This window comes from Nesoenas mayeri (genome assembly GCF_963082525.1).
Source record: "Nesoenas mayeri genome assembly, chromosome: 13".
NCBI lineage: Eukaryota > Metazoa > Chordata > Aves > Columbiformes > Columbidae > Nesoenas > Nesoenas mayeri.
This window is the reverse complement of record NC_137550.1, coordinates 13,154,812-13,224,952: the sequence shown is the minus strand read 5'-3', so window position 1 is coordinate 13,224,952 and position 70,141 is coordinate 13,154,812. Positions and strand designations below refer to the sequence as shown.

At 48.0% G+C, this 70,141-nt stretch overlaps 3 protein-coding genes across 5 annotated transcripts; all 3 read left to right on the top strand.

The window, feature by feature from the left end:
• Positions 1-17,898: 17,898 nt before the first annotated feature.
• LOC308045420 (phosphatidylinositol-3,5-bisphosphate 3-phosphatase MTMR8) lies at positions 17,899-44,630 on the top strand. 3 transcript variants are annotated; one of them, XR_013922778.1, is made up of 15 exons: positions 17,899-17,987; positions 19,189-19,311; positions 19,989-20,151; positions 22,767-22,924; positions 24,438-24,566; positions 26,034-26,168; positions 28,035-28,167; positions 29,854-29,963; positions 31,231-31,356; positions 32,883-32,932; positions 35,931-36,131; positions 36,526-36,654; positions 37,960-38,086; positions 39,429-43,661; positions 44,546-44,605. XR_013922778.1 is itself a non-coding variant. In XM_080352698.1 (14 exons), the coding sequence occupies exons 1-14, from the start codon at positions 17,964-17,966 to the stop codon at positions 44,600-44,602; spliced, it is 1,665 nt and encodes a 554-aa protein (XP_080208824.1). In that variant the 5' UTR covers positions 17,899-17,963; the 3' UTR covers positions 44,603-44,630. The 3 variants fall into 3 exon arrangements, 2 of the variants coding, with proteins under 2 accessions (XP_080208824.1, XP_080208823.1); XM_080352698.1 differs by lacking the exon at positions 39,429-43,661 and having other exon boundaries at positions 44,546-44,630; XM_080352697.1 differs by lacking the exon at positions 44,546-44,605 and having other exon boundaries at positions 39,429-44,387.
• Positions 44,631-49,871: 5,241 nt separating this feature from the next.
• Positions 49,872-53,544, top strand: ASB12 (ankyrin repeat and SOCS box containing 12; the record flags this gene model as incomplete). The annotated part of the gene is made up of 3 exons (XM_080352666.1): positions 49,872-49,944; positions 51,559-52,405; positions 53,411-53,544. The coding sequence occupies exons 2-3, from the start codon at positions 51,616-51,618 to the stop codon at positions 53,542-53,544; spliced, it is 924 nt and encodes a 307-aa protein (XP_080208792.1). The 5' UTR covers positions 49,872-49,944; positions 51,559-51,615.
• A 3,078-nt stretch (positions 53,545-56,622) lies between these two features.
• On the top strand, positions 56,623-59,934 carry LOC308045452 (APC membrane recruitment protein 1-like; the record flags this gene model as incomplete). The annotated part of the gene is made up of 1 exon (XM_080352738.1): positions 56,623-59,934. One exon carries the CDS (start codon positions 56,623-56,625, stop codon positions 59,932-59,934), a length of 3,312 nt encoding a protein of 1,103 aa, XP_080208864.1.
• Positions 59,935-70,141: the final 10,207 nt, after the last annotated feature.

The following is a 70,141-nucleotide window of genomic DNA, read 5'->3' as shown; positions in this document are numbered from 1 at the left end:
CGCTTCATAAGCTGAACTGAAGGTCTTTGCAGGGATTTGGGTTCATCAGAGCACAGTCAGGAATAAGTCCTGACAGGGCATCTGCTTGGCTGTGGCACAACAATTTCATTTATATTTCTGTGTGTGTATTAGCTGTCAGTTAAGGAAACTGCACAAGGTGCTGTCTAAAATAATACAGCAAACGTTTCTGCCTGTAGTTCCTGATAGTCTTCACAGGAGTTTTCTGAGGTGACAGACAACACAACAGTGGGACTGTGGGTCAGCACAGCAGAACATGTCCTGGGGTGTTTATTTACAAGGACCTTCTCTCAAATAGGACAATAGAAGGTGCAAAAAAAGCCCCTATAGGCTTATCAGTGAAGTTTTAACAAGCTGGAGGCTTTCTGTGGACTGGCAGGGAATTGGAATGAACATTTCCATAGTGACTGAGAGACGGCAGAAAAGGTGAAGGGTAGTCATGAAGATTTTGCAAACTGGTTGAGGAAAAGGCTGTGAAGATCCTGGAAATAGAGGAAAGAAAGTTATGGTGGATAGGAAAGAGTAAGGAGTCAGCAGGGAAGACTCAGAGAGAGGGGTAAGCAGACAGATTAGGGTTATATTTATCCAGGTGATAACCATAACAATATGTTGAAAGTCTGGCAGTGCTTCTCCTAAGAACACCTGAAACACTGAAAGACAAGAAAATTACTAGATAATTTCATGCAGGAGCACATCGTTCACAGTTACATTACAAAAAGAAGATGAGATACCTTTCTAAGTCACTTTCCTTTTTAAATTTCTGTAGGTGATGTAGTAAATGGAGGTTTGGGACACAAGAGCTGTATGTTCCAGATCTCAGTCGGTCCCAGCGGCAGGAAGACGGACACACAGATGTGCAAACCAGCCACGAGGCAGCCCTGTCAAACACCATCACCAGAGGGTGTCCGGAACACAGTCAAGGTGCATGATGACTGACCTACAACAGGTCAGTCCCGATGCTGTACTAAGATGTAAGCACTGTACTGGGGATTAAATTAAACAGCAATTTTGATATCCATTGCAAGATTAATTCCTCTATTTCTTGATATGAGTCTTCCTAGTGCTTCCTGGTTAATGCTTGTTTCTTTCTTGAAATTACCTGCATGTCTCTTGCAATTGTCTCTCCTGACACTTCCTCACACCCTGCAGACACAAGCTCTGATCCGCTTGGCAGTTCTGCGATTGCTCTGACACTCGAGAGAAACCTAATAGGCCACCAGTCACTTATCACTGCTTTGAATCTGCTGGCAGACAGCGTGCCACTCGTACGGCCACTGTGGAATTGGCTTTATCTTCACTGACTTGTGGCTTGGGGACCGCCTGTCACAATCATTTCAATCCTTTGTGTGTGTGTGATTGCGCTGGCGGGATTCATCACGCCATGGCACAGGGGCAGGTGCAATAACCAGCGTGGATGTCTCGGGCTGTAAACGGTGTGGATGGGCTGCACACCCCCGATCTCCGCGCCATCCACCCCGGTTTCTCCTCGAACAATCTGCGAGCAAACCCTTTGTTGCTTGTTGCTTCAAATTACAGCTCTGCCAAAGCAGAACTCAACAGGATACAAACCCATGTGATGCAACAGGGATCAAATCTTTTTCTGATGCTGTTCTCCCAATTTCCCTCAAAGTTACGTACAGGATGAATTCGGCCCTGGAGGCCTAAAACATCCTGACAAGACCCATGTGAGCACAGACCGATGCAGTGCAGGTAGATCAGGGAAGAAAGGCAGCTGGGAAGCACACGGGACCGCAAGCAATGGTGTGTACAGTAAAGCGGATTTTTTGGAATTTAGGCAAGGAGAAATATTTGAAGAACATAAACACTAAACCAAACCGTTTGAATTTGCTGGCAGGCCGTGTGTCACTCCTACATTCACTGTGGAATTGGCTTTATCTTCAGGGACTGCCTGTCACAGCCCCTCATTTTAATCCCTCTCAGAACCCAAGCCTTTCCAGAAATTTAGAAAAGTTCCGTTCACTTGGTATTTTTACTCTTTTCTATTTCTGCTCCATGGCCATTAAAATAGGAGCCTCTCTGAAAGATTTCTGAGTGAGAAAAGAAGGAAAGTGGACACATTTTGCTACCGGTGAACACAGAAAATGCTGAAGAAACAGGGTGTCTCCCTGCCCCGGTCGTTACCAAGAAGCTTGGATCGTTTAAAGAGGCGTTGTTTTTTCAAAGCCAAACCTCAAGGTGAACCTCTGAACGCCTTTCAGCTTGACCATTACTTCTTACAACTGATGTTTTAATTTTCATCTAATGCCAAGAAAAGCCTTTCATTTTCCCCAGCTGGCATCACAGATAAGGCACTAAATCCCCCAGACATTAAAACATTGAATAGTTCTGTCATGTGTTACTTTAGTCTCTGGCTCAAAGTCGTCTTTTTTTTCTCAGATATAATAAGAAATAACCAGTGCACCAGAAAGGGCAGCAGTTTAAAGTGCGGCTTTCAAGTTCAACCCATACTCTGAGCTGTTGCCCTTCATTTTCCAGCCATCTGAGAGGCGTCTGTCCTGAAGGGTTAATTCAGGCCATTAGGCCAGATCTACAGATCTGTTACATCAGGGAATGCTGTGAGGACGCATTAGGAATTGGTTGTGGGTCACAAAACTGCATTTTCACTAAGATAGCTCATTGCTGATCCTTTTGCCCCAAATGAGCTAATTAATATCAGGATATGTTCATTCACATTGTAGTTTTGCTGCCAGAACTGTTCCAGTCCCATGTCGCACCCGGGTCACAGACGTGCAGGCTGTTCATTCAGAGCTGTAGCGCTTGGCCACAAGGGAAAATTTAAAGGGCCAGTTCCTCACCTGGAATAAAACTTTTCAACTGCTGAATCATCAGCTGAAGGTTTGGCCTAAAATCTGTTATTTCTCTGGCAGAGAAGATAAAAGCAGCCTGTTTATTTCTCATTTGCCATATGTATTCGACTGTCCCATTAGCAGCAAATTTTACTGCTTTTTTCTCCTGTTAGCTGTCTAGAGAGAACAAAGCCAGACAACAGCAAGCTGGAGCCTGTCTTGCATGTTATCAACATATGTATTACATTCATTTCAATTGCAGAAACAGTGGTGCGATTCCCTTGTTTTCAGATCAAGCTATCGATCATATTCCCAGAGTCCCACTGGAAGTACCAAGGCTGCACATTTGAAATAAAGGGCACTATTTGGTCTGTATATCTTCATTGATTATTAACATCTGGGCTGAGTGTCCAGAAATAGCCGTGGGGTGAGTCCAGCCCTGGGCTTGGTACCGACTCTAGTGTGATATGGACTTACTGACACTTACTGGAGATAGAACTCTGGGATGAGATTTTATTTGGCTGCTGATTCTACAGAATCACTTTTAACAGTAGAGTTCCACTTTGGTATTGTAACAGATTCAGGATGTGCTGTAATGTTGGGCAGAAAGAACCTGCTGCATAGACAGTCTGGTGGGATGGAACAGGAAGACATGGCAGAGACAAGGTGAGTTGTAAGAGTAAAGAAGCAATCTTCATCAGCTCAAGTGAGGCATGTGTTGTATAGGAATTAATTGGGTAATCTCAGCTGAGTGACGTTTTCCCAAATGCAGAAGTGTCCCTGAGTGGAACGGTTCGCTGTGATGGGCACACTGCCCAGAAGAGGATCTTGCCAGTAAGGCCTGATGACACGTTAAGTCAGGACAGAGCCTTGAGACTGAATTTAGGGCTGTTGCAAGTCCAGGCTGAGTTTGCAGAACTGCGTGAGGGCAGCTTGCGCTCGGCCTCTGACACAGGGCACGTTGTGAACACCTTCCTGCAAAACACCCATGGCATTTCTGACACAAACAGCACAGGTATAAAACCTCCCCTCTGCCAATTTCTCCTTCAGGCTGTTAAACTGAACTTGAGGCTTTTAATTTTGCTAATTGAAACATACAACTGGTAATTTGTCTCCCAACAGAAACTCAGGGCAGACCTCAATAATTCACTTTATTCTCTCCATGTGACCCTGAATGTGGCGATGAGAACGATTCATGCCAACGCAGAGAGAGACGCACAGAGTTCTTGTTGGCAGCGAGAGCGGAGCTCTCTTTTATTAACAGTTCTCAATGCATAGGTTTATGGATACGGGGCTGGACCAAGAGGTTAGACAGGATGTTTTTTCAAAAATGTTATCCCAAACACACCACACTCATGTTGTGACTGTTTTCAGTCACGCTCTCATGCATATCTTGTGGGCAGTGTTCTGACCCAGGCCCAACATTCACACATCGTACATACAAGGGCGGTTTTCCAATCCAAGATATCATTCTCATTGGCCTGGGCTATCGCTCCTTACATGCATAAAAAACATACTTCTGTATAACCCGTCCAAGGCTATTTCGCTAGAACCGCCCATCCTGCTGTTCCCACACCCCTCCTTGCCCATAGCAGATGTGGGTCAAGAAGAGAAAATCATCGTAAATCATCATAAAACCCAGCTAACTTCGAACGCCGACTCTTCCCGATGGCATGTTGCCTAATGCTCTGCTAGTCATCCTGACTATGACAGATGAGTTTTGAAACTCACAATTACTGAGAAAAATTGCCGGTTGTCAGAACATCGGCAGCCAAGACAACAGTTATGTTTACTGACTTCCAAATAAAATAATCTTAGTTATTGGTAAAGCCAATGTTGTCCAACCTCATAGTCTCTGTGGAAGCGTAGCTAATTGCCTTACAGAAAGGATGGCAGCTCAGCTTCATACCGACCATGCATATTAATCTTTACCGTAACACAGTAATGTTGCTGTACCGTTTTTTTAAGAACTGGTGTTCTTCCTCTCTGTCTTTAAATTGCTCTGGTTCGAGGCCTTAGAGCCAAAAGCAATCAACAGATAAAATCCACAGATGTGCATGTGAGAAACTACAGATATAATAGCAGAGTACAAGGAGAGCAAGAAATTATTCACGCTAATGGAAATAATAGAATTACTAAAGGGAATATCACCTTTAGGATTCTGAGGTTCCACAGCAATGCTGATCTTACCTAAACCTCCCTTCCTCTTGCATCTCTCAAGACATTCTAATGGAGGTATTTATGATACTGACCTTGGTTGGAGTGAGTCTTCTTTGAGTTGGCCTCGATGACCCCCAGGGCTGCCTTCCAACCTTGGTGGGTCTTGTTTGGTTTGGCTTTTCTTCTTGGTTTTCATTTGGTTTGGTTTGTGTTGTTGTTGGGGTTTTGGTTTTGGTTTTTTGTTGTTGTTTGGTTGTGTTGTGGGTTTTGTTTGCTGTTCCCTCTCCCCCCATTATTCTATTTTACAAGCAGAATAACTGATATGGTGACTGAATGCCTTACCCACATAGTAAATCAAGAGGAAACACAGAACAGGATTGCAGAGATCAGCTGCTGACAGTGTGTCCCCCTGCACTGGAGGGTCATCGACACTGTGTCCCCCCTGGGGAGTGAAGGAGACGTGGGTGGAGGTGGCTGAAGAGCTTGAAATGATGATCAAGACAAAAAGGACCCAGGACGGCCTCCCTGAGCCTGTGGGTTGAGAAGCTCGGAGTTCCCATCTCTGGGAGACACCACAGGCAAGTTCATTGTTATCAGCCAGAGCCTGTGCCCGGCTTTGCACATGGGATTAATTCGGATTAATCCAAAGCCAGTGTGCCCAGTGTGCCCATTTCTGTGCTCCCAGCAGCGCCTCGACTTCTGTGGCGAGTGGCTGCAGACACACTGCGGCATCCGAGATTTCCATGTGTCCTAAAACACACGAGAGAAGGAACACGGGGACAACGCAGATTAAACAGGATAAACTAAGGTAACTCTGGTTACTTTGGTTACTAAACTCTTTTATTTCCTTAAGAGGTTATAAATAACTCCGACAGCTGCCTGGAAGAAAAGCACTACAGAGACCTTCTGTGAATTCAACAAACAAACAAGAAACCTAAGAAGGGAGGAGAGACTTCAAAATTTCCCGGATCAATTGACTTAACAGGAGAAATGGTAACAAAAGTCTAAATGACCAGCACGGTTTCATTCACAGACTCTCAATGATATATGAAATACATAGATAATCTATTTTCTAAGGATTATGGTAGGTCAGCATTTATGTAGGCAAAAGAAAAGCTTTAGGCTTCCATTTGGAAAACAAATAATACCATCTAGTAAGACCTCGGCTGGGCAAAAATCTGCAGTTTAATGGGAGCTGAGTATAAACTCTTAGACAGGTTTATTTATTCCCATGCCGGGATGTCTCCATCAGACTGCACAAGCACTGCTGGAGAAATTGGAGAAAGGAAGATGATTTGGATTCTCTTTCGCAATCTTGTACACAAATAGGCTGGGCACTAAAACTTTTGTTCGGTAGAGTGTTTTGTTCAGTGTTACAAAATACAGGGTGATTGGTAGCGAATTATAAATGCTATCAAAGCATTTCTCACTGGACTGAATTTCTTGCTGGAATGAGGAACATTAAGTTCTCCCTGCAAGGGGATTTCTTAGGAACAGGTAATTTCAAAATAGCTCCCAAAGCCATAAAGGGGTAGATGCATCTGTCTAGTGTCTGAGGTGTTCTGAGCATTGAAGTGTTTATGAGGGAGGCAATTATGTGAATAAAACGCAGAAAGATGAGAAATCCACAGCTAAGGTACAAACTGATGAGTTCTGTTTGTTTTGCACATGCACAACTTTGGGACATGGGGGTTTTCATCTGCATGGAAACAAGCTTTATTGGATTTTTCTCAGCTTTAAAATCTTCATCCATGGGCTAAAAGGTCATTTTTGTTTTTCTGCTTTGCTGCATCTTTTTGTTTTTCGCTTAAAGCTTGTAGAGAATTGACTAAGCTAAGATGGTCCAGGAAGATTAAACACGAGGTCTAGACTTAGGCTTGCTCTGCTAAAGAGCAATTGAATTGCCGTGGCCTCTGAAGGATCTCGCTTGGGTTCAGCAGAGGAAAGAAAAAAGAAAGAGGGAAGATTTCTACTGAAAACGAGCTGGAAAGGATTTGATTTGCGGTGTTGGGTCAGGTACGTGCTGCTGGGGTGTCAGAGCTAATGGAGTTTTGAGCCAGCCATGTTTTGTTAGAGCACATTGTGGCCTCCGTCATCCTCTAGAAGGCATATGGTCTCATTGGTATGTAGAAGTCGGAGTTGCACAGATTATATTAAGTATAAAGAAGAGGAATTCTACCTTTACATGTCAAGGCTAAATTTTCTGTTATGCAACTTATTAAGATTAAGAAAAAATAAAATGACTTTTCCATTGTGACTCTTTCTCCACATTCTTTCCCGTTTGCCCAGGCAGGTGTCTCACGCATCCATCCTGATGAGAGCACCCACCTCAGTCTTCTGAAGCTTTTACCATCAGAAGTCACCAGCACTCCTGCCTGGCTCGGTAAGGGCACAGTGAACAGCAGGACCTATGTGGAAAGTTCCCTAAGCAGAACTGCCTGGGTATCTATTGTGTTTCTCTTCTGAGATTTCATATTAAAGCGTGGGAAAAGTGAGAAATGAGAGTTGTTAGTGTTTATTGTCTGGCAATATAAGTATAAACCCATTCTTATGAACTGGAATGATATTACCCAGGGGCAACAAGGTTCTGCTTGTGGGTGCGTGATGCAATGGGCTTTTCAAACCGATTTGTCATCTGGAGTTGAGGGTGATAGTGCCAGGCCAGCAGTGGATGAGGAACATGATATGTTTGCAAATAACAGCACAGACCTATATCTGACACAAATGCTTTCTGTTCGACAGTGTCCAGTGGCACCACAAGTGTGAGCCAGCTGGCTGCTGTTTGCTTCACCTTGTGTGGGCTTTTTGTCCAAGGGCATGAAAGAGGCCTGTGCTTCTACACACCATGGACTTTGTCGCTACTTCTTGGTAGCTGAGAATGCAAAGAGTTGCTGGACAAATTGCCTTCTGTCAAGTTTGGTTTTGGAGTGTCCTCAAAGTGCTTTATTAGACAACCACTTATTATTTTTCCAGGTCACTGTAGGGAAACAATCATCCTTCATCTACCCACATCCCGGCTTTCCTAGATGTTCAGTCAGGACTAGGCAGCACTTTGTCACTGGGCAGCACTGCCCAGTGGGATCATAAAATCATAGAATCCCAGAATGTCAGGGTTTGGAAGGGCCCTGGAAAGCTCATCCAGTGCAATCTCCCCATGGAGCAGGAACACCCAGATGAGGTTACACAGGAAGGTGTCCAGGCGGGTTGGAATGTCTGCACAGAAGGAGACTCCACAACCTCCCTGGGCAGCCTGGGCCAGGCTCTGACACCCTCACCGGGAACAAGTTTCTTCTCAAATTTAAGTGGAACCTCCCTCCTGTGTTCCAGTTTGCACCCATTGCCCCTTGTCCTATCACTGGCTGTCACCCAGAAGATCCTGGCTCCATCCTCCTGACACTCCCCCTTTCCATATGGATCCCCAGGAATGAGTCCCCCCTCAGTGTCCTCTTGTCCAGCTCCAGAGCCCCAGCTCCCTCAGCCTTTCCTCACACGGGAGATGCTCCACTCCCTTCAGCATCTTGGTGGCTGCGCTGGACTCTCTCCAGCAGTTCCCTGTCCTGCTGGAACTGAGGGGCCACAACTGGACACAATATTCCAGATACACGGTTCTTCACGGCTTCTCCCATTGCTCTGTGGCTAAAGCAATCTTGTGACACTTGTGACGACTTTGAAGAGACTCCATTCCCTGCAGCAGCCTTGAAATCAAGATTGTTTTCTTTAACAGCAAGAAGACAGAACACTAGAGTGCTTGGCCTTAAGGGTTCCTGTAGGTGGAGAAAGCACAAGAGGAAAACCAGCCAATGCATTCCCATGGGGCTGGAACGATTGGAAGGAGACTGGCCTGGCCCCTTGAAACCAGAGTGGCGGTAACTGGTATGGACGGGTGTGTGGATTCCCCAGTGCTGGACGACCCTGCGAGGGCTGGCCCTGGGGTTTGCCAAGGGCAGAGGAGTCGAGAGATCACATTCCCATGCTGTTGTTGAGATCCTTATTTCCCTCCCTGCCCCTTCACCCTTCTCCAATATTTTTTCCAGCTTATTTCTGGAAGCCCTTTAGACGTTGTCAGCAGTGAACAGAGGTGGCAGGGAAGTTCTGGGATGACATTCCTTGGGAATGTGACCTAACAAAGCACATTGCAACTTGGAATCAGTGTACACTGGGATGGGCGAGCATGGCACCCCACTTGGGACAGACCAGGTGTGACCTGGGAAAAGGGCTGCCCTGGCTGTCCTGAGACACAGAAGGAAAAACATACACATTCTGTTTGCTTTCCCTCAAAGTTTGCCATTGTCCCTATAGATAAAACCACCAAAGATGTCACCAGACTATATTATATTTCAAATGTGTAAGTACAAAGTCACGGTGCTGTCATTTGCTATCGCTCAATGAGCTGAAGCACTCCACACCCTGCTGGTGACAAATAGCCTGCAATGGCTCATCCTTGTCCCCTGGGGTGCTTCCCCGGGCAATGGGCTGACTCAACTCAGACATGTTGACTAGATGAGCACACGATTTCACAATATAGTAATCAGTCGCTGTTTTTGAAAAGGGCAAATTTATGCAGCCACTTGGAAGAAAAAAAGCAAAGCACAGCCTAAAATTCCTTTTATTTACAGTGGGAAATGAAGCATGAGTAAGATGATTAGAACTGTAATTAAACAATGGAGTCAAATCCACAGATCTGCACAACATACAGAAGGAGGCTCTCACACAGACAGCTTACAAGAATCCTAAAGTATTTTTCCCACTGCAAGCCCTAGGGACATCCCTCCTTAATTTGATCTCTAACAAGAAGCTATCATCTCCAAAAGCTCCTCTGTTTACCCTTGAATAAAAGTTGGGCTTCAGAAAAAGGTCTGGTTGATTTTCTCACTAAGTGCATGCATAGATATTGAAATTGGAGCTCCATTTCAAATGGGAAAAAAACAATTTTCTAAGCATGGCAGGGGAAAACCCCAGAGGAGATCCTGTCTGCAGCCAAGTAAAGCTCGAGTTTGGCTCCAGTCCTGAGTTATATCCCTTTCTGTCATCTGCCAGACACCATCTCAGCTCTCCAGATGCTGCTAACATCCTAATATCATCCCGCATTGAGGTACCACCTCTGCTCTCCTTCCCTGTATTACACAGTTCTCGGCATGTTTTCAGTAGCTTTCCCAAACCCACACCCGAATTCACGTGGATAGGTTTGGATAGCTTGCTGAGAGGCAGGTCGTCCCACCCTTTGTCACTATGGATTGAGTCCCGTCTCAAAAACCAAGACCAACTCCATTTCATCAAGGAAAAATAGTTAGGAATAAATTTGACACTGCTAGCAAGCTTGACAGCGTCAGAGCTTTGTGTGCCGGAATGAAGCATTTAAGACCCCGAAACATGTCAGTATTGCAAAGAATATTCTATCCAGTCTCTCTGCCATACATATTTTTATGCACTAGATCTCTTGTATTTTGTTAGAAGAGTACACATCAGATCCTTGCAATGTACCTACTCTGCTTGGGATTTAATTCAATACAATCTATTGTATAGGAGGTCTTGGTGCTCCTGTTTCCAGACGCAGCAGGACAGACAGCCGAATTTGGGTCTCAGCCACCCCAGCACCACACCAAAGGGAAGACAGTTCCCAGCTCTCACAGAGTCACAGAACCCCAGAATGTCAGGGGTTGGAAGGGACCTGGAAAGCTCATCCAGTGCAATCCCCCCATGGAGCAGGAACACCCAGATGAGGTTACACAGGAAGGTGTCCAGGCAGGCTGGAATGTCTGCACAGAAGGAGACTCCACAACCTCCCTGGGCAGCCTGGGCCAGGCTCTGACACCCTCACCGGGAACAAGTTTCTTCTCATATTTAAGTGGAACCTCCTGTGTTCCAGTTTGCACCCATTGCCCCTTGTCCTGTCACTGGTTGTCACCCAGAAGAGCCTGGCTCCATCCTCCTGACACTCCCCCTTTCCATATTGATCCCCATGAATGAGTCACCCCTCAGTCTCCTCTTGTCCAGCTCCAGAGCCCCAGCTCCCTCAGCCTTTCCTCACATGGGAGATGCTCCACTCCCTTCAGCATCTTGGTGGCTGCGCTGGACTCTCTCCAGCAGTTCCCTGTCCTGCTGGAACTGAGGGGCCACAACTGGACACAATATTCCAGGTGTGGTCTCCCCAGGGCAGAGCAGAGGGGCAGGAGAACCTCTCTGACCTACTGACCACCCCCTTCTAATCCACCCCAGGTACCATTGGCTTTCCTGGCCACAAGGGCCCAGTGCTGGCTCATGGTCATCCTGCTGTCCCCAGGACCCCCAGGTCCCTTTCCCCTACACTGCTCTCCATCAGTTCATTCCCCAACTTATACTAGAACCTGGTGTTCCATACCCGACTCATTCATGCAGAGCTTTAATCCAGCCGGGAGCCCCGTGTGCAATGGGAGCTGTGGAACAAAACTGCCAGGAAACAACGTTCCCGGCAGGGTGAGGGAGAGCGGCTCCGTGTCCGCAGGGAAGCCCGGGATCTGACATGTTTGAAGGCTGAGGGGTTTTATTCTTCACCCAGACAGACGTACTGCAGAACATTATCTACAGAGATTTGTTTGAAACTGTAAACACATCTGCTTTGGCCTCGCTCAGGCTTCTCTCACAGTCGCATCCCATGAATGTTCACGCAAGAAAGTTCTCAGTAGCCCTGCTCTTTGCAAAAATCAGATTTATAGCCATTCTCTCAAGTTGAGGCAGCAAGTAAATTTTATATGAGCAGGCCTTGTGATGTTGAGGGAGATTTGTTTCTATTCAGGGGAAAGAAACAATGGTACTTGATGATAACACCATTAAAATACAACAAGTGCAACTCAACCTGCACAGTAAGAAGTAAGAAGAACGTTGTTGAATAAATTTGAAAACAAAATGCATCTGAGAAACATCACAACCTGCTCCAAGCTATTCTCGAGAAAAGAGAAGAAACTTCCCTGTATGAACTATTTGTTCTGAAAGTATTCAGTTCAGCCCCCAGAGCAACAAACCAGACGAAACTGTGTTAGTTTCAGTTATCTTCCTAAACTCTGCTGGGGGGGGACACAGGTGGCGGGCGGTTTCATCAGGGTTCTTATAATGACATTCTGTTTTCCTTCCATTAAAAACATCCAGCCACACCAACTGCAAAGGAAAACCAAAACACCCACTCTACTGAACATTTCCCTACCTCACATCTGCTCAGTGATTTTCCAATCTCTGCAAGTGACGCTTTAATTAACCAAAACCTTCTGACGCCAAGCAGGTTGGAGGTGCTGTCCCACAGCCCCAGCGTAGCATGACAAGCAGATTATTATATGAATTTAAAGCAAAGCAACATAACTGGGGAGTCTAAAAATACCAGGGACCCCTGAGTTGCTCCATTTGATTGTACAGAATTTAGCAGAGCAGAGGGATGGTCCCCACTCGGTGCCTCTTTGTAGTCACCACCTCTTCTGCACTGGAAAACCTTTTAAAGGGGGAAATCAGGGGCTGGACTGGATTTCTTTAGCAGTATCGCCCCAAGGGAACACACGTTGAACAAGTCCTGTGACTCCTTCGGTGCTGCAAGGGACAAACTAATTGTGTTTTGTCAGGTGTATCTCTTGATGTCCCACAACGTGGCAGACAAAACTGCAGTACAGCATCGGGACCGGGTGTCAGGACACACGGCACTAAGAAAATCATCGTTGTCCAGGGGACGTCAGCAGAAAAAAGTGTAAGAAATGGTAGATTTTTCCCATGAGGCATTTCCTAGACCTTCGGGGAAGCTCATTAGTTGCATCGTATTTGGTCTCTTAGCAGAAGCTGTAATTATTATGGTGCTGCAACTCATCACATAAGGACCCTGACACCACCTCACTTTAAAAGATTTCCACTGAAGTTCTGCTTTCATGCTTCTCAGCAGCCTCATATTGCCTGAATTAAGCCACTTTTAAATTTCTCTTCTCTGGGAAGATGCTTCAGAATCTATTTGTGACAGTCAAAATTCTAAAATATGGGCAAAACCTGTGCTCCCTAAGGCTATTTTTTGAGACAGCTATTTCTTGAGTATCATTAAAGTGAGAAAAACAGGCTCCAAAGGCCAAATTCATGCCTAGTGTCACTCAGCGTACCTTAGCGTCAGTGCATCAGCAATGGATCTGGCCATGCAAACATCATCCTGTCTGCTTGCAAAATGACAGTATCCCGGGCAGGGCTCCGTGTGTACTGACAGGAACTTCTTATTGAATTGTATCCAAACCCACCATCTCCATGTATTTTTGGGACCATTCTCTGTGTAACACCTGTAGACAAGGCTCCCTTTTCAACAGCCCCTCTGGCATCATATTCCAGGCGCTTGGCAGCGTGGGTGTCTCTCAGTGCCCCTTCCCACCCTTCACTCAGTAATCATGGCAAAATAAAGCATTTTCTTTCTCAAATGTTTCCCAGACAAAATGTAATTTTCATTCGCATTACACATTTCCCTGTTTTGCTCATAGGGGTTCACTGTGGTAGATTTCAGCTGCCTGTTAAATGCTTCCTAGGTGGTGACTGACTAACAAAAATGAGATTATAGGGATTACTTGGTGAGGGACACATCATCCCTACAACTCAGCTTACCTTTCGCTGCAAACTGATGAGGTTCAGGCTGGTCTCCAGATTGCAAAATCATTTTAGAATCACAGAATGTGATAGAAAGCTGCTCTTCTATCAGTAACCCAGCAAATTCAATGGCTGGGGGTAAAGCAAGTCTGATGGTAGCACCATGTGAATGGCAGAAGCAATGTCAACGTCAGGAACTCAGAGCAAGATCCAAAGAATTACGGGTTCTCATAGTACAGGGGGATTTCTGTAATAAATGTGGCTTAAAATGACACACAAAAAATCTGTAGTCTGAAGATGCTGCAGAGAAGGAGACTCCACAACTTCCCTGGGCAGCCTGGGCCAGGCTCTGCCACCCTCACCGGGAACAAGTTTCTTCTCATCTTTAAGTGGAACCTCCTGTGTTCCAGTTTGAACCCCCCTCAGTGTCCTCCAAGCTCCAGAGCCCCAGCTCCCTCAGCCTTTCCTCACATGGGAGATGAGGAACCCTCAGTCAACTGACAGGGTCATTAACAAAGGAGGTGCCCAGAGCAGCAGCAAAGCTTCTGGACCACGTTGTAATGCCCACAGCCAGATCTGACCAGGCTATAAAACAGGGTCCCTGCTGAAGCCCCCCTTGGAGTGCTCTTCTCAGAGCAGCGGGTCTGTGAACCGGAGCCCTCTCCTTAGACTGAGACGCTGTCTAAGGAGATTCTCGGGATTGAGAGCGCCTCACCTCCTCGTTTGGGTGAGTGGTTATTTACTGGATATATCCGTGAATGAGTCCTTGCCCAACCCAGGCGAGCGATTATTTCTTGTGGGTACCCTGCAGTCAGAGGGCTCTGGTTTTGTTTCTTGTGAGTGTGTGCATGCACGCTGTGGATCCTCATTATTCTTATATTGCTGTACCCCAATAATCTCCTCAACTGATATCCGAACCTGTATTTTATGTCATCGGAGTGCTAACTAATTGTATAAACCCTGTTTCTAGTTGGTTTATTGGCTGCACTTTTCCGCCTAGAATAAAGTCTGGTTTGGAACTCATCGTCTGCCTTAAACTGACTTTGGGGAGCCTTGTACAAGACACTCACTGCTCTGTGTCTGTTTTCTTCACCCGTCAAACGGGGTTTTAACACAGCGAGTGCCCCTGGTGACCCAGTGGAGGATGTTCTAAAGCCTCTGTCCAGGAAAAATCTCCACTGAAACCACTCTTGTAGTGGGTGTGGGGCTGATCTCCTGGGATGTGCCTATGCCAGTGCCACAAGCAATGTGCTGATATTTGGCGGGGCTCTGCCTGGATCCGTACGCACCTGACGTACCTCCGCAGCGAACAGCGCTGCTGTGAGACGTATGGATGTATTTGTGACTTATATTGTAGAGGAGAGGCCTTCGAGGATGCGTTTTCCTCAGTTGCGATGCTGCAGCCCTCCAAGGGACATGCTGGATTGTAGTGCCATGTCCTTCTTGTTCCCCTTGAGCAAAACAACTCTGTCGGAAGCAGGAGTTACTATGGACTCCACCTCTTGTAAAAATACTTTCCCAGTACCTGCAAAATCCAGCTGTTTCCTTCACTCTTCTGCCTCCAGTTTACCCCAGCAGCCACGCTATCCCTTATTATGGAGAGAATGCTCTGATGGAGCTAATGCATGGAGTTCGATTTTTTTTTTAAGCAAATGCAGTGGAGTTTGATTTTTTAAAAGGATTCCAGCAGGTTACAACTCTGATTAACTCTATGAAAGGCAGCTCAACCTTGTCTTAGCAAAGAATCTGATCAATTTGACTTTTCTAAGTATCCTCTTTGAAAACAAGAAAGCAGAGCAACGCAGAACAAAAGAAGCAGGAGGACAGGTGAAACAGCCTCTTTTTAAATTCTACTCATCATTGATCTGGGTGGTTATAAGATCTTTTTTAATGATTTCACTCTGCTCCCCAAATACACTCAAAATGCATTTGCTAAGCTCAACTCTGTGGCCTAATTCTCTGTCAGCCGCCTTCTTTTGATTCCTTCCTTTGCTTCATCTCCGCAGGTTCAGTACACACAGATTTCTGGTAGAAGATGTGGACACAGGCCTGAAGGGTCCAAAACCAAACACTGAACCTGCTCCTGCTTCAGTGAGAGGAGCAAGTCCTGTGTTGGGCAGCATCTCCCCATTTACAGCAACCCATGACCAAGGTGGGTTAGAATTCCCTTTCCTTTGGAATTTCTCACAAATTAAGCCAAATCAGTATGTTTCTCCACTGTGAGCATTTGCAGCTCAGATTTGCTCGGTGCTTTGCCCATCTGTTACTTGAGAAAAGCTCCCTGGAAGAAGCCGGTACCCTTTATTCCTCGGGGTTCCTGCTCAAAACTGATCTCTGTGGCATAATTCTTAGTTTGGGGTGGTAGCGTCTGGCTAAGAAACATATCTTTTACTTCTAGTCCTCATCTCAGCGTGCTTATTTCTTCCCTCCTTTTTTATGTCTTGCCTTCTGTGTGTGAACTTTCCTTTGAAGAGAAAGAACTGTTGCTATTTGACACGTATATTGTGTAGCACCATAAAGTTCCCTTCGATGTTCCCCACCCGGTTTATTATTAATGTTGTCAATTATCACCATCCTCCTGTAGCTGGTGGAAAAAAATGACTTTGGATGGATGTGCAGCACAAACACAAAGCCCTAACGAACAAGTGCTGCTGCAATACCCTGCTTCCCTGAAAATAAGCCCTACCCTGAAAATAAGCCCTAGCATGATTTTTCAGGCTTTTTAAGGGTGCTCAAAATATAAGCCCTACTCAAAAAATAAGCCCTAGTTAATGTTCATTTAAAAAGTCAATTTAAATAGTGTCCAGGCAGCTATACATGTAAAAAAGTAATAAGTTTTCGAGCAAAAATTGATAGAAGACCCTGTCTTATTTTTGGGGAAACAGGTTAATTGCGGTGGAGAAGCCTGTGTGCAGGCTATTAAACCAGGTGTAATTGGGTCTAATCTTGAAGCAACGCAGTGTGGTTTCATAGAAGCGGTTGAAATTAAGAGAGTTTTTTGCTTCTATGAGTATCTTTTAACACCTGTAAGGATGGGATCTGCGCTTGGGGTCCGTCCGATCCCGTACAGCTTGGGTTTGCCACCAGCTGGAGGAACGCAGGAGCATCTCTGTCATCCCCTTTTTCCTTCTTGTGTGTTGGTCATAAGCAGGATTTTAATCAACACCTTGCGGAGTGTGAGTAGCTTTCTTGCTGGGATCTGCAATGAGCACTTGCACCAGCACATTGCCCTGATATCGCCCGCTATGTAACCATTAAAAAATGTCAGTTCTCAGGCTCGATACAAGGTCATCCTCCTGAAAGCAGATTTCTTGACAAACAGAGAGTTTAGATCGCAACAAACGGGTGGGGAAGCTGCTGCCCTTGGGTTTGCAAGGCAGCGTGAATATTCCTTGCAGAGGTGGCAGCAGGTGAATAGTGATTACAGCCGTTCCTCAGGATCAGCCCCGGGTATCCGCATGAGACAGCACTCGGCTTTCTAATTAAAATATGCAGAAAAACTGTCAAGACAGGTATTGTTAGTCCTGTGAAGCGCCTGTGCCAACGTGGTCAAACGTGTCTCCAACTGTCTTTCGTTAAAACGGAGAAGTAAACTTAACAGCAGAGTCATTTATACCATTAAACGACATTATTTTATCAGCGCTGGGGAGCTCTGAGGATCATCCTCCATAAGTGCTCCAAAGACTGGATGCTCTTGCGCTGCTTATATTCACATAATTATTGCACATGCATTACAATTTTAGGAAATTTTGACATACATCCATACTAAGAAATAAAAGTTATAATTGTTTAATTTCTTTCTTACAATATTCTATTATTAGTTAAATATAAGCTAAGCACTCTGCTTCTAAACAACGTATCATACAATTTTCTGGCTCCCTTTTGTCATGCAGAAGCATCTAAAAGTTGAAGAATATTCCCTCATTTTGCAGGTGGTCAGAAAACATATGTCAGTTGGTTAATGATGGGTGTGTCTTTTGCAGCTTAATCAGAGTATATGTTAATTTAGCAGCTTCTCTTCATCATGAGTGGGGAATGCTAGCAGTCTGCTGATGGGGGAGCTGATGGCCTTATGTGCTGAGGAAAAAAATGTGTATTTTTTCCTAAAATATCCCCTAAGAGCTACAAGTGTACCCGTGCCGGGAGGGAAAGGGGGGTGAGAGCAGAGCAGGGGCCCCGGGGACAGCAGAGGGGGCTCTGGAGGGCTGCTCAGCACCCCAAAACAAGCCCCAAGGGTTTTGAGGCACCATGACCTGCCCTCACCCAAGATGGCGGCGGTGGCGCCGCTCCGCGGAACTCTCGCGAGGTTTGCGGCGGGGCCGGGCCGCTGCTCCGTGCAAATGGCGGCGCGGAGGCCGGGCCGGCCGGGCGGGCTGAGGTGAGGCCGGGGAGGCGGGCGGCACGGCCATGGAGCACATCACCACCCCCAAGGTAAGGGGCTGCGCCGCCCCGGAGCTTCGCCGCCATCCATTTGGGGTCCCCGCGGCGCTGGGGGGTTCCTGGGCCGGGACACTGAGGTGAAGCCCCTGAGGGGCGGCGGGGCTGGGCTGGCAGCGCCCTGCAGTTCCAGCTTCTCTTTTAAAAATTATTAATTTAACGTCCTGATGAATTCCAATAAACCAGATAACTTCGCTTTCCTTCAAGGCAGAGGTATCGCTGAACTTGTGCTTCTCAAGCGGGTCACGGATGAGCCTGGGAAGCTCAAAGCTGCTTGTGGTGGTTGTTCAGGTCTTTCCTGCTGTATTGTTGGAAAGGGAATTTTTAGTAAAGATACTGATCAAAAGGTGTTTTTGGGTGGGATTTGTGTGAGCGGCGTTTATATAGAAGTGCACAGACCCCCTTGTTCTGAATAAATGAATTAAAATGTGCTTTTTTCAGTTGAATTAAGTGAAATGAGCCCTGGTGATGCTGTGTTCATGACAGCTAAAAAAAATGTGTATTTACTCCAGGCAACTGCCCATCCAGGCGTTTGTTGACTTGTTTACTTTAATACAAAGCGTGCTGTGTTCTATTTTGTTTTATTCTCTAGGGTATCAGTTTGGGGATGCTCATTACCCATGTGCCTGAGGTGCTTTGCTGGACCTGCTTGTCTCTGGAGACCTGAAAAAGGGCAATATTAGATATAATAATAATATGTGCTGAAAAACATACAGCTGAGACCTCTGCTCTTTTTTTCTGACGTTTCATGATTTATCTGAGACCAATGACCCCCTAAGGAAGTTTTACACATTCAATACCCAGAGTTAATGTATTGTATACTGTTAAACTCTCTGTTTTTATTGTCCTTCAAAATTTTTTTTCCATTATTTTTGCTTCACGATGAAAGAAAAATTCCATCTACAGTTACTAGGAAGCAAATAAGCCACAAGAAAATCAACCAAATAATGTAAAATACTTTAATATTTTATTTTAAAACTTTTGATTAGTGTGGTTTATGAAAGGCGCTTGGGGAAATAATTTGAATTTATAGTGTAAAGCTGAGTTAGCGTTGTGAGGGAGACTTTAATTCTTATATTTTTGTCTTTCTTCCTGTGTTGCGTATTAGCAGTTACATGGCTGCTGTTCAACAGGTGCTGAGATATTTCCTGGGTCAGAGTTAAATTCCTTTTTTCATGCTATTTTGATGTTGCAGGTTGAAAATGTGAAGTTATTAGATCGCTATACAAACAGGAAGGCAGCAAACGGGACGTTATACCTGACAGCCACCCACCTCATCTATGTAGATGCTTCTGCTGAAGTCAGGAAAGAAACATGGGTATGTTGTGATACTGGGAGTCTGTTTAAACACGAGTGTAAAAATGACTTTATATCTTGTATCCAAAATGAACAGGTCTGAATTCCAAAGTTGTAGTGGTCTTTTATAGCATTTTGATAGCAAACGCTTAACGGAAACAGCTGTTTTGGAAGGAAATGAACACAATGGTAGTGTAACTTGATGGAGGTCACTCACTGAGTTAGTGTTAGTTCCAAGAATACAAAAAGCTTGTCTAGTTTCCTATCTCAGACTCAACATACTAAGCCAGCAAAGCTGAATTTGCAGCTTTTAGAAGTGCAAACTTAGCACTGAAATTAGCAGTATTTCTTATTAATTCTAAAGTAAAATAGGCATGACAGAATATATTGCATATGGAGGAGTAGAGGGAAAGCAAAGTGAACCTGGTAAACTGAGCTGCACATCAGTCTCTAAAAGTAATTTATATTATGTGTCTGTATTTTTTAGATCTTGTTCTTAGTTATCTAGCCTTTGGGTGCACAGTCTGGACATTTATTGTGTTTGTTTGATAAATATCACAAGTAAACTCATTTTCTGCTGCTGGTTAGATGCACTAAGCATAAATAGCCAACAGCATTGCAAGAACTTAATATCTGCTTGTACTGCTTGCAACCTTATCAGTGGCTTCTGAAAAACGTCGTTTATTTCCTGTTTTTCAGATTCTGCATCACCATATTGCGACTGTAGAAAAATTGCCCCTGACCACGGCCGGGTATCCACTCCTTATTCACTGCAAGAACTTCCGCGTGGCTCATTTTGTTATTGGGCAGGAACGTGACTGCCATGAGGTGTATACCTCACTGCTGAAACTTTCACAACCAGGTACGTAGGACGGGAGCCTGGTTTGGAAATCACTGAAATGCTTGAAGCTGGAAGGCTCGCCTGCCTGCCCGACAGTGGGTTTTGCGGTGTCAGTACGGGAGGGGAGGGATGTGAAATCAGAATCGGTTTCCCCCACCAGACACAATCAGTGAGTAAAGTGCTGCCCTGTGGACCGGGGCATTGGCCTCCGAACTAAACACAAATCTTTGTAGCAGTGGGAATTTGGTGGTCTCCCAGGAGGAACTTCTGAGAAACCCATGCAAAGTTTGTTTTCCCGATTCAGGCTGTAAGCGACACCTCAGTTTTTTTTCTTGTAGCGCTCATGCTGGGTGTCACATCCCTTTCTGGGCCATCGTCAAGCATTTCTGTGACTTACCCCTTAGCCGTGTGTTGTTCTGCCCTTTCCAGTTGATCCAGATGTTCACAGAATTCTGGAGTCCCACAAATAAAGCTTTAAACCTTGGCATCTTTAATTTGTTTCCTAATAGCACGTTTAGGCTGCTCTATAGTCTTTCAGCTGTGAAACGCTGTGCTTCGCCCTGGGTGCCCTGACCTGGAGTCACTCCTGAGCAAAACATCCTCAAAAGCCTGTGGTCTGTTTTGGCTTCATCTTTTTAGTCCATCGCGGATGGACCTTCAGGCTCCTTGTTCTCACAGGACAGCATTCTGCCAGGTTTCCTACCTGCCTTCTGCCTATGGCAGCTTCTGGTTTTTGGAGTGCTCCTTCATTGAACCAGTAGTTGGAGTTCAGTGTTATTATAAGGATGCCGTTCATAATTGCATTTTCTAATTAAGTGTCAAGGTTTAAGGAAAAGGAGTTGACAGCACCAGTCTGCTTCATGCTGGCCATCCATAGGGCTTGAATAGGAATACTGTGGTAGAAATGGTTTTTGCCAAGTTTGAGGGGTGTTTCTGATTGAAGTTAAGGCTTGTGTCTGTTCCCGGCATCTCCCTTGTCCTCTGAGCTTTGGAGTTTTCTTAGTTCCAAAGTTCTAACTCTAATGCTTTATGTGGCAAGTTTCTGGTATTGTGTTTAGAAGCTGTCTCTGTTCTTTCCGTTTGAGAATTAGAGGCTTACGTAGCGTGTTGAAGCGTGGGAGCTGGCACTGCAGGGGATTAGATCAGTTTCTTTTGTCTTGTGGTTATTGGTTTAATATGCTGCAGCTCATTGTTCTATTTATGGATTTTAACAGTTCCCTTTTGTTGCTTTAAAATTTCTGTACGTGTGCTTCCTTCCTGGGTTTTTGGCAGAGCATATAATTATTTACGATTTGCACATGTATGACTGACAGCTATGGGTTACGTCTCCGGTACCCTGGCTACTTTATCAGACTCTGACAGGTTTCACTCTGTCTCTGCTGCCTTGGGAATCAGCTGAATGAGGTATTGGTTGGATTTGCATTGTATGAAGAGAGGGAAGGAAACTGGGCTGGTAGAGATGGAGGGAGGAAGAAATTACCATTTGTCAGACACAGCCTGAAGCTTTTGTTGGGCTGACAGTAATATTCAAGACATCCATCAAGTTTTCCATGTGGCACGGAACTCACTGTTAAACGATGAACTTAAAGGTGTGCAAGAGCTGTTTTATCAAATCTTCACGGAAAATAGATCTTTTAATGTATGTTTTCATTTATCAATTAATTCTTATGTAAATCTCATCTAACATGCCTGTTGCAGTGAATTCAGTAGGAAATAACGTGTTCCGGAGAAACTGCTACTTTGAAGTTTTAATTAATTCTAACAAAATGCTTTAGCGTATCTCCCAGCACATGGGAACTGAAAATTGGAAATTCCCGAGGATTTGAATATGAGTTGTCAGCAGTCGGTGCTACCCCAAACAAAAACCTGTCAATGTGAGGCTGAGATATTTTAAACATCCATGTTCTTCTGTGTGGTACTCAGGCATTTGTGGGTTTTTTTGAGGAGCAAGAATCAGTCTTAGGTAGTTTGCTTAGATTAGTGAAGTACGCAAAGTGATACAACATGGTTCTGATCTTTGAGGAGGTAAAAGTGTAAGGAAAACAGCTATTATTAAAACACAGCCAACTGTGTGGTGCAGTGGAATGGCCCTTTGGCTTCTATAGTAAATAATTTCTAAGTCTCCTGATCTTTCTTGACTGAGCAATTTTTTTCAGTCCTTTTATCATTAATGTTTACAGATATATAAAGGGTGAGTATCAGGAGAATGCAGCCAGGCTCTTCTGGTGACAACCAGTGACAGGACGAGGGGCAATGGGTGCAAACTGGAACACAGGAGGTTCCACTTAAAGATGAGAAGAAACTTCTTGATGGTGAGGGTGGCAGAGCCTGGCCCAGGCTGCCCAGGGGGGTTGTGGAGTCTCCTTCTGTGCAGACATTCCAACCCGCCTGGACACCTTCCTGTGTAACCTCATCTGGGTGTTCCTGCTCCATGAGGGGATTGCACTGGATGAGCTTTCCAGGTCCCTTCCAAGCCCTCACATTCTGTGATTCTGTGGTCAGTAGTGATCTGCCTGCAGCTTGTTGCCTTGCACAGGGGGATTATCCAACAGTTGGGCTTTTGGACGAAGTGCCAACCTCTCCCTATGCCTTTGTATCTCTTTCTAACTAGTTAATGATTTTTTTCTTCTTCCCAGTGAAGCCTGAAGAACTTTATGCTTTCTCTTATAATCCTAAAATGTCTAAAGAGAACCGGGAGATTGGATGGAAGCTGATTGATTTAAAAGTAGATTACCAACGTATGGGAATTCCAAACGACTACTGGGAAATAACAGATGCTAATAAAGACTACGAGGTAATTCTTGCCCAAAGTAGCCATTTAGGTGCCATATCTGTTATTAATGACATACAGCAGTCTTTCCACTGCTGCGTAAGTGATGCCTCTGGGGAGGAATGAGCTTGGTTGGTTTTAATCGAAGCAACATCATCTTGATGTGAAGTTGAGGATAACGATGTTATGGAAGAACAGTACAGAGCTGCAGACTCACCTTGGTTTGCTTTGATCCCCCTGGCAAAGAACCAGATACTCATTTTCCTAGGGAGATGCCAACCATCTGTTATAAGAAGCCTCAAGTACCCTTAGCTGCTTTTGGTATTTCTGAACCCTATCCCACCAGGCTGGTGACAGATGTGCACAAGAGAAATAAATGGCAGCAGTTTGGCTTGGTGGGGAATGAGGTAGAGTGGGAAGGGATTAGGTTAGGAAGGAAGAAACGGTAACAGAAAACAGACATTTTTTTCCTTGCTTGGTTGGATCTTCTGCTAAATTAAATCTCAGTTATTTTAGTCCAATCTGGCTGCTCCTGGAATTTTCTTCTCTTTCTCCCTGTAAGGCCGGGTAGATCTATACAACATGAAATGAAAGCATTTTTCAGGAAACTTACTCAAACTCCTGCTTATTATTATTTCCTATTTTATTTTTTTGGGTGTTGTGTACAGTCAGATGTTTTTGTCTAAAAGCAAATAACTCTGAGGAAGATATGGATATATTCAGTCTTGAATCCCTTCCCCTGCTCTCCACTCCCTTCCCCACTCATTTGCTTTACTGTTTGCTTTGGGTTGAAGAAATAAAATCTTGTGCCATCGTAAGCAGCTGGTAATTCTAAATGACTGTATCTCTGGATACCTGAATTGAGATATGACACCAGAGGTGTTTTTTCCATTAGCTGATTTGGGTATCTGAACATGGATATCTAAAATCATTAATCACTTTGAAGCTTCACTTATGAATGTGTAACTCTGAAGTGCCAGCGCTTTATAATTTCCTCAGGGTTTCCAGCTTCTGATTTAAGTTTTCCAGCCTCATAAAGCCAGACTTAGAGAATAGCTTATCTGTGCATTACGGGCTGAAAAGACTGTGCTGTGAGGAGAAGGGATAAAGCTGCTCTCTGCGGATGCTGCCTGATTGCTGGAAGCTCTTTTCAACTTGAACAGGATTTAGAGGGAACCTTTTAAATGCAGTTGTTCTTAATTTCTCTTTTTGTGATAAATCAGAAACTTTCATAAAATGTATGGATTTAAAGAACTCTTAATATGTATCGTGTACTGTGCAGTCTGGTTTGGGTTTTTTTTAGCTTCAATTGCAAAATTTGTTTCTTTCACACTGTTTTATTTTGCTCCTATTCCTGTGTTGTTTTTCAAAATGCATCTTAATGGCTTGAAACTTCAGATGTTGGCTGTGTTAGATACGCTGTGGCAAACAATCTGTTTCCGTTGTTTATAAATGTTAAATTGTAAGCTACTGATGGATTTATCATGAGTTTCGAATTGCTAGTGATATCTGGATTTTTTTCTTCCTTCTTGCTTAGGTTTGCAACACGTATCCTCCAGAAATAGTGGTACCTAGAGCTGCTAATAAGGCCGTGGTGATCGGAAGTTCAAGGTTCAGAAGCAGAGGGCGGATTCCGGTGCTTTCTTACTTATACAAAGAAAACAATGTTAGTTCTTTCTTGTCTGCTGTCTTTGTGGGGCGTGAGGGTTCCCCTTGTTGCCCAGTCCCCTTCTAGTGAAAGAACTAGATAATTATTAGAGCGTAGTAATTTTGTATTTGAGAACTGTGCTTCTCTTAACAGCTTTAATATTAGTTTGTTCTGAATCGCAGAATAAGCTGCTTAAAGACAAACGCTTGGGATGTGACCACAGCTGTGCAAAAAGCACAAACTTTCCAAGCTTCCTGTCTGGAAATTTATCAGCATGTGGGGATTTTAAAATTCTCCCGCTTAGGTATATTGAATAATGTTTTAACAAGATACATGTTAACTCAGCTGGATTTTCTTAGTACTGATGGAGGGAACCACCCTGAAGTAAATCCCCACTAGGTCAGAATAAGTGAAGGTTTCAGTTTGATTTTATTCCACTGAAGAGCAGAGTGTAAATTTTTAGCTTTGCTGTCTCAGCTGTGGATTGATGCAGATGTCAGCAAAATGCTGTCACATCAAATTGTTGTTTTCCTGAGGAAGTGTCCTTTGACCTGGGCAACTCTATGTAGTTATGCTGGCAACTATTGAAATTTCCCTGCAGCGTACTCTGTGCAGTTCTGAGTGCGGAACAGTAACAACTGATAAGCAAAGTTGTACAGGATAATCCTTCAGACAGTAGAAACTATATAGAAAACAAGAAATGCTAACATTTGGGATACTGATCATGAGGCAGAGCAGGTTTGAGAACACAGCAATGAAGTTTGCAGCGAGGCTCCTTAGACTTACTACTTTCTTAAAATTCCCAAACTTCTACTTCGGAGAGATAATCCAGTAGTATTTCTGTACATCCGTTGAAGTAACAGCTTTTCAGTTGACTGCATCTGGAATATTGTGTCCAGTTGTGGCCCCTCAGTTCCAAAGGACAGGGAACTGCTGGAGAGAGTCCAGCGCAGCCACCAAGATGCTGCAGGGAGTGGAGCATCTCCCGTGTGAGGAAAGGCTGAGGGAGCTGAGGCTCTGGAGCTGGACAAGAGGACACTGAGGGGGGACTCATTCATGGGGATCAATATGGAAAGGGGGAGTGTCAGGAGGATGGAGCCAGGCTCTTCTGGGGGACAACCAGTGACAGGACAAGGGGCAATGGGTGCAAACTGGAACACAGGATGTTCCACTTAAATATGAGAAGAAACTTCTTGATGGTGAGAGTGTCAGAGCCTGGCCCAGGCTGCCCAGGGAGGTTGTGGAGTCTCCTTCTGTGCAGACATTCCAACCCACCTGGACACCTTCCTGTGTAACCTCATCTGGGTGTTCCTGCTCCATGGGGGGATTGCACTGGGTGAGCTTTCCAGGTCCCTTCCAACCCCTGACATTCGGTGATTCTGTGATTGATTCTGTGATACAGAGGATGCTTAAAAGCGACAGATTTGCATTGTGGAGGGCAGTGCAGCAGGATCTGCAGCAGCCCCCGCGCTGTTTGTGTTGCAGGCTGCCATATGCCGGTGCAGCCAGCCGCTCGCCGGGTTTAGCGCGCGCTGTCTGGAGGATGAACAGATGCTACAGGCCATCAGAGAAGCCAACCCTGGGAGTCCCTTCATGTATGTTGTAGACACAAGGCCAAAGGTATCTGCTGGGCGTGTTTGGCTAATTTTAAAGCTCACCTATGAGTTCGGAACACTGTTTCCTGTTCATCCTTTCACAACTCTACTAATACTTTCTTCTGCTGCATTAGGTCAAATTGTGTCAGCCCTGAGTTTGGTATCAGGCTCCTGGTTTGGTATCTATGCTTGTGCATAACCAAACTGTTCAGTGCTGTTGAGAATGTTGTGCTCTGGGGTGCTGTGGGTTGAGGTTCGTGTGAAGGGTGACCTGAAGCTGGTTGAGCCAGTGAAGCATTTTACCCCAGAGAGCAAGGTCTGTAGTGTGTCGAGTTGGAAAGAAGCCTTAGGATTCAGTTCTACCAGGCTGAAGTACTTTTATCAGCAGGACTGGGAAGAAATGGGACTGTGTGGAGTCTGATAACAATTAAGAAAAGCAATTCCTCCATTTCTTTGCCTTCATAAAAATAACACCAACGTTCTCGTGATGCACAGCTTGGAGTTTAATACAGTTCAGTTCTTCTGGCCTGTAGCCACTATTTGGGGCTAGAACTTCATTGCTGAGGTGTTTATGTAAGAGGATATTGAAGAAACACTCACAAAATGAAATCTCTAATGGCTGTCATCTTGGGGAAATGAATTTAGAAACCAATTCAAATTATTGTCTTGTAAGGATATTGATTTGGAGTGTTGGTATAAACAAATTAGAATGCAAGGATTTTCGTAGTACACAATTATTTGAATACAAAGATTTAAAAATGCTCTGATTACTTTAAAATTGAGCTTTCTGAGAACCTGCTTCACTGTGCAGATATTCCAGTTATTGTATAGAAACTATGGATTTAGTTAAACTATGGCAAGGGCAAGAAGGTAAAAGTCTTTTTGGGGGAAAAAAGGGAATGTTTCATCTGTTATTCCAAAATGTCTTTTGGCATTTTGTAGCATGACATTTCCTAGACATAACCTAGTCTGTAATTACGTGAATGTTTATAGCAATCACTGCATGTTCTTTTGGTACAGATTCCCATGTTATAGATGTTTCACTGAAATGCATCATTGATGGCAATTTTGTTCTAAAGTATTTGGTGAAAAAGGGAGAATTTATAACTCATCACCTTTCTCCTTCTAACACAATGGTAGAACTGAAGCACTAGGGTTATTTAATTGTTCTAAAGATGTATATAACATATCCAGCTCTTCCTTCTCTCCTCTCTATGGAGGCAAATCACTCCTCTTCCCAAATTAATACTTGGGGTTGAGATGCTCTGGTTTTGGGTTGCTGCTAAAGGTTTCCTGGTAGCTCTTGAACTGGTTTGGGTAACTGTTAGAGCAACTGACTCCTCTTCTACTTCTTTTCTGCAGTTCCAGTGGGTGCTGTATTCTTTCTGCTCAACTTTAATATTTCTATGTTTCCCTCAGGTGGCTTTATTTCATCTGTGCATGTATGTCTGTGAAAAGCTTTGGAATTCTCTTTCTATTTCTATACCACCATGTATGTATGTTACTCATAAAAATGGCTTTCCTAGTTTTACTTTCATATGCTTCTGTCTGACTGGTTTTATGTAGCTTCACAGTTAAGACAGACTCAATGTCTCTTTATTCTGAAATGAGGTGCAGTTCTGATTCTGCCTACCCTAAGAAATGCTATCCAGGGGCTTAGTGAGTATGTATGACTAATGGACTGAAGGCACTGGCATAATTTTAGCGAAACAGTTAGAAATCATGTTTGGGAGGTGGGGAAGTACGTTTGAGTAACAACTTTGTGCAGTATATTTTCTGGGAGATTTTAAAAACAGAAGGGCTTGCAAAACAGACTCATTATTTCTGCGTGTTGTTTGTCGTAATTTTCTCTTCCTTTTCTGCCCTATCCCCGTTCCCTTGAATTTGACAGTTAAATGCCATGGCCAACCGAGCTGCTGGGAAGGGTTATGAGAATGAAGATAATTATGATAACATTCGCTTTAAATTTATCGGCATAGAAAACATCCACGTGATGCGGAACAGCTTGCAGAAGCTCCTGGAAGGTGGGTACGGGCCGTGCAAGGGACCACTGTTCATCACCTGCTTTGGGTCCGACCTTTTTGCTGAATATCTAAATGCGACGTGCACAAGTGCATGTGGATGTGGGTGTTGAGATGGAAACAGAGAAGCCAAGTCAATATCATTCTTTGTTTGCTGTCTTGAGGTGGCTGAAGGTATTGATATTGTTAAAATGCTTTCCTGCCAGACATTTTATTATTGTGCTTAGTTTTATAGCAACTCAAGAATAGTAACTAATGCTAACAACATTCCTTAATTGTGTTAGTTACATAAAATGTGAGTTTCTTAAATATGAAATTAAATGAAAAAGGCTAGAGAAATATTACGTTTTACCATTAAGATAATCTCCTGGTTACTTTGTGAGCTAGTGAAACAAAACTAGCATAGGTTGTTGAGGAAATAGTTTTCTGGGGTTTCCTGTGTTTAGTTTGGAGTATTTCAGTGTTAAAAATATTTCTGGTTCAAAATAAAACTTTGGCATGAGCTCCCAAAGACTTCAATCTCATACATACATATTTCTTGTTTTTCATATATTTCTGATTTCTTTAACCAAACTGGTTTTTAACACATGAATATGTATTAAATTAATGCTTTAATACATTAAAATATGTTAAAATGCAGAGTAGCTCAGGTAATTAAGTTACTCTGTGAGATTGTGATCTTAGGGAAGAATGCAAAGCAAGGCGGAAGAAAGACTTCCCTGAGCCCTTGGAGATCACGAGGGGAACCCAGCTCATATTGTCGCTAAATGACGCTGGACAAGTTCCATTGGAGGCAATGGTGTCACTTGGCTCAAACCAGCGCACTCAGAGTAGATGCTGCAAATCATTCTGCTTGGTCCCTGTGCTTAGTTTTCTAAAACGTAATACAAGTGCTGCCATTCAAAATATGAGTTTAATACTCTAGTAACCAGGGTAGCGGTCATCTTGCTTCATAAAAGCTGAAGAATTGATGCTGCCAAGTGCCTGGCCAGGTAACGCTGCAGGATCTGTGGTGGCCTTGCAGAAAAAATGAGGCTCTTCATAGCACGAAGAGATTGGCCTGATCACAAATAGACCTTCAATTGCCTGTTCCTGGCAGATTTATTTTGTGGTGGAAGAAGATGCAGAATAAATATTGGTTTCCTCCCATATTCTTCTTTAAAAGTGATAATATCTCTGTGGTTGTTGCTTACGGACTATCGAACTGTATTACTGTAAGTATTTTCTATGCTGATTTCATTATAGCATCTGAGTTGCCTTCAAGGTCAGGCGTGTTATTTCTCTCTCTAAATTAGAACCTTCCTTGCTTCAAATCTTCATGCTGGTGACTGCATGTTAGTGGTCATTAGATGTGTGCACGATGGGGATTTATATTGAAGTTACAGATCGCTAAACGCTTCCTTTGTTGGCAAAAACTCAGCTGAAAATAATAAGTTGCCATTTAAAAATGAAAGAGAAAGAGGATATTTTCAGATTCTTAAGTTTTCTCACAGCTAAAATACTCCGGTTTGTGTATTTAAGCGTGCAACCAGTGGTTTCTGTGTCCTGTAGGCAGGATATTGCTGCTGATAAAAAATATCTATTAGGATCTACCCAGCTCTGTTGCTGTGAAGAGATGCTGAGGAGGTGGCAAAAAGAAAGAGGTGGTGTTAATGGAGTGTCAGCTAATTGCTTTGTGTATGTTTTTAGTGTGTGAGACAAAGTCCCCCTCAATGAGCGATTTCCTCACTGGGCTGGAGAACTCGGGCTGGTTGCGGCACATTAAGGCTGTGATGGATGCCGGTGTCTTTCTTGCCAAGGTAAAACTGAATTCCAACCTGCAGCTGAATTAAAAAGTCTGTACTTGTGTGTTAGGGACTGGTCAAGGCTGTGAAGTTGTCTCTGGAAAGAGGGGGGAAAACTCTTCAGGTTGGCCTCAGCTCTCCAAACCCAGCCTGCGGGTCACCCTGCTGCCTCTTCCCAACTCTGTTTCCTCGAAAATAAAACCTCACCCCAAAAATAAGCCCTAGCATGATTTTTCAGGATTTTTGGGGATGCTTGAAATATAAGCCCTACTCCAAAAATAAGCCCTAGTTACAGATCATTTAAAAAGTCAATTGAAATAGTGTCCAGGCAGCTATACATGTAAAAAAGTAAGCATCTTTTGGAGCAAAAATTAATATAAGACTGCCTTATTTTTGGGGAAACAAGGTAGGTGCTGCCTATGATTAAATGAAATGCTGTAGGGGTTGAGACGTCCTGTTCACTGTGTTGCAACAAGCAGTCATCCAGGCTTTAGTAGAACTCACTTGAAACAAAGAACTTCACCTTTATTAATGCTGCAGTATATTTAGTAGTGCAAACAACTCATAACCTTGTGCTCGTTAGTTATTAAACTGCTCTGCTTTAAACAGGGGGGTGTTCAGATCAGTTTTATTTTCTGCTAGTTCTGTGCAATGTGGGGATTGCAATGTTGGTTATTAGTGCCGTCCTCATTTCTGCAGAGCTTGTGGCTTTGCAGGTCAGGCAAATGGAGAAAAGTCGCTGAGGCCCATGGCTCATCAGTGGTGGTGAAGGAGTGATGACCTTCTGTAAATGTTGTCTTTTCTCTCTTAAAACTTCCCTGTGTAGCAAGCAAACAGCTCTTTTGTGTTTCTCGTCTGCCACCAGTACAAAGGGAAGGTGATCCATGTGGGAGGAAGCTGGCATGAGCTCTTCTAATTATATTTTGAAAAGTTCTTGGTCCCCCTGTGTCCAATTATTATTCATTACTCATCCATCAAGTTTTTCCTCAGAGGAGAGGACTGAGAATTCTTGGCCGTTCAGGAGACAGAATGTTCTGAGACGAGAGGGGCTTTGTTTCTTGACGGTCTGTGGTGCTGACAAGTCGTGCTACAGCATTTTATTTGTTGGGGTTTCCGATGGGTTGATGGCTGTGTGCCCAGAAATTTCCATGTCTGGATGAGAAATGACAAATTTTGCCCTTGGGTTTTAGGCCAGGCGGGTAAATGCAGATGAAGGGGTAGCTTTTAGTTCCAGTAACCAACCCAGAAAGCTGCTCAGTTCTTGTGTCTGCTCTCTCCGCAGGCTGTGAAAGATGAAAAGGCCAGCGTGTTGGTGCACTGCTCAGACGGGTGGGATCGCACGGCGCAGGTCTGCTCCCTGGCCAGCCTCCTCTTAGATCCGTTTTATAGGACTTTTAAAGGCTTCATGGTAAGAACACAAATGATGGAACTTCAAAAACAAAAAGTGCTTCCTGGGTTTGAAATGTAAACAGGCCCTAATTAAATGTTTTAGGCCGTTTCCGGGAGTGAACAGTAGGTGACCTATATAAAACCAGCTTTGATTCTATAAACAAGCTTTAATTGCTCTGAGCAGCATGGGCACAAAACGGCAGCGTTTGATTTCCAGTTCCCAAATCTTTGTTTCCTTGAATGTCCACGAGAGCCACTAATGAGACACTTCAGCAAGAGATGAGGGAGCAAAGGATGCAGCCCTGGCAGCAATCCACAAAAAAATAGGGGAGAAGCTTGGTATTTAACACTGATATAGTGAATAGTCTCCCATCTGCTGGGATTTAAAATTGGGTGGACTCACTCTTATGCGCAGGGCAGCATGTAACCTGTGCGTCACGTCACATTCTGTGCGTCACGTCACATTCTGTGCTTCATTTAAGACCTTTTTTCAAAGCCATTGCACATGAATTTGGCCGTTTGCTTCTACTGCAGACGTTTTCTTCTTTGAAGCTGTCACTGCCTAACTATAGTGCGATCTGTGATGTTATCTTTCCATTCATCTCCCTTTGTTAAATACCTGAAATGCAGGTTGCTGCTCTTCCTCAGAAGAGTTCCTTAAAAGAAAGCCTGAAATCAGAACAATGCAAATTTTGCCTCCTCCAGTGTGTTGTGCTGCCAGGGCTGTTTCCTTTTTATTCTTTTTGCATCTGGATTATACTGCCATCTTACAACAGTTACAGTTACATCCAAGTGTGAAATGTGCCTGAGCTTTGCTTGTGCTCTGGACCATCCTGTGTGAACTAAGGAACGTGATTTTGATCAGGAACAGTCACTAAACCAGACAAATGCTTGTGCGTCCTCTGAGCAAATGGTTGATACACACAAATCCTACGACTGGTCATCCCTAAATGAACTCAACAGGAGTGTAAACATTTGAAAAGCAATATAACTTTTCAAAGGAATTTCTGCCTTCCCTTTGTTTTTTAAGTCTCTGGATGATGGTGTCAGAAATTGATCTTTAAATATGATCCAGCAGGGCAAGTAATAATGGATTCAGCATCAGTCATTTGGTTCTTTACCAGACAAGTTTTTAAGGAAAATACTGCATTCTTGTTATTTTTTTATATATGGTAAAGACATTCTGTTTGAAAGAGAAATAGCCATATGGTGTTTGTGATTTCATCCTGAGCTCCTCGATGCACAGCTGTGCTATTTATTTGTGTGTTAAACATTTGTTGAATTGCAGTTGCTGATTTATTTTGCTGAATATCACAATAATTCTTTTCCAAACTAAATAGTACATAGTGTAATATTAAACTTCATTCTTTTAGCTCTGTGTGATTATATTTTACAATTTTAACACCACAAACTCCCTCAAAATAATAACAGTAGGGTCAGCAGATAGCGCTGGTTGTAAACTTTATAGAGTTTAAGATGAAATGCTTTGTTTTGCTTTTTCTAACCAAAGTAATACTCTTTTTAACCTCTGTTTTGAAACGGAAGGTTCTAATTGAAAAGGAGTGGATTGCAATGGGCCACAAGTTTGCACACAGGTAAGAGCATGTGTTATCTTGGGTGTAGAGAGAAAATTAAATGAGAATACAGGGCAGAGGAGAAAAGACTTGGAAAATACTGGAGTTGGTGACACAAAGCCAGTGTCCGCTGGGGTTGTTATTTCATCAGTGCTTTTTCTTCTTACTTTACAATATCATACGGTCTTGGACAAATTGTTTGAATTCTGCTTTTTTTCCTACTTGTAAAATCACATTCATATTACATGAGGAGAGCTGATGTTCCAGCACAGCATGTTAATTCTTCTGCAATGGAAGAAAATCTCAGCTAATGTTTTTCAAGACTTTTACCAGGTTCAGAGCATCAACTTGAGTCAAATATAGTGCTCAAACCCAATTCGACCTGCATTCTCTAGGCAGATTTAAAATACTGTCATTCCTGTAGCTGATAGCCTGCATCCAATGTGGATATTACCTTCAATTATTACTTGTTATATTTCTCATATATAAATTAGCAACTGAGATGGCCTGAAAGAATATGAGGAGGGAAGGGACGAGTCTGTTCAGCGATAGTAACTTGATTGAAGCTTTGCTCTTGATGTGAAACTGGTTTTAATAGTAAAACCAATCTGTTTCTGCAAAGCGTATCTGGGGAAAATAAGCAATACCTTATACTGGTATATAAGAAGCAGCAAATACACACAGTCTTATACTGGTATATAAGAAACAGCAGTCAAAGAAACTACTGTTTGGTCATTATTGACCAAATAAATGTTCTGTAGTCACTGTTTCTGCTTATTTAGGGACTCTTTTCACATTTCTTACTTTAACAAACAAATCACCCCACCACTACTTTCTATTCTATTAGAAAGGATTGTTCCAAATACAAGAACTTGGCAGTGGGTACAAAAAGTACTTGAGACATGAATTTCAGCCTTGACTGGGAATATGAACTTGCATTCCAGTGGACAGAATAATTCTTACAGTGGTGGCTGGTGCCGTACAGTTGTGAGGGAAATCAGTCCTTCCTCCCATCGCTTCTTAGGGTGTTGTGGTTGGAATCGCGGACTGAGATTTCATCAGCTCAGATCTCTGTTGTAAGAAATCCTACTTCATTTTTCCACTGAAGTTTGGGGATAGCGTGTTCCTTTCTGGGAATACCCAGGTTATATCCCATCCTACAAAAGGAGAATTCTGCCCCAGTTTTTTTTGCTCTTAAACAGAAACAGTCATTACAGTATAACAGAGTATTGGCTGCTTTCAAAAATGCCTTTTCTGGTTATTTTTCTTCTGTGATGGTGTCACGGAGGCACCCTGAGGTTAGTTTAAGGGACAACAGGGTCCAAAACAACTTTTATTAAACCAGTGAGAAATAGGGTTTTAGCACTCCAAAAGTGACTTGAATACAAGTTTGGATATCAGTTGAGAAAAACTATTAAGGGGCAGCAACTAATACAACCAGAGGCCCACAGAGTGCATGTATGTGGCTTCACCCAAAACAATGCCAGAGCCGCCCCTGAGTCCAGGAGGAGTCCACACTTGCCTGAACACGGTGTGGGATTATTTTAAAGGGATACATGTACTCGTATTGAGCACGGGAAGTGTACACTCACCATTCTGCGAGGGTAAATTTATAATACACTCGCAATCCTGCGAGGAGAAATACACGTGCAAATGTGCATGGAATATAACACATGCTTATGTAGAAACACAGGATTATGCAAGGAAATAATCTATACATGTGCTCGTATCGAGCACGGAGAGCATGCGTGCAAATGAGCACGGAGAGCACGCGTGCAAATGTGCATGGAAAGTATAAATACACATGCAGATGTGCACGGAAAGTATAAATACACGTGCAGATGTGCATGGTAAGTGGATACATTCGCAATCCTTGAGGGTTAATTTTACTCACACACGTGGCGGCAAGGCAAGCGGAGTCTCTGTCCCGGGGATGGGGGGTTAGTGGCTCCTGACGGCAGCGGCTCAGCTCATAACTCCAAGAGATTGGCACATCTCAATGAGAATCCTCTTTTTATAGGCTGATCAGATCTGACTGTGGGCATTCCAGAAGCTTCTCTGCACTCCCACACTGGCTGTGGGTGTCCCTGAAGCCTCTAAACATCCCCACACTGGCCATGGGTGCCCCGCAGCTCCCTGGCGCCTCTGCGCTCCCTTCTCCTCTCTGGGGCCAAACGAAAGAAGGTGTTGGCCTCAAGCAGCAGAGAGAGAGGGAGATGTGTCTACACCTTCCATACCGAAGGAGGGAGGGGGAGTGGGGGGGGCTTGCATTCTGCATAGATGGGTTGTAATGACCCTAGATAGATCCTGACTAGATTTGTGCAGAACTAATAGGGTTCTTCTGAACATCCTTTAAAGCTGTAAATAAAAATATTTTTTGATTGTTCTTTCAGGGTTTTCCTTGAGTTTTTTCTTTTGTTCTTTCTAATTGCCAACCAGGATTTCATTCATCGAGCAAAATGAGGTTTTTCTGACTGTTGCAGCCCATTGTGGCTACGCCTGCACCATGAAGTATTGTCACATCCATAAGGGATTGTAAAGGACACTTCCCCCCCACACTGTTTCTTATTGTTCCTGGCAGACAGAAAAAACCCACCGATGTCAACATTTTTTCCCCAATTAAGGCCTATCATTAGGTTCTTATACTTGAGTGACAGATGTTTCTTTGGAGAATATTTCCTGGTTTTCCTTACGTTGACATCATAGCATAGGCCTTCCTATTCTGCAAATATTTTGTGTGATGCTTGCAAGTCTGTTACGTGGGCTCTTCCATTATGAATTTTACTTCAGAATAAACGGACATCACACATTTCTCGTCGCTCCTACCCTTGGAGAACACGTAATGCTGAGGGTGGCACAGTTGCTGCAAGATAAACCCCGGGGGATTGTTTTCTGACTCTGCAGAATAATTTCTGACTCTAATAGTGAGGAAAACTTCCCAGTTGTTTAGTGGCGAGGGGATGATTACTTTGTGTTGGGTGGCACAGGACTTAACCCTGTTGCGTTTGCATCTCTGCAGGTGTGGCCATTTGTACGGTGACCCCAAAGAAGTGTCCCCCGTCTTCACGCAGTTTGTGGAGTGTGTCTGGCAGCTCATGCAGCAGTTCCCCTGCGCCTTTGAGTTTAACGAGCGTTTCCTTCTCGAGATCCATGACCACGTCTACTCCTGCCAGTTCGGCAACTTCCTTGGGACCTGTCACAAGGAGCGTGAGGATCTCAGGTGAGTTGGACTTCATAGAGCCAACAGTCTAAAAGTCACTTTAAATGTCAGGAGGAGGGCGTGTTTTTAACGTAGGTTGGGTAAGGGTAACGTCTTGATAGATGTTTATGTTCTACAGTGTGAAAAAAATTATAGATGAATCCCCAGAGATTTATTATATCCCTAAATTCTAATTTGCAGCTCAATAGTGAGTTATAGATACCGTTTTTGGACTAGATAATGTCCATTTTAAATTATTACATGTTCCTCAGTGATGTATCTTGTATTTACGAAACGAATCGGATGTTGTATAAAAATAATACATAGCTCCCCCTATCTAATTTTGCTAGGGTTATTATTAGCCTACTTAACCTGATTCTTTTTGTAGTGATTAGATGTTATTTGTAATTGACAGAATCTTTGAGAAGACCCATTCTCTGTGGCCTTTCCTCCTACAGAAGAAGCAGGAATTGAGAAATCCTTTGTACAAAGGATTTACAGCTTACAAAGAGCTCCAACCAAACACGCTGCCTTTCAGTTTCCAGTAAGTTGCTTATTTAAGAAGGGGAAGAAGGGGGGCATTTTTCATTGTAATGTAGATTGGTAATTCAGGTTTAATAAAATAAATTTTCACTGATTAGCATGGTTTTATCTCCATTCCTCATCCCTAAACTGAGAGTAGTAGTGCACAGGTAATTCCTAAGTGTGTGCAGGTACTGTAATTGAAATTAATAATTTTTCTTTGTTGAGAAAGAGAATGGGAAAGGCAAGGAAAAGAACTTTAGATGTGTAGATAGATTAAGGGAGTGGAGCTTCTCCCTTATGAGGAAAGGCTGAGGGAGCTGGGGCTCTGGAGCTGGACAAGAGGACACTGAGAGGTGACCTCATTAATGTTTACAGATATCTAAAGGGTGAGTGTCAGGAGGATGGAGCCAGGCTCTTCTCGGTGACAACCAGTGACAGGACAAGGGGCAATGGGTGCAAACTGGAACACAGGAGGTTCCACTTAAATTTGAGAAGAAACTTGTTCGGGGTGAGGGTGGCAGAGCCTGGCCCAGGCTGCCCAGGGGGGTTGTGGAGTCTCCTTCTGTGCAGACATTCCAACCCGCCTGGACACCTTCCTGTGTAACCTCATCTGGGTGTTCCTGCTCCATGGAGGGATTGCACTGGATGAGCTTTCCAGGGCCCTTCAACCCCTGACATTCTGGGATTCTGTGACCCACACACACACCCCTTGACTGTTTGCTCTGTCAAATTCCTGTGATAGGGTAGGCCATTGTTATAGAATGTTCCTCGTTTTTAATACATATTAAGGAGGTCTTTCAAAGAGGAATTTCAGCACCCAGTCACCCGCAGGCTGGTGATCACAAGAAGGGATTTGTCGTTGCCGTGTCTGTTGGCTTGCCCGGGGCTCTGCTTTGTTTCTGGCTCACTCCTGTTCCCTGCTGAGAGAGAGGAGGATGCAAATGTGGTTTTATGTGCCGTGTGTGGTTACTGGCGGGCACAGGGTTTTATGAAAAGTAGGGCAGTAGGACAAACTCCCTCGTAGGTGAACTGGCCAAGCTGCCGGTGAGTCTGCTGTAGGAAAAGTGTATTTTCATCTTATGCTGATACCTACTGCCAATGCGTGTGGATCATAAGGCAGAAGCACTTAATTCCTCAGAAATGTTTTTGAACTTGATGAACATTTGCTCATTGATACTGATTTTTATAATCCAAGGCTGTGACCATTTTTTAAAATCAATCGCTAATCTCAATTGGAACTCTTTTATTCTTCAACAGCATGTAGTTTGTTGGCCAGTATTATATGATTAGCCACTTAATTCTCTTTTCTCGCCCTGTTCTTGAGGTTTTGGTGTGGGATGTATAATCGCTTTGACAAAGGAATGCACCCAAAACAGAGTATGTTGGATCATCTGCTCAGCTGCATGAGCCAGAGGGTGAAACTGGAGGACAATGCGTCTGAACTGGAAAACGTGAGTCCTTAATCTTAATAATATCCAGAATCCCAGGATGGTTTTGGCAAATGTAACTGGGGTTGCACATTGGCACTGAATAATTGCTGCAACATGCTGGGCAAAATCACAGAATCATGGAATCCGTTTTGGTTGGAAGAGACCCTCAAGATCATGGGGTCCAACCATAACCTCACTCTGGCACTAACGCATGGCCCTGAGAACCGGAAAAAAATCGGTTTGATTACCCCAAATTCTCACCTGCTAGGTCAGAGCTGTGTTGGGTCAAGTTCTGTTGCAGGCTCACGATGTTCTAATTCTCTAAACAAAGCAGGTGTTGAAAGAACATCTGGGTTTCAACTCCACTCGGGGGAAACTGCGAGGGAGAGCGGGGAAGAATGGGTGTGCAGTTCCCTCCCAACATTAATATTGTGAATATACAAAAATATTGGGTTTTGATCACCCCCACAGTTTTCTCTCCTGCCTCCTCATTCGCAAGAAAAACTGATGATCAACCAGGTATTAGAACAGCTGAGTTACTTAAGTTGGGTTTCATGTGACGGCAAAAATGTAACTGGGTTGCGTAGGCTGAATGATCCTCTCCAAGGGGCTGTGCCAGGCCGGGGGGAACAAGAGCTCCGGAGGGGACAGAGCAGGGACAGCTGAGCAAAGGGACGTGCTGCACCGTATGGTGTCTGCTTGGCTAGAAAAGCTCAGTGCAAGGAGGAGGGGGGACATCAGTCATTACATTTGTTTTCTGGAGCAACCAGGAAGTGGCTGCCCATCACCTTCTGATGGAAGTAGAGAACAAATATATTATTTTCCTTTGCTTTGGTGTGCGGCCTTTGCTTGTGCTTTATCAAACTGCTTTTATCTTGACCAACAAGGGGTTTTTTCCATCTGGTTTTCTCCCTGCGCTGCTGAGGACGGGAGTGATGGAGCAGCTTTGGTGGGCCCTGGTGTCAGCTCACCACACTCTGGTGCAGCTGCCTGGGAGAAGTTTACCTTTTCTTTTACGCTTGGGCTCTAATTGCAATATCCTTTCTACACACGTTAAAAGAAAAAAATCCTAAAAATAGAGTCGTATGAGACACATCTAAAAATATACCAGTGAGAACACCTATCAGCATCCTTTGCTAGGCTAATGTGAATGCTGAAAACTTCTGTTTTATTAACAATGCTGTTTATTCAACAATGATGTTTATATCAAACATGTAAGGAATATGCCTGTGTACTTCAATGCTGGATTACAGAGCTGAAAAAGAGGCAGTGACACAGGACTGTTATGTTGGCAGTTGTTCTGTGTATCCCTGCCATCTGGGAACAATAGCTTTAATTAATTTTTCCTCATGTCTTTGTGTAGAAACTTCCTTTCCTTGATGGTCCTTTGCCTGCTGGAACTTGCTCCTTGTCTAAAGTGGGAAGTGCTGCTTCCAAAACCCCGATGCTCAACACTCCTCAGGATTACGAAGAGGAACCCCCCCCTGCGCTGAGCAATGGCGCCTCAGCAGAGGACTCGGTTATGTCGGATGGAGACCAAAAGCACAGAGAGAACCCATCTGGTTCCGAGAAGCTCCATCCCCTCCATGCTGCCACCGCTGATGGTTTGGACTCGGAGCCGAGGACGGGAAGCGGCTGCACCACCGCTGGGCTCTGAATGCGGCGTTTGGGAAACCACGTCCCCGCGAGGGTGCCCCCACCAAACCGCTCGCAGACGGGAGCCGGTCCGTGCGTTCGCAGGGAGCTGCGCTCGCTGCAGGGAACAGTCTGCATTTGGTTCGGTTCACCTTGTTTCGCAGTGATGAAGATGCACACGCTGCTCTGAGCGGTGTAAACCTTAATTTCAAGTGGAGGCGCAGATTGTGTTTGAGGTTATGACCGCACGCCAGTGCTGGTATTTCAAGCTGGAAGAAATCTTGGTTGGTTAATGGAGTTGTGCAGTGTTTATCGCTGGAGTAGGAGAGATGCAAACCATTTATTCGCGGTGGTGGTGCCAGGTCATCTTAAGATAAATTGAAATTATCATTTTACAATGGTAAAATCTTGGTTTTCAATGAATCTCTGCATGGATCCTCACCTTGTGGCAGAACTGATTCGGTTTTTGTTTCCTATGCATATTTGTTAAACAAAGACAGACCCCCCTGTGCCTTTTGATGGAGACCATTTTAATGTCTAGCCACGCAATGTACTGTTTTTATTATTGCAGTGTAGAGTGTAGTATTTGGTCTTCTTTGTAGTCAGTATTTTTAAACAAGGTTTTTTTATCTGCCACTGGCTTCTCTGCCCATCCCCTGACTCCAGTAGCTTCGTTCTCAGCCGACCTTTCAAATAATATGATTTTCTGCACCTCATGTACTGATGTGAGAGTGCAACAAGCCACAAAGACAGCCTGTAACGTGAGAATTTTTGACAGAGGGACAATTAGAAATGAGAAAATATATTTTATGATCTTATTTTATGATCTTGATTAAATCGAAGCAAGAGAAGGAACTCTTTGCTCAAAGCTGGAATCAATGTGCTTTCCTCACACCCATTGAGAAGGCAGTGATTACAGATTATTATTATAGAAATGGGCCCCAAAACGATTACTGCGCATCCCATACTGAGTGATTACAGCAAATGTAATCTCAGATGTTAAAATTACATGAACCTTAGAGATGTTTTGTCTGTGCTGTCAAGACGTGGGGAGATGAACATCCTAATTTTGTGAAGCTGGAGACAAAATCGGGGCTGTATTGGCGCAAGAAGTGACACCTTGGCTGTGGCTCCGGCTCGGACTCACCTCAGTGCTTGTTAATGCTATTCGACTTCTGTGAACTGCAGTGATTTCAGCTGGAGCCGCTCGCTTGAAGTTGTGGGTTTAAAATGGAGACGCACGTTCCATTTGCGCAGGAGCCGCAGCACTTGTTGCGGAAAAGCCCCTCGAGCCCTTCGTTGCACACAGTCCCAGCCTTAGTGGCTTAGTGGTGGACTTGATAGTTCGAGGTTAATGGTTGGACTTGATGATCTCAAAGGTCTTTTCCAACTTAGATGATTCCATGATTCATGAAGGCAGTTGTTTCAGACTTGTCATTTTGCAGTGCAGGAGCAAGGGCCTTTCAGGTGCTTGCAGGTACTTCCTATAGTCATGATGGATATTCCAAACACACTCACAGTGGTAATCAAGAAACCAACATAAATTATTCACATTAGTTAATCACTAAATATCCTAGCATAAATAGTGCTATAAAATCCCAAATCTGGGAAAAACAAACTCAAGCATTCAATATGTCAGAATGAAGCAGTTGATATTTAACTTTATGACATGTTTTTGACTATACAGTACCCCTCTCTGAGACAGAGATATTATAGGCTGACTTCTTTCCTATGTTACCTCCCACCAACCTCTGCTGGTTGTTCAGAGACAGACCTGATGGTGATGATGGTGGTAATGATAGGATGCTGTTTGGAATTAACTCTACGGAACGCTGTCTGACAGAATTGACCCTGGTTTGTACATATAGTTGGCATTTTCATAAATGAAACAGACACCTGCAAGCACGCAGTCCTCACTCGTATAAATGCAAAGTTTATGTCTTTGGACATCTGTGCTTGCTAATGGTTGTCTCCATAATTTGGAGGGATCATTCTAGATGCTCTTCTGCTTGCTTTTGGATCTCGTTTAAATTACCTGCTGCCATTTTTTAATGTTGCAGGCTTTTCATTCTTAAAGGAAGTAACGTTGAAGTAATTTTAAAAAAATAGTTGGTTTTGAGGTAGGAGTGAGAGAACTACTGAGAACTACCGTAAAGTACTGGACCCGATATGCTTAAGCAGATGTTTGTATCAAAAATACAGCAGCGATGTGTTTTATTTTGAAGGATGTGCTTTTCCAAATGCACGTTTTCTCAGATCTCCACATGAGTGTCTGCTGTTGAGTCTCTTTGCTCCTAAAAAGAGATCTGCTAAGCTCCTATATAAAATCGGATAGTCCAGCAGCCTTTTAAGTTGGCCATACCCACGTACTCAAGTGAAGAGGTTGCACCCTACGTCTTAATGTGGCTGCTGTGGTCACCCGGGGCTCAGAATCCATGGTGGGTTTTCTATGTCCCATTGCTTCCTAGCGGAGCAGCGTCTTGGCAGTTTGGAGCCCGTTTCATATAGAATCATAGAATAGTTTGGGTTGAAGGGACCTTCAAAGCTCATGTAGTCCAACCCCTGCCCTGAGTGGGGCCATCTGTCTTTAGGACCAGTTATTTTAGGTGTCATCAGTTCTTTTAATGTGATCTCTAATCAAAATTAGAGATACAGAGCCATAGGGAATTTTGACTGACTACTGAAGGATTGAGACATGCCATTGGTTAATTTTGGTATGAAAACATTTTGCAGAAGGTTTCTATAAATGTTTACATATTGCCTTGGCTTCTGAATTACCATAGATTACCTTGAAAAAAACATAATAGTCTTTGCTTATTCCAAAATCATGATGCTGACATCTCCACAAATCCTTTTTGGGTACAGTATTGCTACAGGTGCATATAACCATGGAAAGATTACTTCATACACTGAAAATATTAGGAAGCTTTTAGTAATCTTGCTGCTTTTGCCTTCAGTAACAAAGCAAGGAATGGCTTTATACTTGGAAATGCAAAACCTAGCCAAAAATATAAAGGGTAATGATGTGTCTTTTTAAACCTCTTGAATTTAATGTATACAGACTTGGTCAAAGTCTGCAATGTATTAGAAATTCTTCTTGCTGGTGCTGTAATGTACGGAGCTGGGAAAGATTCCAGGGTTTCCTGGCTTTCCGTGAGCTTATTTGTTTAAAAACCAATTAACTAGAAGCTTTTTAGTTTAGACAGTAACTCTTGGGTGTTTCACGACCAAACATGAAAAGCCGTTTGAAGCTCTGCAGCGTGTCTTCAGGTCTCTGCTCCGCTAGGCCTGGCTTCCCAAAGCCTGGCAGGAGGCCTGGGCTTAGTCCTGTCCTGCTGCCAGCACTGAGCGACGCGATGGCCGTTCCCGAAAAGCGTCACAGGAGGTCTAAAAGCTGGTGTGTAGGAATCCCCTGATGTAAGCGAGAAGTTAGTATAACTTATTTATTCCATTGTGAAGTGAGGAATGCTGGTCTTGGTTTGGAGCTGGGAGGTGAGCGGTGCAACTCGCTGCTTTCCCTGCGGATTCCTCTCGCTGGGCGAGAGGAGAGACCCTGTTTGCTGTGGATGGGCCCTTTTTGGGTCAAACTCTTCCTTTTCTGGAGCATCTCTTGCTTTACCAAGATACTCCGTTGTGTCATGCCCATACAGAATGTCTGTCTTGTTACAAATAGGTAGAAAACAGGCAAGTGCTGGTCACATTCTGCATTAAAGCCACTACTTTGGAGTAGAAGAGGGACCCGTGCAGCTTTATTTCTCAGCTGAAATGTCTTAACGTGAACTTCACAATGCTGGATTCTTAAAGTGTGTTTTGTTTCGCAGTTGTCGCCTGTGGTGGAGAAAATCCAGTCGGTGCTCTTTGCTTTACAGGAAAAAAATAAGGGAATGATTGGTTTGCCCACAGATGTTGGATTTACCCCTTGGCCCTCTGTGTTCAGAAGCAGCGGTGACCGGGGATTCCGGTGAGATACTGTTCTCCTCTCCCACCACTCCGCCTTCTGCTGGGATCATTTGTTGCATGGACCAAACCCAAGGATCTCTTCTGAATGTAGTAATTAATACCCAGCACTTGATTAATTAGCTGAGGAATGTCTCCAAGCAGCCCATGTTTTTGTAAGCATCTGTAGAGCAACCAAGTCAGTGCCGCTTGCAGTCAGTGTGGTTTGTTATTTGAACTGCGTCCTTTGGGCACCTCCAAGCTACAAAGGCGATGCGGAAAGCGGGTGGGTGAAAGTGATTGACCTCTATCTCTTCCCATATCATTTATCTGTGAATATGCGTCTGTATTTAATGTAGCAGTGTACTACTGGAATAGCGTGTAGCACTGGATCTTGTCCTGAGTAACTACGCACACATACGTGCTTTTCCATTCATCCACAAACGCAGCTTCATAGGAATGTACCTAAAATTATGTGTAGAACTCAGCTGAATTGTCAATGTTTTTGCCGTTTCTGTAAGTCGGTCACTGTTTTTGTTGGTATGTCTGTTGAGGGACAGTTGTATACAATTGTGGATGATGAAATTCCATATTGAATGTGCTGCGATGGCTGTACACATCAGTCACTTTAGTTAATGCACTGCTTAAAAACAAACGTACCATGTTTAGGGGAGCACTGTGTCTTTTTTTTCTCTGAATGTATTTGTTCCATGAAGTTTCACTTGTATTACAGTTTATTTTTATTCCCTACAAAAATAAATCCCTTGCCTTTTTGAAGTAAACGACTGGTCTTGTTTATTGGTTGATTAAACCCAAAGCGGAATTTCACACTTTGAAATGTGACGTCAGTTAAAGACTTGAGTACTGAACTTGTCTTTTGCTGAGATTTCGCTTCCACTTCTTTTACAGAGTAGAAACTGGTTCTGGAGGGACTGCCGAGAGTCTTTGAAAAAAGCGATAACATAGTGAAGCTGTATGAAATCTTCATCTCTGCGGAACTGAAGCTGCGCACTGTGTGAAGGTGAAGGTTTATTCTGATGGAGTGAAGAACCTGCAGCCCGTCTGCTGATGGTATCATTTAAAAAGGCTCTTTGATCCAGTTCTTTCCAATCATAACCTCTGCAGTGGGTCACGGTGGGATGTTCTGAGCGCAGACTCACTGTGAGCTGGGAGGATGCTCAGGAAGAGGGCGATTCCAGGTGCAAAACTTGCCTCGTGTTCATAACCGAGATCGGAATAACTGTCATCACCTACGACTGTGTAATAACAGTCAAATCCTGCAATTAAATCTAGAGCTGCAAAGAAATGAGGTGAAATGAGTTAACTGGATGTTCAGAAGCTTTCACAAAATGCTTCAGGATGCCATTTGGATTGGTAAACCCACATAAATGGGTTAAGTCTGGGCCTGGCAGAGCAATGGAGGCTATGTTAGTAATTAAGTTTAAAGTAGGTGCGTGGGTGTTGATGCCCCGTGTGGGAGGTGGGGGATGGAGCGATGGGGCTGTGACTGGCAGAAGAACACGCGGGAGGGATGAGGAACTGCTTTCCCCAGGTCAGTTTAGCACCAGAGCATTCAGCCTTTAATCCTGAATACAAACAGCCCTGAACTGTCCCTCCTCACTCGCAAAAACTGTGAACACAAGGAGCAGACACCAGATTGGCACCTGCTAAGTCCTATAAGCATGATAACCCTTCTGCGAGTCAGACCATGGACTGCTGCATGGATCTACTGCAGTGGGGCTGGGAAAAGTGATATTTTTCCTCTTTCTCAACAAAGAACCAGATCATTGGATCACAGAGTGGTTGGGGTTGAAGGGACCTGTGGAGATCATCCAGCCCAACCCCTGCTAACGCAGGGTCACCAGAGCAGGTCACACAGGGTCAGTCCAGGTGGGTTTGAATGTCTCAGAGAAGGAGACTCCACAGCCTCCCTGGGCAGCCTGGGCCAGGCTCTGCCACCTCAAAGGAAAGAAGTTTCTCCTCATGTTCAGATGGACCCTCCTGTGCTTCAATCTGTGCCCGTTGCCCCTCATCCACTAAACCACTCAACCACTAAAAGGAATCTGGTCCATCCTCTTGCCGTCTACCCTTGAGATATTTATCAGCAGAAATAACATCCCCTCTCAGCTTCTCTTCTCCAGGCTGAACAGATCTTGGAGCCTTCTCAGCTGTGGGAGGGGAACCCATAAAAACACACATTCAAGCCCCCTTGCAAAAACCCCACGTTTGGATCTGCACGTTAAGCACCGCAGAGACTTTCACAGATCTCACCTGTCAAAGGGAAAACTAAGGAGAGGGTAAAGATGCAGAGACTCCGTTTGCCATTTAAGGAAATCTCGTCCAGTTCTTTTTTATCTTATTTATATGTCACTTCATACAGCGTTTTATAACTTGATACTTTTTCCTGGTTTTGTGGTGTTAGTTGGGTTTTGGTTTGGTTTTTTGGATGACGGGTAACATTTTGAAAGCAAGGATTCTGTGTTGCACAGTGATTCAGGGCATGTGGGGCTTGAAAAAGCAATTCACACAGATCAGAAATTCTGTTTCTGAAAGGGTGTTGTTGCTGCCTTCCTGCTTTTGGAGAATCCTTTAAGAGCATGGTTCTCCCACGCCTCCTCTTATTGCCTGATACTTTGAATAATCAAAAAAACCCTTAATTTATTGAATATGTGGTTTGTGATCTCAGGGCAAAGAGGCTTTTGGGGCTGGCCTGGCTCAGAGCTGGTTAATAGGGTTTTACTTCCTCCTCAAAGCACATTTTACTATTGTAAAATAAAAGCAGAGAAGACCCCCTAGTTCCTCCAGGAATAGCTTCCAAGTGTTGCCAGCCCTGGAGCACACCAGGACCAACAGGCGGATTTATGTGAACCAGCGGTGTTGTGCAAATAACTGACATGATGAAGGGCAGACACGTGCTGGCTTTGGGTTCTGAGTTTCAGGTCCTTCATGATCATCTTCTCACAGCTGTTTACAGCTGCTGGTGCCGGCGCATCCTTGCATGGAAAGGAAAGGGGCTCCTGGACGGCGGTGAAGCCGGGACCCACCTTGCTGTGCTGTCCAGCTCCTGGGGCTTCAGTGCTGCTGAAATCCCTGAAGGATTCACAGCTCGTGGAGGAGAAGGAAACAGTTGCTGGATTCCTCCTTCTGTTCCAACTACATATTTTGATGTTAATGCACCCATTACCTCGAATCCTGGGGTCAGTTTTGGGCTCTGCACACCAATAAAGCCCTTGAGGTGCTGAGCAAGTTGAGAGAAGGGAATAGAGCTGGTGAGGGGCTGGAGCACAAGCGTGATGGGAGCGGCTGAGAGACTTGGGGGGTTCAGCTGGAGAACAGGAGCTGAGGGGAGACCTTCTGATCTCTGAACTGCCTGAAAGGAGCTTGGAGCCAGGGGGGTCGGGCTCTGCTCCCCAGGAACAAGCGCCAGGAGCAGAGGAAACGGCCTCAAGTTGTGCCGGGGAGGTTGAGGTTGGATCTTGGAACAATTTCTTCCCCAAAGGGCTGTGGGGCATTGGAACAGGCTGCCCAGGGCAGTGCTGGAGTCACCATCTCTGGAGGGTTGGACAGATAGAGATGAGGTTCTCAGGACATGGGTCAGTGCCAGAGTTAGGTTATGGCTGGACTCAATGATGGTCTCTTCCAACCAAAACAATTCTATGATTAAGGTGTGAAGTGCCTCAGAAGGGGCCCTGGGAGCTGTTGCTGTGCGGGTAGGGGGGCAGAGGGTGGTCGCAGGAGTTCGTGTCCTCTCATAGTCAATATCTGAGTCATGTTGCTGCTGGAGCCACCTCCAAGCTGGGTGCTGAGAAGGTGCCAGTGGAACGGGCAGGTGTAAGTGCTGGAAAACCGTGAGCAGATGTTTTGACTGTCACGGTGACTGTCCCCATTGAAAGGCTTTGCTGCGGCTTGACAGTGATGTGTAGTTCAAAGGCAGGAGGCAGAAGCAGCCCTGTGCAATAACTGTGTGTTTCTGACCTTGAGGACTGCTAGTGAACCCTTAATCCCTGCAAAATTATTTATTTGGTACTGTTTAGCGCTAAACTTTGAAAGCAGAATGCTTAGTGGCATTAAATCAGAAAGCTCTTTACCTCCTTCCAGCTGCATTAATAACTATAATCTCTTTAATGGAAGCAACTTTGTTGGGCAGGATTTACCTTCCCCGAGAACCTTCTTGATTGGCATTAAATATCCTCCTGCCTGTTAATGCTTCTCCAGTTAACAGGCAGCTGATAAAGAAGCTGGAGCACGTCAGGTCAGGCAGCGGCTCGTGCCCGGAGCAGGTGAAGCTTCCCCGGCCCCTCGTTGCTCCCCGGGGTCTGAGGAGCTGGGAAGCTTGTCCAAAATGGGTCAGATTTATCAGTCGCCTCTCCTTGGGCTCCCTCTTGGCGTTCATCTGAACCTGCAGGCTTCAATATTTGCGCAGGATGCTATTTAATGCACCTCTGGCTGTCAGGGGACCATGATGAGCCTGTCCGTTTGCTTTCTTCCAGCTGGGGGGGATTTATCACCAAGTACTTTGTGCTTTGTCCTTCATTAGTATTTGGTTTAGTCTCCGTTCCTTACCAATGAGCTGGTCTTATTTCTAAGATTTCTTTTCTTGGTTAACAACCAAACAGCAGCAGCAACAACAAAACAATACACAGTTTATCATTAAATTTTCCATTCAAGGATTTTCCTTTCATCTCGAAGTTCCATTACAGTTTCCTACATTTCATATTTTCTAATGTGTATTCATTTTGTTGTCTGCATCCCCCCTTGTTTCTTGCCATTATAATACACCGTCTTTTTAATTGCTGCTTTCATTTCTGCATTTTGAGGGGGTTTCCAGCCAGACTTGGCTTTTCCAACCACAGCATCCCCATTGGGGTTGCAGTCTCTTGGCACTGAATCAGCTCTGAACTCCCCACTTTTGCTCTGATGTTTACCCACGTTTCTCCTACTAGATAATTCCATTCAGAGCGTTGACTTCAGGAAATTGATTTTTTTTTTAAAGCAACAACCTGGTTTGAGTGAATTTACAGAGAGTGAGACTATGAGGGAGCCAAAAGTCTAAAACCTACCAACACTGAACATTGTCCTGCTCCCCACGCTTTCCACAGTGTGACCACAAACGGTGAGTGTGGTGGTGACGGTAAGAACATCATCCATGTTTTGCAGAGCCCCCTGATTTCACTTCTTTCATCAGTGGAGGTTTTCCTGCAGGATAACTTGGTTCCCTCTTGTTATCTAGTACCGCTGATAGCGCCGCCTCAAACTGTCGGGCTGTGCCTGCTCTACCACCAAAAAGTTTGGAAAAGCTTTAAAGGGAACTGGATAAAATACGGTTGCACTTACCAGCTGACAGCTGTTGATAAGACAGCCCAGACACTGCTCCCTGCTTGTTTTGTTTGCCCCTGTGAAGTTTTCTGCCTTGCGATGTGGTGCTTACTTTTATAACACCAAAGAAGTTTGTCCCGGCGGGTGTAGCGGAGAGGAAGCCTACGGAGCAGCTCGGGTCAGAAATCTGGACCGTCTGCGGTGTCTTTTGTCCTTCTCGTGCTTAACAAGCAGCTCTGGATGCTGCAGATGGTCATTTGTATTGCTCTGAAAGTGGAGGAGGCTTTGGGGAGCAGGGGGAAGAGGGAAATCATTTGGGCGAGCAGCAGCACCCAGAACAAGGCGGAGGTCGGTGCTGCAGCGGGGAACATGCTGCCCCGGCCGGGGACTCAAACTGCCCCACTCCCTGCGATTTCTGCAAGGAAACGGTGAAGCAAACGCTTTGCGTCTCTTCAGACGGGTCCAGCAGCCTCCAGCACCTGTCCCATCCTCCCCCCACCACGCTGCCCCTCTCTATATTTACCCAGGGGGAACTTTCCAAGAATGGAAGTGGTAAGATAAAACCCTCCAGGGGCTAAAATTAGCCCCAGCGCCCTGGGCTGTCCCCTGCAGTGGCATTTCAGCTGTGAGCGCGACAGCCTGCCGTGTGCGCACAGAGCGGCCGCCAGCCCCGCCACAGCCACGTCTCTGCCTTTCCTCCTGATTTTGGTTCAAAGCGAGGGAGAACCCACCACAGAACCGCCGCTGTCTCGCTCAGCCTGCTGTGAGCATCACCTGCCTCCCAAAGGTAAGGCGGCAGCAGGTTGCGTTTGGCAATTGGAGATGGCTTGGTAACCAGCTGTAAAAGTGCGGGTCTGTTCTCCGCCACCTTTAGCTCCAGTCGTAACCTCTGTTTTGGGGCTCTGCAGGTGCACGGGCAACTTTCTTCAGCTCAAGAAGTGACAAATCTGATTTGGGCTCTTCTGGTTGAGGAACCTCTCTGAGCTCCCCACGTGAGTGCTTACGCTGTCGAAGTAATGTCCCTTTGGAGATGCTTATTTGTGTGTTCAGGAAATGTTACAGCTAGTTTTTTACTTTCCCAGATTATTTCCATTGGGAATATAACTGTGGTTCTTTTTGAATCCAATCTGCAAAATAAACCCCACCTCATGAGCCACACGGGTGAGGGGTTTCAGAAGCTCCAGAGCTCATTATCAGCTTGTCTAGTGAATAACAGTAATACTATAGTTTCACATATTTCTATATAATTTGTCCGGGTTAGTGTGACAGGTGGAAGCGCAGCAGAGCTTTGCTGTCGCTCGCTGCCATCAAACTCGCTTTAGCTGACCGAGCTGTGGAGCCGGTCGTGCGTGGGGATTCCTCCAAATTCGCACGTCTCTCTGCATGCGATGGGTGACGAGCCTCCTGTGACCACCTCGTTACTGCCAGGCTCGTTTGCAGAAAGAGGCTAATTGCTCAGTGCAGCTTCTCGCCTCCTCCAAGGGAGGATCAGAGGAGCCGCCTGGGGAGACCGAGCTGAGCCGTGGCTGCCTCTCCTGAGGAAATCCGAGATGGTGAGGAATTCCTCGGCCCTCGGGGCGGGCGGCGTTTCCAGCTGCTCAGGTGCCGGCCGAGGCGTCACATTCCTCATCCCTGCTGCTGCTTGGCCACCGTGAGGCCAGATCCTGCACCAAGCACCTGGCAAACGTGTTGGGGACTGGTCCCAGCTCCGGCATGATCAGCTCAGCATCCCCTCGCCTTCCCCCCACCAACCCCTACCTCCTGCTATAAAAATCACAGATCCTTCTTGCAGCCATGGTCCTCGCGCTCAAACAGGCAGGAGAGAAGAGGGTTTGCTAACTCAAACACTGATGTTACTTTGGGAAGGGTGAGGCTGAAAGTCTTTAATCAAACCAGCTGCCTTCACATTCACTTCATCTTCTGGTTTGAAATCCAATCCCTTTAAAAAGAGGCAGGGTATAAAATCCTTGCAATGCTGCCAGCTCCTAGATTAAAACTCCTCCGAGTTTTCCGTAGATCCCAAAAGCTTTGGAAGTGCAGGTGCTGGTGAGGCTTCCAAGCCTTGGCCGATACGGAGCAGGCTCGAGTCCTGCTGTTTTCCAACGTGCTCTTTGCTCGGCAGATGGATGGGGTGAATCCTGAGGGGTTTGGGAAAATGGGTGGTCTCCTCTACCAGTGGGGTGCCTGTGGCCACCCAGGAGTATCCCATGAGTATCACACCCTTCACCCCCTCAGGGCTAGAAGTACAGCATTGAAGAGTTTTAAAGCTAAAGCCTGTGAGCTACCCCATGCAGCATTTGAACACCAGATTTAATTATCTCAGCGTATTCTTGATCACAACATTTTAAGGGGCAGTACCCCATGTATGTGTGACAGCAACAAACTCTGCCTTAGCCCTTCACCAGCATGGATTTCCTCACCTGTGCTGACAGGGCAATAAGCATGTCAGAAGCATCATAATCCAACATTATTTGTCTTTTTTTTTAAAAAAAAACAAACTTCCTTAATTGTGTACCAAAAAAGAAATTAACAAAATTAAAAAGGTGGTGTTGGTGTCAGGGAGCTGGTTCTAACATTTTGGTGGCGTTGGTTTTGTTGTCCCGTAGATCTCTGGTTTTACCATTTATGATGAAAGCAGTACGTGGGAGAAAGAGCAAAGAAAAATGAGCCTGATGGATATAACTAAAATGTTCTCCATGCTCCAGCCCAGAGAAGATGAAGAAGACAATGGAGAAAGTGAGGAGCTGAACCGAGCAGTACTGGAGGATGACTACCGAACCCTAGATCAGCTCTTGTCCCAAGACAGGTACAAGAAGTTCATCAACCACAGGAGCGGCTGGGGGGTGCCCAGCACCCCGTTGCGCCTGGCTGCCACCAAGGGCCATGTTAAGAGCGTGGAGGTCCTCCTGGCCCATGGGGCAGAGGTGGACAGCCTGGACGTGAAGGCTCAGACCCCGCTCTTCATGGCGGTCAGCAACGGGCACCGGGAATGCGTGAAGGTCCTGCTGGAGGCGGGAGCCAGCCCCGCCGGCAGCATCTACAACAACTGCTCGCCGCTGCTCATCGCCGCGAGGGACGGGGACGTGGACATCCTGCGGCAGCTCCTGGACCACGGTGCGGAAACCAACGTTCGAGCGAGGCTGCCCGAGTGGGCTGCCAACTCGGCGGCGTGTTCTGGTCCCCTCTACCTCGCCGCCGTGTACGGGCATCTGGAGTGCTTCAAGCTGCTGCTGCTTTATGGCGCCGATCCAGACTATAACTGCACTGAGGAGAGGGTGATCGCCCAGATCAAGGAGCCCAAGACTCTGCTGGAAACCTGCCTGAGGCACGGCTGCAGGAGTAAGTTCATTGAGCTGCTCATTGACTTTGGAGCCAACGTCCATTTGCCCGATATCACGGTAGACAAGATGGCACCCCACAGCGAGGGCCTGGAGCTGCTGCTGCAGGCGAGAGGTAATCTGCACGTGTAGCCCCAGGGCTGGAAACCAGCACTCATTTTGCCCATCTAGGTGCAAATTCCTTCAGATTCCTCTTATTTTTCGTCTCTTTCTCAGTAGCCCCACCCAGGATTTCCCATAAGCTTTGACTCACCTTGCAGCATCACTTGAGCTCATGGTTCTCTCCAGTCTTACACTCTTGAGTATTATCACTGTTTTGCTCTGAACTTTCATTCCTCCCTGTCTCTCAGTGATTGCTGTGTTCACGCCCCAAACCCGAGACTACAATACTGAACACAGCAAGAGAAGGACACTAGAAGTTTATAGAGCATAGGTTCACCACTGGTGATTGAATCTGATGGCTGGGTATCCATGCTGCTGCAGGAAGCTCCTAAAACAAGTTGCTGGGATTTGGGGGACACTGCCACCGGAGGGCTTGTTTCTAATAAATATCTACCGAATGTCCAAAATTTCCGCTGCTGGCTGAAGCAGGAGGCAGGAGGCCTTGGTGTGGGTCTGAGGTGTGAATCGGTGTGACCACTACCCGCATTTATGGGGTTATCTTCCCCCTCAGGCTCACTGCAGCATCTGCTTCTCATGAGTATTTCTAAATGCTTGCTAAAGGAGATGATTCCACTGAGGGTCGTCAGTGCTGGTCTGGAGCACGTGGGGGTTTCCACAGCCTGTTTTTTCTCCTTAATATAAATCTTTTTAGTTAAAGGCTGCTTGTCTCCAGTCCTCTCTTTTCTGCTGCCCAGCTTTGCCTCTCCTGTGCTATTTATGTCCAGGTAAACTGCACTTATTTCTGTATGATGGTGGAAGATCTTATCTCTGTACACCCAGCTCCGGTGAAACACATCCTGCAAAACTTGTGTTTGAACACAGCGCAAACAGCCCTAGCAAAGATATTCAGTTTCGGTCTATCCATGTCCCTTCGCTTAGGACGAGGCCTGGGTTGGAGAGCAGTGGGGTTGTGTGTCTGGAGGCGACTGTCTCATTTTTCCTCTCCCTCTTTACACAGCTCATCCCAAGTCCTTGATGTCTCAGTCCAGGCTGGCGATGAGACGTCTCCTGAAGCAGACTGGCCACCCGCACGCCCTCGGCGAGCTGGCGATCCCCATGGCGCTGGTGAACTACCTGCGGCACCAGCCCTGACGAGAGCCCCCTGCCCCGGACGCGTGCCGAGCACCCGAACTGAAAGCTGCTCTGACACCTGTGCAGCGGGAGACTGCCGTGAATTTGTGGTTGCAGAGTAATTTTTGCTTATGAAGTGTCTCCAAAAAGCGATGCCTGTGCAAAAGGGTAAGGGAAGCCGGGGAGAAAACAGGAGAGCTCAGCTCCTGCTCCATGTCAGTGTGATGGCAGAGCAGGATCTGATTTAGCTGAGTTTGGCTTTAAACCCTCTTCACTGGAAGATATTATACCTTTAATTGCTACTGGTTTGAGAATGGGGTGGGAAAAAGTGTGGAGGGCAGAGGGAGATGAGTTTGTTCTGTTTTGTTTTTTAATTAAAACTGTTGCTGCTATTCTTATTAAACTATTGTTTACTGTTTGGTGAAATATCCTTTAATCGGAGCTGCCCCTCAGGACCTCAGCGCACACCTCCCACTGGTGCTCTGGACCACTTTTGGGATGCAGCACAACATGTTCCCCCCAGCTGAGATCACCCTGCCCTAATCGCATCTCAAACATGAGTGCTTTTGGGGCAGAGGTGAGTGGCTTTGAGAATTGCTCTTTGCAAAATGTAGGCACCTTTTTACATTATTTATAGGCTTGTTTCAAATGTTGTGGTGTCTATTAATCAGCCTATATTGATTGGGCTGTGGGGGCATCTCCTGAGGGAAGGCCCCTCAGTTCCAGCAGGACAGGGAACTGCTGGAGAGAGTCCAGCGCAGCCACCAAGATGCTGAAGGGAGTGGAGCATCTCCCGTGTGAGGAAAGGCTGAGGGAGCTGGGGCTCTGGAGCTGGACAAGAGGACACTGAGGGGTGACTCATCCATGGGGATCAATATGGAAAGGGGGAGTGTCAGGAGGATGGAGCCAGGCTCTTCTCGGTGACAACCAGTGACAGGACAAGGGGCAATGGGTGCAAACTGGAACACAGGAGGTTCCGCTTAAATTTGAGAAGAAACTTCTTGATGGTGAGGGTGGCAGAGCCTGGCCCAGGCTGCCCAGGGAGGTTGTGGAGTCTCCTTCTCTGCAGACATTCCAACCCGCCTGGACACCTTCCTGTGTAACCTCATCTGGCTGTTCCTGCTCCATGGGGGGATTGCACTGGACGAGCTTTCCAGGTCCCTTCCAACCCCTCACATTCTGGGATTCTGGGATTCTGTGAACATTAGGGCTTCGGATGAGCCTGGACAGTGTTGGGAACAACTCTGCAGAGAGTGGGGGCCGGGAGATCTGTTGGGTGTCGCTCGTGTCCCACCAACCCGAAGCAGCGGGGGAGGTGGGTTAAAGGCAGGAAGAAGGGCGCAGCAGGGTGGGTGCGCTGTGTCCCCAGCACGGTTCTGCAGGTGTCTCTGCCGGCCCGCTGCTGGGAACGCGGTGACTTCACCCTGCAGAGCTCGGGCGGGAACCGTCACCGCACCCAGAGCCCCGGCCCGTCCGGTCACCCCGCGTGTCCTCTTCCCCCCCGCAGCGTCACGCGCTCCATGTCCCGCGGTCACCCGTGGCCCCGCCCCGCGTCACACCCCCGCGTGACGCCAGAGCCCCGCCCCGCCCCGGAGACTCCGCCCCTCGGCCCCGCCCCTCCCGCGCGCCGGGCGGACCCGCTGCCCCCGCGGCCACTCGCCCGTTCCTGGGCTGGCCCGGGCGGGCCGGGCCGGACCTGCTCCCGCCGCCTCCGGAACCGCCGCCCCGCGCAGCCGGTAAGGGCTGGGGAGCGGGCGCCGGGGAAGCGGGGCCGGGGGCGGCTGCCCTGCGGCCGGCGAGCGGGCCCGGCCCCGCCTGTGCTGCCGGCCGGGGCGGCGGCGCCGCTCTCCCCGGGTTTCGGCCGCGGCCCGGCCTTCCCCCGCCCGGCCGGCCGGGAGCGCTGCGGGGCCGCGGCGGCTTCTCCGGAGCCGGGCGAGCCCGGCGGGGAGCGGCGAACGGCGGGAGGGGCGGGGGTCGGTCCGAGCTCCGGCCCCGCTGGGCCCCGCTCGGGAGCGTCCGGGCGATGGAGCCTCCGGGGGGTCCCGGCCCCTCCTGCCCCGGCCCGGCCCGCTCGGCCCGTCTGCGGGGCCCAAACCGGCCGAACCCCGAGATCGGCCCCGGCCGGCCCGGGACACCGGGCGCGGGGAAACGAACGGCACCTTTTCCTGCGGCCTCGCGTGTTTTGTTCTACAAATCCCCTTTTCGTGATTTACTGACAGCGGTTGATGTCCTGAGCGCCTCTGAGCAGCCGAGCGGTCCAGCAGCGTGTGCTGGGGCCGGGGCTGACGTGGAGCCCGAGCGAAAGGATTTTCCAATGGAGCTGTTGAAATGGTGTTTCTGTCCCGTTCCCTCTGCTTTCTGCCCAGCCCTGTGCACACACCGCGAGTGGTTTGTCCTTCAGCCCGTCTGACCAGCTCTCGGTGTTCGAGCAGCATGTGGACCCGGCCCTCAGACTGGAGAGAACTTGGGGCTGTGCTGGCGGGACAGGAGCTGCGCTCGATGGGCCTTGTGGGTCCCAGCTGGGGACGTTCAGGGTTCTGTGAGCTCTGCAGAGGCTCCAGGGAGGCTCTGGAGGCATCTGGGGCACCTGGGCAGAGCTGGAGCAGCTGGGCTGGGGGTGGGCAGGAGGTTTCCCCGCCAGCTGTGCCCCAGCTGCTGATGTGAAGGGGCAGGTGGACGGAGCAGCCCGTGTGTCCCCGCTCAGAGGCGCCCGGTGACCGAACCCGACCTCCCCGCTGGCAAAAAGGCCGGGAAGGCGAAGGGGCTGGAGCGGGTGGCTCAGGGGTCAGCGCTGCCTGTCCTGGGGCAGTGGGGATGCTGCGCAATGGAGACGCCTGGTTTTCCTGCACTTGCACACGGGTACATTTAAACATCACGAGGTTTTGTGCACGGCTTTAAAGACTGGAAGATCCAGGTGGCTGTCAGAGGCTTTTGTAGCTCCAGTTCCAGCTGTTCACAAAGTTCTGCGCCTCTGTCTCTGCACCGTCTGCTGCCATCTTCTCACCTCTGTCCCTTTCTCTTTGCTTTAGATCAGCTGTGATGCTTCAAGCGCTGCACCCAGAAGTGGACTCCGCTACCAAAGTCATCGTTTCTAGCTAGATGCACCCAAACCGCCCCGCTGCCATGGAAACGGGCTGCGCGGAGGAGCCCGCCCGGAGCGGGTCGCAGTCGCTGGTCTGCGGGCAGCGGGAAGGACGGGAGCAGCGGCGGGAGGAGACCGGGGACCGGCTGCCCGAGCGGGGCGATGGCTCCGTGGTGGCTGCGGAGCCGCAGCAGCCTCAGCCGCCCCCCGGCAAGCTGAAGAAAACGGCTTTCAAACTGTTTGGAGGGAAGAGGAGCATCTGCACGCTGCCCAGTTTCTTTGGAGGCAGAAGCAAAGGCCAGGGGAAAGTGGCCTCGAAAAAAGGCCTCAGCAAATGTCAGACCCACGACGGGCTCAGCGGTGCTGCCTGCGACGGGGCGCAGCTGGAGAGCCCTTCGGAGGGGAGCGGGGACTCGCGTCCCTGCCCTTTGCCGAGCTCCCAAAGCGCTCACCTGGCCCTCGACACCAGCGCCAGGGTTGATCTTGGCCCTTGGGACAGCTCTCCAGGCGGGAGTGCCGAGGGCTGCGAGAAAAAGCCCAACGGGGACAAGTCCTCCTTTGCCAGACCCAAGAAAGGCCTGAAAGGGTTTTTGAACAGCATCCGGCGTCACCGGAAGAGCAAGGTTGCCGAGTGTGAGAAAGCCGAGGCGCCCGAGTGCAGCAGGGGTTCGGAGGAGGCCGGCAAAGCTCCCGGTGCGGGAGGGGAGAGCCGAGGGGCCGCGCAGGGCCGGGCGCTGGGACCCGTCCCCCTTGGCGCGGCCGGCCCGGGGAGCTCGGGGGGCAACGCTGCCGGCTGCGCCGAGGCTGCCGAGCCCGGCTGTGTCCCGGCTGCTGACGGCGGCTCTGAGGGCGACGTGGTGGTGACGCCGGGGAGCAGGGACGTTCTGGTTACGAAATCAGAGGCTGGCGCCGGTGTCTGCGCAGAGTTTGACCGTGGTGATGTGCTGCTGGCCTCTCACCCAGACTCCATGGACATGGACGCTCCCTGCCTGCACTCCGGGGACCTGCTGAGCCTCATCTTAGGAGACGCCGCGTCCCTGAAGAGCTTCGACTCCCTGACGGGCTGTGGAGACGACATCGCCGAGCCCGACATCGCCGAGAGCAGCATCTCTGTGGAGCGCGGCAGAGACGCCGCTAAACGCGGCTCCTGCCTGGTCACCTACCAGGGCGGTGGGGAGGAGATGGCCGTGCCCGAGGAGGCGGAGGAGGAGTACCTGCAGCAGGTATGGCCCCGCAGCGCAGCGGGGGACAGGAGCTACGGGGCCCAGGTGTCCAGCAGCAGTCTGGAGACACGGGCCTCGCGCGAGGCGCAGGCCCAGCCCTACATGGGGGACGCGATGGACAGCGTTGAGCTCCTGACGCCGCAGAGCGAGCAGCAAGAGTCCGCCCCCAACAGCGACGAGGGTTATTACGACTCCACCACGCCGGGGCTGGAGGACGAAGCTGGAGACGGGCTCGGGGAGATCAAGAAGGAGCGTCTGCCCAGAGACAGTTACAGCGGGGATGCCCTTTATGAGTTTGACGCGCTGCTGAGTCCCTGTCACGGGGAGGAATCCCTGTTTGAGGGCAAAGTCCCACAGCCGGGACTCTTCAGCTACTTCTTGGACTTGTGCCTCCCTGCTGAGCAGAGCCTGATGCAGCTGATGGAGCAGAAGCGAGGGCTGATGGAGACGGAGGAAGAGCGGCTGGCGGCCATTCAGAAAGAGCTGCTGTTCTGGGAGCTGCAGCGGGAGCCGCTCTTGAAACGGCTGGATGTTCCCGGCAAGGAGAAGCGTCCCCGGGAGCAGCAGCGCCTTGAATGTAAAACTAGAGCTGCCGGCTCGGGTGGCAAGAATCAGAGCGGCCTTGGTAGCGAGCAGGCGGCCTCGCACGCCCCAAGCAGGGCTGTGGCCAGCGGGGTTGCGGTGGCCAGAGCTGAAAATCCCGAGTGGAGGGATTTCCCAGGGACTCTGTGTCCAGAGAACTGTTACAACAGCCAAAAAGCCCAAGGAAGTTGCCTTACTCAGCTCCCAAAGAACAACCGGGGGTTTGATTTAGACCCAGACTGTGGGGTGTTCGGGCGCTCGGTAGCCCCAGCCAAAGCGGGGATGTTCCCCGGCTACAGACGGGCAGAGCTGGAGCGCGGCGGTGGAGCGGGGGCCAGCAGCCCCCAACCCCCGGTGGGCAGCGAGCACGAGCTCGAGCACACCGTGAGCTTCTCGCAGGCGCTGGTGCAGTTCAACAGCAGCGGGACCCTCTTCTCCAGCCTCTCGGAAAGCCTGGGGAGCTCCAGCTCCGGCTCTTCCTTCACCCAGAACCTGCCTGCCCTCCCCACCATGGTCACCTTCGACGTGGTGGACGTGGAGCAGGAAGGAGAAGGGGAGTGCGAGCGGCATCCCGAGATGAATGCCGGCGAGGACATCGCAGAGGACTTTGACGACGGCTACGGACAGCAAGAGTCGTTGGCCGAATGTGACGAGAGAATGTCCCCGGGGTACCCCCCGGGCTCCTTGCAGAGCTGCCCCTGGGGGGTGGCCAGCCTGCCCCGGCACCTGCGCCTGCACGGGCTGAGCCCCTCGCTGCCGGCACCGCTCTCCGTGGGCCGGAGGAGCCGCTCGCTGGACACGGAGAGCCTGGAGCTCGAGCTGGCCGACCCGCAGGTTGCCAAGGGCGGCCCTGGGCCGTGCCGGCTCTGGTGGAAGCCGGAGGGTGGCAAACAGGAGGCCGGCGGAGCCAGGAGGAGCAGGAGCCAGGAGGAGGGCGAGCTGGCGGCTCCCGAGGGCGGGCTAGGCTGGCCGGGCTGGCAGCAGCTCCAGCTCGACACCGACGCGGCTGCCGGGGAAATGGAGCCCTGGGGTTTCACTCAGGCCGCCGCGGGGGAAAGGGCCTGGGAGCCGTCGGAGCAGCCGGGCACCGCGTCCCTTCTTCTGTCCCCTTCCCGGAGCGTCGCCGGAGAGACTCCGGCCGCGCGGCCCCGAGAGCCGGAGCTGAGCCGGCACCGGCCCAGGCCCTGCACTTTGCCTCTGCAGAGCGACACGAGGCCGGCCCGGGAGGCGGCCGGTTCCTGCAGGTCCCACGGAGAAGTCACCGCCAAAAAGCTGCCCCGCGTGTCCGCCCGGGGAGAGCCAGAGCCCGAGCTGCCCCCCAGCTTTGGCTTCGCTTTGTCCCCGGAGAAACGCGCCAAGTGCCGACCCGTGGGCATCGCCCAGGGGATGCCCCAGCACCCCAGCGGCGGCTCCGACGCCGGGAACAGCCCGGAGCGCTGCGGAGAGACCCTGAAAGGCAGAGCCGGCCCCGCGCTGCCCGCCGGCTGCTGGAGCGCGGCCCTGAGCGTCACCGAAGCCAAGTAGCCGCTCGGGGTTGGTGTGAAAAGGGCTGCAAAGGGCAGGGAGGGAGAACATAGAGATGAGGGAGCGGCTGGTGAGTGAGCTGAGTTTGGAGCTGGGCTGATCAGGGTGAGCTCCTCCTGCAGCTCTGGTACAGGATCTCGCTGCTGCGGGTGCAGGGGGGTTCGGAGCCACCTCGGGATCCACACGTTAATGCTGCGGCACTTTCTGGTTTTCAGTGCGAGTCGCTGCCTCAGACACCAAGGGCAGCAGCAGCCCCGGCGCGTTCGTGCTGCTGCTGGAGTGAACGCTGGGACCGGAGCCACGGCCAGCGCCGCAGGTTTGGGTTTGTTTCTGCAGGGCTGGGGCTGGGGAGCGAGCTGGGGAAACCTTGGAGAGGAACTGGGGTGTTTTCTTCATGTTCTCAGTGAAATGTTTTGGTTCAGACTCACTTGCAGTGTCTCCATCGCGGTCTCGGTGTGGCCGGCTGGGAGGAAGGATGCGGCTGTTTCCAGAGCGCGGACGGGAGGCCGCTCAGCCGAAAGGGGAACTTTGCAGTAACGTTGTTATTTATTATTTTTCCCTGCCCCAGAGGAAAGCAGGAGCTGTTGTGTGCGTGCCGGGAGCGTTTTCCAGGTCTCGTGTTAATTTGCTCACAGATACCGCGCTCGCAGAGCTGTGCTGTCGATGGTCCCGTTAGGAACCAGATGTCGGTCCGTTCTCTGCCCTCACAGAGCACAGTTCCCGCTGGGCCCTGTCCCGTGTTGGTCCCGCGCTCCTCGCCTCTCCTGGGCCGTGGGCACACGGGCCAGCTCTTTGAAATAAGCTAAACGTGCATCGTGCCTGGAGCCGCGAGGCTGCAGATGCTGTTACTTTCACCAAAAGGAAGTTTTGTGCATTGTTTTTTTATTATTATTTTACTGTTGTTTTGTTTGTATCAATCATCTGAGGAAAGTATTCTGTTAATTGGAATACAGGATGTAACGCAGCCTAAATTAGGCTTCACAACTTCTTCCTCCTGACGGGAGGGAACAAGAAAGCCGGAGGTTGCTGCAGGTTTTGGATTTCTTTTTCTCTTGGACTTGTCTGAGCAGCTCATACGAGCCCCTGGAAACATCTGTCTCAGGCTGTTGGTCCTCGAGACGTCTCCCATGTCCTCCGGGATCTCAGACACACTTGTCGCTAAACCAAACCTCCCTGTCTGTGACTTGCGAAGCTGCTTCCTCCTGCCCCCGCTCTGTATTCTGATTTTAATTCAGTTACCGGTGATGATTTTGGGTTCCCTCCCACCCCCAAGCTGTGGACCCGGCTGTGGCTGGAACGCTCAGCAGCTCCCTGGCATCGCCGGGTTTACAGGCACCAGGAGCTGCTCTGGGTTTGTTTTCTTCCCCCCAAGCAAACTGAGGTTCTGATATTTCTTTTTGAGAAGACTCTTCAGGGTCAGGTCTCACACCGCACGTCTCGCCGCCTTCACAACACAAACCCGCAGCGAACCCCGCTGGTGACATCGGGGCCGCTGTCACACCGACGGGCACTCGCAGCAATTGCTGGGACCGAGCAGCCCCAGGCTGGGTTTTAATCGCTATTTTACTTCAGCGTGTCACCAAAGGCTCTCGCGGGTTAAGGGGTTTTGCAGCGTTTTGTTCAGACGTGGTGCAGCTTTGCGAAGTCTGGTGAGCTGTGAGAGCGTCTCGGTGCTAAAATGAATGTTCCGTTGCAAACGCGCGTCTCTAGGAATAATTCTCTTGGGTGTAGGTACGTCATGGAAGGGCTTAGTGAAAACAGCTCTAGACTTGAATGTGTGAAAGCAATACAGCCAAGACTTGGTAATCTGACTTTGGACCAAAGGCTCCTCCTCTTAAATTGATGTGAACTAAATGAAGCAAAGATCTATTGGGTTAAGATGAGTTTTCTAAAAGCATTTTTGGAGTCCATTTGCTGGATTATTGGCGCATTCGGCCCCATTAACCCAAAGAAATCAGACTTCTCAGCGCTCACCCAGCCTGTAAATTCTCACTGCCGTAGAGCGATTGCATTTCGCCGCCCGACGTGCTGCTCTTCCTACAACACCCGTCTGCCCCGGGATGAACAGGAGCAGATCCTCCGCTCTTGATCCGGGTCGGGCTGTCGGTCCAATCCTGCCTTACCGAGGAGCTCAGGCTGGAGAGGGGTAGCTGAGGCTTCCTGTGAAAAAGGGTTTCTGAACCAGAATAGTTCCCAGGAGCAGGAACAGCGGGTCGTCTTGCCAAGATATTAAGGAAAAGCTCCCCTCGAGGAGCTCTCCGGAACACGTCCCTTCCAGGGAAGCTCTTGCCTTAGAGGGATGAATTGTGGCTGCTAAACTGCGCTTAAACCACTGACATTCGGGTCAGTCTACCAAGTAATTCTGTATTGCATTTTGGGGCCTCGGGGCTTTTATTTGTTTGTTTTTATACACATAAGAAAATGGTGGATTTTATCTATTTTTGTATAGTTTTGCATTTTATATTCACGGGGAAATGTTACGGACTTTAGTTTTACTGGTGTGCGTTGTCTTTCCAAGCGCCGTGGTTCCCGTTCCACGGAGAAAAGGCCGTTACCGTGTTGCTGCCGCTGCCCGTGCGACGCGAGGGAACCTCCGGCTGCTCTGCGCCGGCACCTCCTGCTCCACCGGCCCCGGCAGCGCCGGCAGCGGCAGCCGGCCCGGCACGCGCTGTGCAGACACCGCCGAGCGCCCGCGGTTCCTCCCCCTGTCGCTTTGTGTCTTTTTTCTGAGCTTTGTTTTTAATCTGGATTTGTGGAGTTCGGTGATTTCTCCCTGAAAGAATTGTGACCATCTTTAAACTAGAAAACCACGGATTTCAGCTGGGGCTGTAATCATTTTATCCCAATTGAGGCTGCACTGCGGCAGCTGCTCCGCGGGGCCGGGAGCAGACGCGGCTCCAACCGGGACCAACCTGCCTGAGTTTGGGGTTTTTTCCTGATTTCTTTCTGCTCTCACTGCTACTCGTCCTTTCAGCTTTTTAATGTATTGATTGTGTTTTACAATGAATGTTCCTTTCACTGAATTGTAATGAATAAACTTCAGATTTTTGGACAACAGTGGGTTTCGCTTGTGGTTTGGTTTTCTCCTTGGCTTGTTTTATGCTTGATTTAATCTTTTCCTTTTCTCTACCCTCCTGTCTCTTGGTTATTTTCAAGTGAAGTGTTTTTTTCCGTGGGAGGAGGCAACACAAGAGATGCTTTGGAGAGCACAGCCCGCCGCTGGTCCAAACACCCCTTGGCCAAACCCCGTGCCGTTCAATGAACCTGCAGAATCTCCGTCGTTGAAGGCACCGGCCCCAGAGCCCAACTTTCCTCTTGGTGTCTCATCCTGTGCTGTCGCTGGGCTGGAGCGCTGCCCGGAGTGACGTGGGTGACGGGAACAGAGACCGCGTGGCTCCCAGGGGATGAAGTGTCACTGGTGGGTCTGTCCTCACAAGGTGCTTTCCCTGTGAGTTTAAACAAGGACCTTTGGGCTGTTCTGCCTCAGGGACATAGTTTGGCCACATCACCAAGGGAGGTTGATGTTGGTTGCAGCTTTAGTGCATTTTGCTTGGAATAGGAGCTGACAGAGAAGGTGAAGGGGGGTTTGGGCAGCTCCATCTCCACAGCCGTCCCGCAGGGCCATGCACTGGTGTGACCTCCACATCGTGGGGACACGGGGACAGAGGCAGCAGGTGAGGGGCCATCACAGAGGAGAGGCCACCAGCCCAGCACTTCTCCAGGTACATCATCCCAAATTGAATTTAGGGAGAAGAAAAATTACCCAGGCGAGGGAAAGGGCAGAGGGCAGCACTGACTGCTGCTCCTGAGCTCTGATTGTTATCCTTCGTTTTAAACACGGGCGAAGTCTGGAAGGTAATCTGCTGGGAGAAATGCAAGATGAGGCTGGGTCAGCGCTGCATGGGCTGTTCCCCACCAGGGATGGAAATCTCATCCAGAGAGGAAAAAGAAAAAGCTGTTTGAAAGGTTGAGCAGGGGCAAGGGTTGTGTGCCGGCTGTCACTTGATGGTTCCTGGGCCGTGAGCTCAAATCTCATCTTCCAATTCTCCTTCTGGAGTCATGATCCCGTCCAGCCTCTTTGGCGGCTGTTATTCTGAGCATGCTTCCTGCATCTTACATGCTTCTTGGCTTAAAATACATTCCCCGAAGCACTTGGGTTGCTTTCCAGATCCCGTTTTTGAGATGTAAGACTCCTGAAGCTGCAACAGCATTTTCTCCCGAGGACAATGTCAAATCCTGCTGTGCGAGCTGGGGCTCCCGGCGGGGATGGGGTTACCCAGGGGACTGCTGGCAATGCTTACGGCTGCAGGTGTTTAATACCACGTTGTAAGTGGTGCCTGGGATGTATTGCCCTTGGCTTCACCTGCAGTGAGTAACATCCCCCCGGCAAAGTGATGGATACAGGTGACCAGGTACTGGAGGGGATGCTGGAAGCCACCAGGCACAGCTTGGCAGAGGGATGCTGCAGGAGATGGATTTCACCTTGTCCCAGTGTTGCTTTCTGTTTCTCCTGCTGCTTTCTTGCTGTACACGTGGCACGAGAAGTGTTTGACCATGATAGCAAAATGTTGCTGGTGGAGGTGACATGATCAGGGATGCTTCAGACCTTCAGCTTTAATTGCCTACTAGTAAATACATATCCACCTGTTCACTGCAAACAAGGCCCTACTGAAAAAAAAACCACTGGCAGGTGGAGAGACTGCAAATAATAAGATGTAGACATCAACACCTCGTGAATACATTTAACTTTCCTTTTAGCTATAGCTTTATTCAGCATGACTGTAGATAAGGGTAGCAGCAAACAATCTTTGAAGCTTAAAGAATATTTTAAAAATAAGTACCAAGACCTCATATTTGTTCTGAAACTGTTTTATTTTCAGGGAATACTGTTCAATTGTCTTGATTTTGACCTTCACGTCACCTGCAGCTTGGTGGCAGCACCTATCTCCATCTCCTGCTCCACCAAAGATCCTGCAAGCAGTTTGCTACAGCTGATTTAATTTCTTCGCTATGCCCATTCCTCTTCCCCCATCCAGCTCAAGCGGAGCTTATCAGCTCCCGTCCCGTCCTGCCTGATGTGACATGGCTGTGAGCACAACCCACAACCAGGTTCGGAGCAGCCAGCACGTGGAAGGAACGGGGGAGTGGAGAGGAGCTTTGCAGCTTTGATGAGTTTCGCCTAAAACAGGAGCTGGAGGAATAAGGTGAAGGGCGGTTTGAGGGTTGGGGCAGGTCCATCCCTGCTCTGCCCCAACTGCACACTGGTGTGACCTCACATCGTGGGGATGGGGAGGGACGGAGGCAGCAGCTGAGGCCACCAGCGGGCAGGAGGGCTCAGCTTTGGGAACACCCTTCAGCAACAGCAGGGCGAGGGGCTGCAGTGTTGGGGACCATCCCCTGCCCTCCCCGAACAGCCTTTTTAACCAAATTCCTGCTCGTTGTGGGGATCCCATTTGTCTGGGTGGATTTTGGGGCCGGTTTTGGCGCTGGGCTGACCTCTAAGGGAGAGCTCAGTTACTGCAGCTCCGGGGCTGGAGCGATGCTGAGCCGAGACAAAGTCCTCCCGAAAGCCGCAGAGGCAGCGCGGGTTGGGGCGCTTGTGGGGACACAGCGGGGGGAACGGGCCGACGAGACGGAGCTTCGTGCATCTGTCCCGCTCCCTCGGTGCCCTGAGCCCGCAGCACCAGCAGCGCCAGTGTCACCCCACGGCCATGGATGCGGGGACCGGGAGGCACCGCTGGGGCACACAGACCCACCACACTGCAGCGCTGTCGGCTGGATGCCCACCTCTGTGTGAGTCTACTCTCTCCCCACTGGGCCTTCCTCATGGGTTTCTCAATTTTCCCCTATTTTTCCACCAAAAAATGTTGTGGCTTTTCATCCAAGAGGAGAAAAACCCCGAGGGCTCTGGGAGCTTCTTAGCTGTTCATGTCTGGTTTTCAAGGAGGGCTGGGGAGGGGACTGGGGACCCTGGAGGGATTTGGTGGCTTCAGTGCCATCTGAATTTGCAGGATGTCTGTGCGCAAGGTGGTTACAGGCGCTGGGAGCAGCAGAGGGTCTGCATGGTCACCCACGTGGGGGGCCTTGGGTGCCAAATCGTTGTGGCTTCGCAGCTGCGTGGGATCTGAGTGGGCAAAGCCACCACCACAGCGTTCTCAGACACCAGAGAGCATCAGGGACCCGCTCAGCCCAGCACCACCAGTAACACCAGTGGACTCTGCCCCAACAGGTAATGGACTTTGGTCATCCCCTTCGGTCAGAGACCTCAAAAATGTGGCCTGTTTTAAAAAGCCACCTGCATGTCAGCAAGATGTCACTCTCTGCAACTGACTGAAAGGAGGTTGTAGCATGGAGGGCGTTGGTCTCTTCTCCCAAGGAACAAGTGACAGGATGAGAGGAAAAAGATGACCTTAGCTGCCAGCTTCTATTAACTTTAAGACTCATTGAAGCTTTTTGAAGGTTTTCTCCCCAAGCTTGAGTAGTGGTTGCCTGTCTAGATCTGACTTGGGCCTTCTATAAAACCACCAAAGAGATCTGCTTCTGGATAGCATCACTTTTCCCATATGGCCATTGCCAGGGGTTGCCAAGGGCAGGGCCGGGCTCTGCTGGGACTGGCCCTAGCTGGGCCCAGCCTTATCTGCCAGCTAGGCCTGGCCTCAGGTCCCAGGTGGATAAATGGCCACAAATGTGATTGCAGTAGCTGAATGTCACCATACGCCCATGGGGCTTCACAGTAGGACAACACCACAAAGTTGCTTGGCTTGCTATAGGGGTGGGAAACTGGGACAGCAAAAGCCAAGGAACCGTGACACTAGTGTGACACAGCTACTTGATAGCACATGAGAGTGGTTACGGTTTTATCAGCTCTTACAGATGGAAGAATAACCAAACAATCATTATTAGATGCCAGTGCATTGCCTGTGATTAATGAGAGGCAGTTTTAAGCAGAAGTTTGCCAAACCCCCCCACCCCAACAATGTGGGTCTGAGCTCCTCAAGAACTACAACCGCCATGGGAGAGAAGTCACTTGGGTGAGAGAAACCAAGCTGTGTTTCACACCAGTCAAGAATCCTCGACTAGCTGCTCTGGCTTTTGAGTAATGGCACCAGAGCTGGAGGCAGCGATGAGCTTCTCCCCATGTTTTCCAGGGCTGGAGAAGCCACTAACGTGAAGGACACATTCATCTGAATGAGACCTGTAGCCCCTGCGTGGGAGCCCCAGGAGGGCTGACAGGACAACTGTTATATGGAAATTATCTCCCAGGCAAAGAAGACTCAAATATGATCAAAAAGTGATAAAGACTGGCTCTGAAAAGCAGGATTTGAGGAAAAAAATCCTATGAGAGAAACAGGGATTTCACCGCCTGCTCGGCGCAGTGAAACGGCTTGAGCTGACGAGCCCACGTCTGTCTGATGCAAACCAGACCTCGCAGATGTTGTTCATGAATTTTGTGGGGGTTTTGTCTGTGTTTTTTCTGTTTGTCACAGTGAATGTAGCCTGCTGAAAACTATGTAGCTGGGGACTGAGACGTTCTGGTCCCAGCAACTCAGCGTTTCCCAGCCCAGGTACCGGTGGGGAGGATTTCTCCATGATTTACACTCATGTTGGACGGGACATGTTTGGACCTTTTGGGTCAGATCTTTTGTTTCTCGCTGCGTCTGGGCTTTTCTTGCTGTTCCATAGGTGCTGTGCGTGGATTTGGTGTGACGAGGCAAAGCAAAGGCGGCAACGGCTTGTGCTTCCCTTGTATTGTCCCCATAGGGGCTGCTGAGAGCCACGAGGTCCCCAACAATGACCGGCCTGTCCCTGAGCCCCAACTCCTGCTGCATTAACTCGTGCATTTTGGCCATGGCACTTCTTTCTTCTGCAGAACAGCTTTGGAGTCAGGCTGCCAGGACCCTGAGGGCACTAATAGCCCTTAATGGCTCCAAGTTGCCACAACCTGGGACCCCCACTCACACCCACGGGCCCGGGAGCCCATTTAAGCTCAGCCTTGGTTCTCCAGTCCTCCCTGGGCTGTCTTGCAAGGCTCCAGCTCAGTCCTATCCTATCCCTGGATATGGACCGTGCTGATCCAGACCCTGACACATGGGCTGACTTCCCAGCCTAACCGTGGAGCTGCCTCATCACCATGAAAGTGCCTTGGTTGGCCTTGGCCACCATCCTCATCCCGCTCACCTTGCTTAAGTACAGTGGGGCTGGTCCCTGCCCTGCCAGCAGGGTTATGGCCCTTGGCCAGCATGGTTGGTGTCATCACCGCTGACCTCAGATGTCCCTAAGGGGTGCTCTGGGGCCAGGCAAGGGCTGCTGTGTTTGGAGAAGGGATGTCAAAAGGGCAGGATGCCAGAGAGCCGCCAACATATAAATAAACCAATCCTTTCTAAAGCCACACAAGGCTGGCTGTGTCTGTTCTCATGCCAAGAGCTGGCTGAGAAAGACTCCCTTCTCTTCCCCACGCTTCGGAAATGCGCGGGAAGGTTTCCAGGGTATTACTTAGCATCTCCAACGGGTGGGTGCGGATGGGGAGCAAGGCTGCGCTGCTTCAACTGGATCTGCAGCGAAGGTTTCTCCTGCTGCTGGGGTGGTGGTGCTGAGCTTGGCTCCTCCTTGACCATCCGGGCTGTGTGCTGCCCCCAGCTAGATGAGGTTCTTGGGGACGTGGTTTAGAGGTGGACTTGGCAGTGTTGGGTTAAGGGTTGGGTCTGATGACCTTAAAGGTCTTCTCCAACCAAAATGATTCTGTATGACGCAGCTCCAGCTCAAGGCACCACAGCTTGTTCTCCATCTTCTGCTCATACCTTGGTTAACCCCCCTTTCAGTGATTTAAGAAGTGGGAATTTGCTGCTTCCCTTTGCTCGCGTCTGTTTCCTGGGTGATTTCTCCTCTGTTCAATTTTCATGTGCTCAGCTCCACCCTGATTATTTTTTCCTGGGGAATACCCCACCCAGCACACGGGGCTTTGTACCAACACCTCCTCCCGCAGACCTTGCTGGACGCCTTTCCAGCCCCCGGGCGCTGCCTGCGTGTCGGTGCAGAGGGCTCGGCGCTGGGAAGAGATGGCGCTTTCCCGCACAAGGCCAGGCGGGAGAAGGCAGGAACTCACATGTTGGTGCCCGCACGTGTTTCCAGCATGTCTGAGGACCTTTCTCCTCCACCCTGCGTTGCTGCTGTTGAACGGTGATGAGCAAAGTCATGTTGGCTTTGATCGGGAGGTTTGCTCCGTTTGATCTGATCCGTTTGATCTGATCTCTCGCCTCCCTGCTGCACTCTGCTATGTTTTTCCCTGTGCTTTTTTGCAACATGAGGAAGTTAAATTCCACGTGCGTATTAACATCATGCCAAGGACGTGCTGCTGTCTTCTACAGGCTCCTCCTCCTTTTTGAATAAGTTATTTGTTGGCAAAAAGTAAAGTGCCTCTTGGTGTGAAACAAGGGAGGGAAAAAGTGAAGGCTGGATTCGAGCCAGACCCAGGGAGCAGGAGGAGTGCTGTTTTGTTATTGTTTCTTCCAAAAAACCCATGAACAAGTCTAGAAAGGAAAACCCTCCGGTGTGTGCCCGTAGGTTGTTCGTTAGCGTGACACTGTTGTCTGCGGGGAAGTGCTGAAGTTTGAGTGCCCAGAGCGAAACCAGGTCCTGTTCCATCCCTGGAGCACCTCTCCTGGCCTCACATCATGCTATTGCTGCTCAGTGGCAGAGCACGGCTTCTCCAGGCTCCTACCCATCGCAGCCCACAGACCCCTTCAGGGGTGTGGATGTGCCATTTTGCTGCATTTTAGAAAAATGCCCCAATATTCACTCAAAACAGCATGAGCTCAGGTGCTTCTTGATGCTGGAGCAAACTGCTGGTCTGCAGGTGATGTCTGTTTGGTGAAGCATTAGTGTGGGTTTGGGCATTCTGCACTTGGTGGTTTTTTTTGTGACATGTCAACTGTCAGCCCTTATTTATGGCCTTTTTTTGCTCCTCTTGAATCCTCTTACAACATTTGACCCCCCAGGAAGATTCTTGGTTGCTGCACAACACCCTCAGCCCCTTGTTTTGGGAGTTTTGAGGGCAATGAGAGACCTGTACCAAGGAGGAGAGGGGGATGTAATAAGACTCCCAGAATGAGAGGATCCAGTAGATTTGTTAGCTCGGGCTTGCCCATGGGGTGTTCACCTCTGTTTTTCCATTAAACAGAACAAAACCAGTCCTACAATTGCCTAGCAT

Bases quoted from the DNA above. Each gene is read 5' to 3' on its own strand.
- LOC308045420 (XM_080352697.1), top strand. From the start codon at position 17,964: ATGGAGCACATCACCACCCCCAAG. The intron at 19,312-19,988 runs GTATGTTGTGAT...CCTGTTTTTCAG, and splicing joins AAGTCAGGAAAGAAACATGG to ATTCTGCATCACCATATTGC. The intron at 20,152-22,766 runs GTACGTAGGACG...TCTTCTTCCCAG, and splicing joins GCTGAAACTTTCACAACCAG to TGAAGCCTGAAGAACTTTAT.